General features: G+C 32.7%; 6 protein-coding genes across 6 annotated transcripts; 3 read left to right on the top strand and 3 right to left on the bottom strand.

The window, feature by feature from the left end:
- Nucleotides 1-5,653: 5,653 nt before the first annotated feature.
- Nucleotides 5,654-6,235, bottom strand: LOC125828928 (dirigent protein 22-like). Its single transcript, XM_049508236.1, has one exon. The coding sequence runs from the start codon at nucleotides 6,233-6,235 to the stop codon at nucleotides 5,654-5,656; it is 582 nt and encodes a 193-aa protein (XP_049364193.1).
- Nucleotides 6,236-12,871: 6,636 nt separating this feature from the next.
- On the top strand, nucleotides 12,872-15,303 carry LOC125828918 (uncharacterized). The gene is made up of 6 exons (XM_049508225.1): nucleotides 12,872-12,993; nucleotides 13,476-13,710; nucleotides 13,825-14,520; nucleotides 14,880-14,902; nucleotides 15,148-15,177; nucleotides 15,264-15,303. Exons 1-6 carry the CDS (start codon nucleotides 12,872-12,874, stop codon nucleotides 15,301-15,303), a joined length of 1,146 nt encoding a protein of 381 aa, XP_049364182.1.
- Nucleotides 15,304-25,747: 10,444 nt separating this feature from the next.
- On the bottom strand, nucleotides 25,748-26,426 carry LOC125828886 (dirigent protein 22-like). The gene is made up of 2 exons (XM_049508204.1): nucleotides 26,106-26,426; nucleotides 25,748-25,987 (listed from the first exon to the last, which is right to left on the bottom strand). The coding sequence occupies exons 1-2, from the start codon at nucleotides 26,424-26,426 to the stop codon at nucleotides 25,748-25,750; spliced, it is 561 nt and encodes a 186-aa protein (XP_049364161.1).
- A 5,302-nt stretch (nucleotides 26,427-31,728) lies between these two features.
- Nucleotides 31,729-32,333, bottom strand: LOC125828876 (dirigent protein 22-like). The gene has a single exon (XM_049508195.1). The coding sequence runs from the start codon at nucleotides 32,297-32,299 to the stop codon at nucleotides 31,745-31,747; it is 555 nt and encodes a 184-aa protein (XP_049364152.1). The 5' UTR covers nucleotides 32,300-32,333; the 3' UTR covers nucleotides 31,729-31,744.
- A 1,974-nt stretch (nucleotides 32,334-34,307) lies between these two features.
- Nucleotides 34,308-35,713, top strand: LOC125828922 (uncharacterized). Its single transcript, XM_049508229.1, has 2 exons — nucleotides 34,308-34,617; nucleotides 34,711-35,713. Exons 1-2 carry the CDS (start codon nucleotides 34,428-34,430, stop codon nucleotides 35,475-35,477), a joined length of 957 nt encoding a protein of 318 aa, XP_049364186.1. The 5' UTR covers nucleotides 34,308-34,427; the 3' UTR covers nucleotides 35,478-35,713.
- Nucleotides 35,714-63,093: 27,380 nt separating this feature from the next.
- Nucleotides 63,094-64,094, top strand: LOC125828920 (uncharacterized). Its single transcript, XM_049508226.1, has 2 exons — nucleotides 63,094-63,253; nucleotides 63,313-64,094. The coding sequence occupies exons 1-2, from the start codon at nucleotides 63,094-63,096 to the stop codon at nucleotides 64,086-64,088; spliced, it is 936 nt and encodes a 311-aa protein (XP_049364183.1). The 3' UTR covers nucleotides 64,089-64,094.
- Nucleotides 64,095-72,089: the final 7,995 nt, after the last annotated feature.

The following is a 72,089-nucleotide window of genomic DNA, read 5'->3' on the forward strand; positions in this document are numbered from 1 at the left end:
TTTCTTTATCAATTGATTTCAGCTAGAAAAAACTTTATTTTTCTTTAACAGGCCTTTCGAATAATTCTTTGTATATTCTTCTACAATGACTTTTGACTTCATGATTTCCACAAATAGGTACACCTGTTCCTCATGAAGTTCTAGAACTCATTGACTAACTACTCAATAAGGGGCATATTTTAAGATTTGCATATATTCTCTACTTATATTTTTATTTAACTAAAATTATATAAAAATATTATAGATTACAATTTTTCTCATATGAAAATAAAAAAATAAAAAAAAGGATTCGAACACGATATCTCTGAGTAAGGAAAAATTTATTCCGGAATAAAAAAGTTACAGTACTTTTTTTTATTTAACATTCTTGTGGAATAATCCTTTATAATTGCATAGTGTGGCGTGGGTGAGCAGTAGAATAACTTTGACTTCATCAATAACAAAAAGAGGGACACCTATACTTCATGAGCTTTATGATGGTTCTAGAACTCCATTGACCAAGCTCTAGGGGATTAGTTGGTCATATAATTTCATTTTGAGCTTAACTTCTATGCTTTAATAGTGTCAAAAATATTTATATAATCAGATTACGTATTATTATTATTATTATTATTGTTGTTATTATTATTATTATTATTATTATTATTGTTATTGTTATTATTATTATTATTATTATTATTGTTGTTATTATTATTATTATTATTATTATTATTATTGTTATTATTATTATTATATAGTCTCCAGTTAAATTTATTACTATGATAAACATTGATTAGTAATTTAGTAAATCAATAGAGTATTGTTTTAATTTATATGAAGGTGTTTAACTCAACATCAAAGTGATTGCATGATTTCTTATTCTTCGGTATGTCTTTTTTTTTTTTTGTTGCTTCATTTTTATTTAGTATCATGATATTTTGTTGTTATTTGTTTTTCTTCTTATAACCCTTCTATGACTACTCTTTTAAAGTTGAGGATTTGTCGGAAATAATCTTTCTTTCTCGAAAAATAGGGATATAATATGCATACCTATATCTATATTCTTTAGAGTACGATCCACGTGTGAAAAGGATACATTGTTGTCATTTGACTGGACAATTAAGAGATTCTAAGAATTAAAAAATTTATAGTATAAAATATATATATATATATATATATATATTTTTAACCGATTATAAAGAAAGTCTCCCACAAAATTGAGACTTGAAATACGTTCGGAATGGAGGAAACTATTTTTCAATTTATTCATATATATTTGATTAATCAACAATCGTTGTCACGGGATCTTTACATTGTCGATATATATATATATATATATATATATATATATACCAGATAATTTAAGGTCCGTGATACGGGACCAATATAATTTCACATATTTTGATTTCCTCTCGGATCATAGATATCCCCTCTTGGATACATCCCTCCCACGAAGTAATATATATCATTAGTAATGTATCAGACAACCAAGGAATGTATTCGAGATTTTTGTAATTGAGGAAACATCTGGGATAGGATGTAATTAGCCTCTAAATATATGAGATTTCTATACTTTATACTATTTTTTTTACAGTAAACAACTTCAATATATTACTCAATAATCTTTTTCAAATGTTCATACGACATAAATGCGTCGTTACAACCCAAACTGAGAGTTGAATTCCAAAAAATTCTATGCAGCAAGGAAATAGAGAGTTGCGTTAGATTATGAGTTAAAACATTTTGTATTCGAGGAATATATAAAATGTTGATATCTTTGAAAAAGTTCATCGATCTTCATATATTTTCGCAAGTGATATCTATTTTCTACAATGTTATCATCTTCTTTTTGTAATATTTGCACCATAAGTTTTGCATCTGATAAAATACTAATCATTGATCAACCAATTCATAAAGATCGATTCAAAGCCTTTCAAATCTCTACTGCTTCAACTTAAATATAATGTGTTTGTAGTTTACTTTGTCGGTGAATTTTGTGATACATTTCATTATTGTCTTCGATAATAGAAATACTTCTATTTATTTTGGTTTTAATATTGAAAGTATTTATTAAAAACTTGATTTCTAACTTTCACAACAATAAAAACAAACATGAAATCAAATTTATTTCTATATACAATAACAATTATCATAATGTTATATTCTAAATATTGAAAGTATTTATTAAAATATTGATTTCTAACTCCACAAAAATAAAAACAATCATGAAAGCACTTTTCTTTCTATATACGATAACAATTGACATAGTTTTATATTCTAAATTACATTAATAATTTGTTTTGATAATACACTCTAAATATCATGCCATAAATGAAAACTTTGAATCTTACCCCCACAAAATAACCAATATACTTGTTTTTCTTTTTCAAGTTATTATTTATTTTTTAGTTTTTTTCTTCCTCTATAATTCTCATGCCCTTTTCTATTGACATTTTCAGTTTCTGTTTTTTCTTTAATTTTTAACTACTCATTTTTCTTTAGTTTGTATTTTAATATTCCTTAGAATTTGAATATTAATTTTTTTTTCTTGTCAAATTTCCCTGTTAAATAGTTTATCATATTTGATATTAAGAAAATATTCTATATAGAAATGAAAATTTTATATTTTTTTAATCTTTTGATGAATACATTATCAAATCATTAATTTCTTAATAGTCAAACATTGTTCATTCTTTTAGTCACGTAATTTTATATTTGTTCAAATTAATTAAAAAATATTGATACGTCATTTTAAAGATTATTTTAATAATCAAGATACGAATTTAGTGGTCATATTATGTAACATAATATTAAAAATATGTTTACGCAATAACCCTTTAAAGTATTTTTAGGAACAAAATATTAACTATTCAAACATATTTTATTTTAAATTAGTTCAAGATTTTCTTTCAAAAACCTGTCAAAACAAGCTTAGCATTTATTATTGTTTGTAAAAAGTTAATTAATAGAAACTCTTCATTTTAACACAATTATAAAAATATTTTTATGGGCTAATTTTAAAAGTAAAGACATGTATGGATTTTTCTAGATTTTCATTTTGGTCATTAATTATACAATTATTATTTCGCCCTTAAATAATATTAAAATTACTAAAATGCCATTGTTTAATAGATATTTTTGGTTTAATGAAATTTCACACTACAAAAAGAAAAGAAAAAAAAATCTATAGAAAATGTGATTGAAAATGTGGGTCCATATTAAATGTCGCATCATTAGGATACACATGGCATTTAAGAAAAGACATTTGGTTGTATTGTCATTATAAATCTATTACCACTTTTTTGATGCCATAACATAAAAGCAAACATTCTAGAATATTTATGAAATGACAAATTTGCCCTTGGTCATCCTCAACTTGGCTCTTCTATATAATAGAAAAAAAATATATATATATAAGAGGTTTCTTGCAATTGCTTAAACAGTTACTCAAGGTTTGACATGAGAAGATTATGACATTTGGCTCGTTAGTATTGGTATGGGTAGGGGTGTACAAAATTGAACCGAAAATCGAATCAAACCGTAAATCGAATCAAACTGAAAAAAAACTCGACTAGTGATTTGGTTTGACTTGGTTTGATATTGGAAAAAAACCCGACTATATTTCGGTTGGTTTGGTTTTAACTAAAAAAAACCAATCCGAGACCAAACCAACCCGACATTATATATGTAATTTTAAAATTTTATTTTATACATAAATTATTTACTTGGATATAATTTTAAAATATTTCCTGTACTATTTCATAGTTTTTATCTTTTAAAATATTATTTCAAGTTTAAAACTTAGAATTCGGAATGGTCCAATAAAGATTATAGTTCATAAATGTTGATAATTATAATAAAACTTAAATCAAAATCAAATTAATACTAATGCAAAAAGAAAATCAATTCAACAGTAAGAATGACAATAATATTAAATATTTGTTCTTTAGTTTTACATTGGTTTAGACAATTAAAATACATAATCTAATTTTAATTTTCCTTAAATATTTAGTAATGTAACTAATACTCATTAAACTTATTTTAGCATAATTTAGTACTTTTAAACTATGATCATTTTCATTATGACTTTGCAATATTATAGGATGATTTCATTATTATTTTTTATTGAATATTTTTGTGTCATCAGTACTCATCTCATATTTTGTGTTATCTTTTTTTAAGAAACACCTTAGATAATTGTATTTTGGTTGGACTAAAGAAATATTTGGATTATATGTTTGTATGCAAACTTTACAGAAAAAATCCAAAAATCTGAAAAAATTCGAGATTTATTTGTTTGGTTTGATTTATAAATTTAAAAATTCGACACAATGATTTGGTTTGGTATTTGAAAAACCTGAACCAACCCGAGGTTGAAAAATCCAAATTTTATTAGTTTGATTTGGTTTATAAATTTAAAAATTTACACAAATGGTTTGGTTTGATATTTGAAAAACCCGAACCAACCCGGTCATGTACACCCCTAGACTATGGGGTATTTGAGACATATATAAGTTTTATAAAAGGGGAAGACACAAATTTTCTCTTGAATCTGTTTCAAAAAATCAGTTACATGTTTAAATTATCATGATGATTTATTATACACTTTTATTATTTAAAAGTAAATTTCAATAGTCAGTAGCATAAACGTAACTCTGAAGTTCCATTACAATATTGTAACATCCAAAATATCATATTTCAAAGTGAAGAAATATTTCTTCCAAGAAAGTACAACGATAATTCAATAAAGAAAACATACTCTTTGATCATCTTTTGTAATGGGTTTTCCTTTTTAATTAGTATATCTTTAATAATTTGAATTATTTGAAATTCATGATCTTCACATAGGTAACTCACTTTATATATGTTACTTTATCTGCATATGCCGAGTTGGAAAGTATATATTATCATAAAATAGTATTGATATTATTTAAGCAAAGTTTTGGATAACTAATTATTTTACACGAAAGAATAATATATATATAATAGTACATTCTTCTGTGAATTCTAGATGTCGATAGTCATATCATCACTTATTCATCCGAATTAATGGATACGATAAATGAAAGTTTAATTAGATATATGTAATTTATAATATATTGTTTTTAGTTTGATTAGTTGTAAATATGTAACTAAATGTATCTTACCTTATACTTCTTTATAAACAAAATATTTTAATCTTATACATTTTATGATCAGATTTAATTTATATTTTATTAGTATAGTTACAATCTTTCAGTACTACAACTTTTACGGATTTGAAACCAACTATAAGTTGAGTAGTCATAACGATACATATACTTAAGAAGTTCTCCCATATTTTCTATAGATTTCGAACTCAACCTAGTTATATTATTATTATTATTATTATTATTATTATTATTGCATACGATCGTGTAAGTCAAAATTGAAGGTATATTTTGAACATATGAGTAAGCATGCACACTAGTTTCTTAACAAACTAGGAGAATAATCTTTGGCCTTGGAAATCCTAGCTAGAGCTAGAAACGCAATAGCAGAGTCAAGAATTTCACAAAGGGTGTCCAGATATAGCAGCTTGTTATGTTAAGGGTGTCCAGAAACGGATTACCATCTTTAAGAAGTTCTGTTGAAGAAGAATACAAAAGCTTATAACTCCCCATAATTTCATAATTAACATATATAGTACTTCAAATTAAATATCATGATAATGCAGGACTTTAACATTATACTCAACAATAGCATCCCCATTGGTCGTATTGAGCGAATACGTCTTCGCCGCGGCAATTCCCTGAGCCAACCGAAAAACTCCAGAACCACCAACAATTGGCATCTCACGATACTGGTGAAATACAGGGTTCCGACCAAGTACACTCAACGTGCTACCATTATACTTGCCAGTTGTGAACACAAAGTTGAGAGTCATGAGAAGGGCAACCTCATTTTGATCAGCTGAACCATAAATCCCTTGGGCTCGGCCCACTATTGTTGAATTGGGCTCTGGTTCAACTGTTAGTGGGTCGTCTATCATTGAAACAAACCCAAAGGCAGTTGGGGATTTGGCAGTCATGTTGGATTGGGCTATTTGAACTGTAGTTGGATTTTTCCCACTAACTATGTCATGAAAATAGAAACGAAATTTAGTTACCTTTTGCTTTGCATGAGGAAGCTTATAGAACCATTTTTCAACAGCTTTGGATTCTCCTAATACAACACCTTGAGCCATTGACATAATAAGAATAAAGCAAAGTAATACAAGTAGGATTGTTTTTTCCATCTCTTTATTAATTTCTCCTTAGTTTTTCTTTTTTAGAATGAATGATATATATAGAAGTTGATTACGTTTGAATATCTACGTTATGGCAGCTAGGAATCATTGAAAATGGGAAAGGGGAATAAACAAGGAAACGTAAAGAAGAATGAATGCACATGGCTACAGCAACAAGGCATGCACTGACACATCCACCAAATTGATGTCAACAATATACTGTATTTTTTACAACAGAAAGAAAACCTACATCATGAAATCAATACATAGACTTAGCAATTGTTTTATTTTACTAGACATATTCAATGAGCCATTGGCAGTCATGCAAACACACACACACACACATTATCATAAAATATATAGTACTGTCGATCGGTGTTATTTAAGTAAAATTTTGAATATCTAATTTTACACAAAAAGAATAATCTTGTAGGTTCTTCTTTGAGTGTTAAATGTGGATAATAATATCATCACTTATTCGTTCGAACCTGGATAAATAAAAGTTTAATTAGATATATATAATTTATATATTTCTTTCAGTTTGATTAGTCGCAAATGTAACATGGTTTAAGTATCTTACCTACTACTTTTTTTATAGACAATCTTATTGGTTTTAATCTGATAATTAGTTTTACAATCATATTTACTTTCTGTTTTAGAAGTATAGTTAATATCTTTCACTACAAATTGTTACAAATTTGAAATTAGCTATAAATTGAGTAGCTAGCCATACCGATAGATATACTTAAGAAGTTCTCCCATATTCTATGTATAATTCGATCTCAACCTAATTAGAATTGTTATTATTGTATATGAGGGTGTAAATCAAAATTGAAGATGTATTTTAAGCGTATCAGCAAGCATGTACTCTAGTTTCTTAACAAACTAGGAGAAACTTTGGTCTTGGAAATATGCAAGAAGCAGACTACCATCTTAAGAAACTAGCCTCCACAATTTCATAATTAACACAGTATTAGAATTAGATCCATCTCAATTTATGATTTACTAATGTTGGGCTTTCAAATTAAATAATTCAAGCTATAGATGTCTAGCCTAAGGAGTGAAATGGGTGTTGAGCCTCACGTTGATGGGATGAGGATAGTTTGGTCTTTGCATATGTCTTAAACAATCCCCACCCTATAAGCTAACTTTTGAGTTGAATTAGATTGAAGATTCTAACAACTTTTTGATCAGACTTATTAAAATATGAATTTTTTTTTGGCGAAATGGTCTGATGGACCCTTATAATTGTATCAGTTTGTATTTTGAACCCTTCTACTTACACATTTATCATCTGGACCCTTTAATTCAATAAAACACAATTTAACAAATCCTTTGACCATTGACCAAGCTTATGTGTCTTTAAGATGGTTGAGTTGGCGAAAGTGTGTGACTTCACGCATTTTTAGGCGAGTGAACAACTTTTTTAGGTTAAAAAAATATTAAAATTATAAAAGAAATATTTTTATTAAAAAACAATTAATTAAAAAGTAATTTCTTCTTCCCAAAGCTTAATTGCTTTCCTCTTCCCAAAGCTTAATTGCTTTCCAACCCTGGCAACTTCAACTTTTTTAGATCTTCTTCCCAAAGATCTCCGTGCAACTTGATCTGCTGCAAAATCAATTGAACTTCCTTCCCAGTCAGTCACCTTTCCCCAGCTTCCTGAACACATATGATTCCAACAGCATGGTCCCAAGCAGGGGCATAGACGGAGATTTTCTTCATAACATGTTGATCTCAAATTTCAATACCATTCCATGGCGTTCACCGGAGAGGAAGGAAAGTTTCTGTTGGTTCATAGCCTGAGTATAAAGCCGAGAAAGGGAATTAGCAGCGCTACAGAAAGTCGAATACATGGTTCGATCCACCTCACCAAGGCTCGATGCTAGAGACTTCCTTTTCTTCCCCATCTTCAATCTTTCACAACAATCGTCTCCTTCTAATCTCTTAAACATGTTTTTTTCAATCGGTTTCGATAACCCAAGAAAATCTCAGGCGAATTTTGGGTATATTTCGATGAGTTTCAGGCAGAGGTTGGTGTGAAATTGTATTTGTAAGCAATTTGGGGTGTGAAAATAGTAGTTGACGTTGGATTACGAAAAGTTTGGCTAGATCTGGTTGTGCGGTGGCCAGATCTAGTTGTGTGGTGACTTACGTTGTTGTTACTGTGGAGGTTGGAGGAGGAAAGAAAAATAGTGATGGTGTGCGGCGGAGATGAAGACGGGTGAGGGAGAAAGTATATGTGATTTCGCCGGTAAAAATGGCGACGTCGCCGGCGATGGCTTTCTTTTGGTCGCAAAATAGTGAAAATACGGAGAATTAGAAATGCCAATAATAAATTAAAATGTTATTATTTTACATTTTATTAAATAATTTTGGTTAATAATTTTAAAAATAGTTATGAAATAATTATGATGTGGCATTAATATATCTGACGTGGATATGACATGTCAATTATATAAAGGAGAGTGAGCTACACATATGGTTGGAGGGGCTTAAAAGTCTCATTTTAATTGAGTTTAAGGGTCCAGATGACAAAGGGGTAAATACAAGGATTCAGAATACAAACAGATACAAGTATAAGGGTCCATCAGACCATGTCGCCTTTTTTTTTTTATAAATGAGATGAGAAAGAAAGAAAAAAAGGCAAATGGCTTAAATAGTTTCAACTTAGATGCCTAGTTCAATTACTCGATTTGTATTCTTTCACTTCTTAATTTTGGAGATTTTGGTGTATAAAGGTCGTTTCATTCAATAAAATTTATCTTTACTAGAATAAATATTGTTCACTTATATCTCGATCTAAGGTTTATTTCATTGATCAATACACATCTTTATTCTACCGAAAAAATACATAAACTATAGAAGCATTTAAATGTAATATACAAGAAATTACAAATGAAAATAAAATAGCAAAGCATCAAAAAATTAATTATCTTAACGCAGGACTATAACATGCATTATACTAAACAATAGCATCCCCTTGTTTGTATCGATCCAATACATCTTCGCCGTGGCACTTCCCTGAGCCAACCGAAAAACTCCAGAACCACCAACGATCGGCATCTCACGAAACGCTGGATTCCGGCCAAGTACACTAAGCGTGCTACCATTGTACTTGTCACTTGTGAACACAAGGTTGAGGGTCATGAGAAAATTTATCACAAATTTAGTTGTACAGTTGCATTTGGTTCCTTATTTCATTATTGATTTTAGAAAATTTATTGCTACATGTCATATAATGGTATGAAAAGAACTACTACCATTTTTTCGCATCTTTAGGTTTTAATTTTTGATAAGGATATCTTTAGGATATAATATATTTACAAATCTCATCTGCCTAAAATTGATAAAATTGACATTATTTTCCTACATTCTTGTATAATTAGTGGACAACTTAGACTATTTTTTTTATAAGCGGATTGAAAGAGTTGGTTTGGTTAATGTGGAATCAAACTCAATGGAAGATGAACTAATATGAAGATTTGGTAGGAAGATAATTCTTTATTAGTACAAAATAAAAGTCAAGATAGTATCTTGGTAGGTGAAATTTGAGAAAATACATCATTACTCCATTTAACTATAACACTTTTTTTAAAAATACATTTGAACTTGGTAAAGGTCCTAGTAACCCCTTAAACAATTTAAAAGTGGTAAAAGTGTCCCATTTTTCGGTCAACCCCAAGTTTAAGAAGGGAAGTGAATACACGCACCAACTGATACTTACTAGGTGTCAATTATTTTATTTTTACTTTTATTTTTATTTTCATATATGTTACTTATTCTATTTGTTTTTTCTAAAAATATAAAAAAATCTCTATTCTCCTTCTTCAATGTTTAACTGCGCTGGTGATCCCTTTTTTTCACGCCGCTGCCTGCCGACGATTCTCTACCATAGCCACCATCCACACACTTTAACACCATCTCAACCATTTTCTCTAGCAAATAAAAAATAAATTGAAAAATAAAAAACACTATCAAATCTTTGGCGTTTCTTCTTCGATCGTTCAACCATTTTTGTGTACTTCGCCTTTAATTTTTGCTCAAAATCAATATTTATTGTATCTACGAAGATTGATATTCTCTCTCTGACTCAAATAGGGTATTTTTTACTAGGTTTGAACGTGACCCCGACGATTCTCCCTCCGTCCTCGTCATATCTTCGATGCTTCTCTCACCGGTCTTTTCCGATCGTCCTCTGCAATTTCACTCCGCTTTCATCTCTTTCTCTGTCAATAATCTCATTAATTTGATCTTCCTCAACTAAAAAATGAATCTGAGAACTCTTCTGGGTAAACTTTGATGAAGGACGATAAAAATTAGAAAAAACCATAAAACAAATAAAGTAAAAGAAAAAAATATTTTGATTAAATAAATGTTAAAAATAAATAAATATTATTTTAATTTCTTACTTGTCTCACTCGCTCGTGGCAGTGAATTACACTCCATGTGTCACATAGGATCATAATGGGATAATAAATCCACTCTGAATAAGAATAAGGGGGTGTTAGGACCTTTTCAAAGTTTTAGTGTCTTTTTTTAAAAAATGTTACAGTTGAATCGGGTAATGATGTATTTTCTCGTGAAATTTAGGTAAATCATAAAATGGTTTCACATGTTTAACCTTGACATTTTGACATATAGTGATGTCATGGATGACATCAATAGGAAGAATTTATTCCTATAAATAGGTAGCTCTTAGGGGTCGTTTGGTGTGAAGGATATGTACAAATAGTACTGGGATAAATATTTAGTGGCACTTAATTTAGTGTTTGGTTGGGAAGTTTGGGATAACTTATCCTGGGATTAATAAATAGTACCAGGATAAGTTATCCCTCCAAAAGGGTGGTATAGTAATCCCATCACAATTTGTGATGGGATAAATTTATTAAATGACAAAACTACCCTTTAAACCCTTTAATTGATACGCTTTCACAAGTGCCGCTTATGGTCTTAGCTTCCAGATTTCTTCTCTTCTTCATTGCAGTGAGAATCACTCTTTCATTTGGGTATACTCAACTTTTCATTTTCGATTGAAGCCATAGATGGGTGATTGAAGAACTTCTTTACCAATAACCTTCAACTTTCAAGTTTCTAACAAGGTTAATTTTTTTTTCCCGAATTTGTTTCTCTTTTCTTTCTTTGTCTTCATTAATAATTCTCTGATCTGTTGCATAATAATTTGGATACACTCATATTTTCTATTTAATGGAAGAGATCAATTTTTTTTTTGGATTGTTATGTTTTGGGGGTTTTGTACATTTTGAAAAAAGTTTGTTCTTTTTATGTGCTTGAAATATTTGTAAACAATTTCAAGTTGTCCTCTCAATAAAGTTGCCCTCGTTGATTCTTTTTAATTTTTTTTCTTTTTTCTGTATAAACTCTTTTCATTTTTTAATGAAAAAATAGGGTTTCTTATGGATCATCAACTACAGTCCGATATTGAATGTTTTATCATCCTTGAGGAGATATTGTGCCAACAATTTCTCGTTATGTTTATTTTTCTTTTCATGGTTATTCATGGTATTTCTATAAAAAGAAATAGGCATGTGATTAGGTACCTTATGAGTAGTCGAGTTCCTAAAATTATATCTCATTTAAATTGTATTGTACAAGATAGTGACACAACATGTATTGATAAGTTAAGGATGGATAGAAATTCTTTTCACACTTTAGTTCTCTTAACTAAGGAAGTTGGAGGTCTGACTGATAGCAAATATATGTCAAGTAGTGAAAAGTTAGCAATGTTTTTAAATATTTTGGCTCATCACGAGAAGAATAGATCCATTAAGGTTGATTATATTAGATCGGGCTGGAGCGTAAGTCAAGCTTTCAATGAATGCTTGAAAGCTATTCTAAAACTAGCTCCATTGTTACTTGTTAACCCCAAACCGGTGCTTGAAGATGAGCTTGACGATCGATGGAGATGGTTTAAGGTATATGCACTTTCAATTGGGTATCTATTAATTTATGTAAAAGTAAAATAAATATAATTTTACGAAGAAATTTTTGTTGTTTGAGATAATGTTATAATTTTTTTATAGGGATGTCTTGGTGCGTTGAATGGTACTTACATTCAAATTAGAGTTCCATCTAAGGACAAACCAAGATACAGGACAAGAAAGGGAGAACTAGCAACTAATGTACTAGGAGTTTGTGATAAAAATCTTAATTTTACTTATGTATTACCTGGTTGGGAAGGATCAGCGGCTGATGGTCGTGTATTACGAAATGCTATAACTCGAACGAATGGTTTGAAAATTCCCGAGGGTAATTCTATACATATGCTCACATTAAAATTATATCACAAAAATATTGCTATATAAAAGCAACTAATTTCTTATTTATATTATAGGTAATTGTTATTTGTGCGACGGAGGATATACAAATGGAAATGGTTTTCTTTCACCTTACCGAGGATATAGATATTGGTTAAAGGATTGGCTAGGTGAAAATCCACCACCCCAATGTCGAGAAGAGCTTTTCAATATGAAGCATGCTAGAGCTTGTAATGTTATTGAAAGGGCATTTGGTCTCTTGAAAGGACGTTGAGGAATTCTTAGAAGCCCTTCTTGGTACTCGGTTAAAATACATAACAGGATTATTAGTGCTTGTTGTTTGATACACAACTTTATTCGTAGAGAGATGGAAGTGGATCCCTTAGAGATCGATGTGGAAGAACAAGTAGAATATCAACAAGATAACATTGATGTTGTTGAATCATCTCAGGAGTGGACCACATGGAGGGATGAGTTGGCTCAATCAATGTGGAATGCTAACTTAAACAATTGATCTTTACATTATTTTGTGCTTGTTATATGTTAATGCTGCATTTGAATTATTATTCCCTTTAGTTTATGATATTCTTGTAAGATGCATCAACTTTTAGCTTTTTATGATATAAGAAACAATTACTTACATTAATTTGTAATGTGTTTAATTTATTTCTTTTTTGTGATGTGTTGGTATGTTTTTAATTTATTGTTTTTGTACATTGAAGTGTATGATTTTTTTTTATGATGCTAAGTAATGATTTGGAGATACTTTCGCTTTTTATGATGGTAACTAATACTAACAACGATTGTTTCACAAAATTATTCAGACAAATGGAAATTCAGAAATCTTCAATGCAACCACCGAAAAGATCAAGACGAAGACGATCAACACCGTCAACTCGAAGGACATGGACTCCTACAGAAGAAAGTACTCTTATAAATGGTTTGAAAGAGTTATGTGTTAATGGTTGGAGAGCTGATAATGGAACTTTTAGGCCAGGATATTTGATGGTGTTGGAGGACTATTTGCATGAACGTCATTCTGAAAGTGGCTTGAAAGGTGAACCACATGTCAATTCTAAATTAAAATTTTGGAAGAGATGTTATGCAAGCTTAAGTTTACTAAAAGGTAGGAGTGGTTTGGGATTTCAATATAGTGATGGAACTATAATTATTGATGATCCAAAAGAATGGGATAAATTTTTAAAGGTAATTAATATTTTGCTATTAGAATATTATTACTTCATACAGATATTTCTTAAGTCTTCATAATTTATAATTAATACATATAAAATTGTCGTCTTTCTTTTATTGTTTGTCTAGGATGATCCTGGTGCAAGCAACATGAATACTAAAAAATGGCCACTGTTTGCGGATAGGGAGGAAATTTTTGGAAAAGATAGGGTAACTGGAGAACATGCAGAAGGGCCACTGGATGCTGTTGAGGATATCTTAAAGAGTCAAACATCAGGACTTTCTACTGATATGAGTTTAGAATTTCTTATCAATGTTGATGACGATGAATATGAAGATGAAGCTAGTCATGGACCTAATGCACCTACTGAAGAAGCTGAAAATACTGATACAAGACATAATTTTACTCAAACAACTGAAAATGAATATGCTCGAGGATCTCCTCATGAACATACTGGACCATCTGAAAACCAAGGTGAATATGCTAAAACATCTTCTTCTAGTGTCAATGAAAAAGAAAAAGGCAAGAAAAGAAAAAGGGTTGTGGAAGATGTTAATGAAACATTTCTCAAGAGTATGGCGGAAGTTATGAAATTTTTTACTGAAAGCCAAGATAAAAGAATTGGTTCCTTGATCGAAAAGATTGGAAACCGTGACCACTCTGATATGTGTGGTCAAATTTATTCCATCATTGAATCTCCTACATTTGATTTGTACACCATAGAGCAACGTATCAAAGCTAAAAAGGTTATTTGTGAAGATGTCAAAAATATGAAAATCTTTTTACGTATGGGTGAGCTTGAGCGCCATACAATGATGTCCATGGTTGTCAATGATAAACTTTGAAGTATGATAAACTTGTGTATATAAATGGTGGCACTAGTGTGATAGTTTTTGCTCAACTAATAGTTTCAAATCAAAACTTTGATTAGAGTGCCATTTTTTTGATCCTCTAGTTATGTTCACTCTTTTGTGTATGACTAATGTAGGTCATGAGGATGCTAGAATCTTTTGTATATGTAAAATCTATTAAATAGATTAACTCTCATGTAAAAGTTAAGTTTATTGTAAGTTTGTTGCTAGTTATCAATTTTTGTTATGTTGCTTCCCTACAGTTTTCTTCTCATTTTATCTATTATGGTAGACCAGTTTTTGGTCTTGTTTTTTCTGTTGCTTTGATGCAGAGCTTTTGTTTCAGTCTTGACAGGTGTTTTGGTGAATATTTACTGAAATTTTACTCTTGTTTTAGCTGTTGCTTTAGTTGTAGTGTTGGTTGGTTTGTTGTATGCTGCAATTTTGGTTAAGTTTCTCGGTTAGTATGAATACGAGTTTCTGTTGCTTTGATGCATGACTTTTGTTTCAGTTATGACAAATATTTTGGTGAATATTTTCTGGAATTTTACTTTCGCTTTAGTTGTTGTTTTAGTTGTAGTTTTGATTGGTTTGTTGTAGGGATTGCTGCAATTTTGGTCAAGTTTCTCGGTTAGTATGAAGATACAAGTTTCTATTAGTCTAGGCCTATTGTTTCTTTGCCAGATGAGCTAGTTTTTTATGTTGCTTTGATGCAGGACTTCTATTTCAGTTTTAATAAATCTTTTGGCTGTGTAGTGCAGTCTGCATCAATCAACCAAAGATTTACATGAAGCAAATAGATTTTAAGCTTCTATTTCCCAATTTGCAAAGCAACGTTTTGTGGACGATCTTTGCTAGAAGTACAGTTATATGGATCAATATTTTGAGCTGACAAGCAGACACAAAAGCCCAAGCCATACCTCACTTCTCTAGTTGAAAGCATTCTTGTTCGATGCATTGCCCACTTGTATATCCAAATCTGTATGCTTTAACCAACTTACCTTTCTCTTTGTCTATTACAAGACCTCTTAATGACTTAATCGTTAACCCGTTAAGAGTTATCATCTATTTATGTTATTCTATTTTAGGTCCGATTCGACGAGCTTTTGGATCATCATAAGGCATATTTTGCTTATATGATTTTGTACTCTTTGGTTTCTCTTTGGTTTCAATTATTTTTATTATATATTGCTATAATCGTCTGCGTCCTAGACATAGTTGTAGTGTTTGCGTTCTTCCAATGCTTCCTGGTTTAACAATTTTGGCTATGGAAACTCTGTTTTTTGTGTCTTTTCTATTTTCCAAAGTTGAGATAAGACCTTATGGTGCACTTGATTTAATGCTTCCTAAACAAGCTCTAAAATATGGCATGTTGTTCGTACTTGTCCTTAAAAGCAAGTTAACAATTATAAGGGAGTCACCTTCTTACTACAAGTACTTTGACGCATCAAATTTATTTTAAGAATGTAACTTTCATATAATCTCATTTGGTTATGAGTTAACACAAATGCCTATTAAGTCAAACTAATGAAATTGTCTCTTAATATGATCCATTGCCTTTCCTAATGTGTGCAGAAATATTATGTGGATAGGTTGGATTGAGTTTTAAAATGGGTAACTGGTGGATTTTCTATGTTGGATGGATTGAGTAGTTAAGTTTGGTTTTAACTAAAACTCTACCAAAAAAATATACAAAAAGCTAAATAAGAGGGTATTTTTGTAATCAAACCACTTATTTTTAGGATGTATGCAATGGTTATTATTTTTAGTACAACAAACCAAATAATCAATAAGAAATAATGCCAAGATAACTAATCCCAACATAACTTGTATTCAAACCAAACGACCCCTTAGTTCATTTTCAAGACATCATCTCATTTGCCTTCTCACCTTCTAAGACATTTGATCTTCTCTCTCTTGTAGTAATTCATTTGTATTCTTTGGAGAGTGAAATAAATATTGGTGCAGTTATTCTTTGGTGGACGTAGGATCATTTTGATTCGAACCACGTTCAATATTATTATTCTTCCTTGTTCTTTATTTTCACATTTTCTCTAACACGGATCATATTGGGCAGGTCATATATAAATCTCTAAGATTAAAGTCAAACCCAAAGTTTTATTCTTTTTAAGCCATAGCCATCTTTTGCGAAAATAGTCATAATAAGACTAATTCTTTTAGAAAATAAACAATTTCAATCACTTTTAGAAATTCTTTTCCCAACGAGTTATATTCTTTGTTAGCCACGAGATGCTTAAATCGTTGGGATCCGGCTCTTCTCCATTACCCATTTCCTTCATTTCGTCAAGTGCACCTCTAGATAAGTGACACGTGTCTTATTTAAAGTTTAAAGGTCAATATTATATTATATTAACAAATATCATAATCATAGTTAAGTCAACTAATTTTAGAAAAATACTCTCTAAATTTGATTTAAAAAAATACAATATTTTCCATACAAAATTTAATATTTATTAATAGCATTAATTTCATCTTATAATTTTATATTTAAATATTAAAATATTAAAATTGTAGAACATGAAATGTTTATATTTAATGTGATAAATAATAATCTTCAAAAACATTTGCATTTAAAACAATGCTTTCTTTTATTTCACAAAAAAAGAATATAAAAGAATATTTTAAGAAAACGTATATTTTTTCCCTTCAAACGTACAATAACCACATTTTCTCCTTGGAATAATTTTGATATCGTTTAATACTAAAAACCTTTTGTCTTTTTATTTTTTATTTTTGTTTCGTGTTCTTTTATTTTATGGTTTATTTTCAACATTGATAATTCTTCATTTTTTTTTTGTTTCTCAACGTAGTATAATATTTCAAGAATAAAGTTTACTAGTACAAAAAATTATTTAGTTGATTCTCACCTTAAATATCATAAACTTTAATATTTAATTATAAAAATATAAGATGAAATTAATGATATTAATAAATATTAAATTTTGTATGGAATATTTCGTAATTTTTACCAAATTTAGAGAGTAGTTTTCTAATATTAGTTGACTTAACTATGGTTATAATATTTGTTAATATAATATAATCTTGACCTTTAAACTTTAAATGAGACATGTGTCGCTTATCTAGGGATGCATTTGACGAAATGGAGGGGAGCCGGATCTCAATCGTTGGTCAATCACATTTTTGAGATCCATAACACTTTCCTCGGGGAAATTAGTGGAACTTTTACCCTTTCTCTGATAGAATTAAAGGTTTTAAAATACCTTTTCAAATAATTTCTTTTTAAAGCAAATTTATCACTAGACAGTGTTTAGCGGCCTTTTATTAAACATAAAAATATCAATAGTGCTAAGTACAAGCAAGGGGGCTATGTCTTACCTTACTAATCCTAATGAAGTACCTAACTTCTGCTACCTAACAAGTATGAAGAAAATAAAAGCTGGAGAGAACTAAGTATTTTCTGATCATCAAATAATTTGTAATACACTCCACGAAGATATTACAAATGAGGATGCTTAAATAATGTAAAAATATGCCAATTAAGAAGAAAGTTGAGTTATCAGCCTCAAACTTTCTATTACAAAAGCATAAATTAAAAAAGATTGATAGCCCATCAAAAGTAATTTGAAGTATTTTTCTCTTGTCTTCTTCTTCAAACCTATCCAACAACACTTGATAATTCATACTTTCTTTATGGATTTATTGGATCTTGTTGATCCTATTGATACTGTCAAATGGTTCTGTTTTGCCTGTGTAACGACATGATTCCTTCGTAAGGGAAAATCCAATTGAGAAAGAATTGGGGTCAGAAAACTTTTCGCAGTAACTTGAAATTTCCCAACCTAGTCCAGATTTGGACGAAATCAGAGTCTGTGAGGTCAATGGAAATCTGGTAGCAATTGGGTGATCTAATTATGAATTTGATCACATGAATAGATAGCTAAGACGTTAAGGAATCTGTACGACTTTACGGAATTGAATTCGGGTGAGTAGAACTCCCGAAATCAATCTTAGCGTGAACGGTATTTTTTTAGCGTCGTTGGTTAAAGGTGTGTTGTGAAATGGAGGTCTTGGAATTATTGTGCAAGCCTCTCGGGCGGGATTTCTGCTGCCAGGGCGGGGCCTCTGTAGTGGGGTGAGGACCGCTTTTGCGGGTTCGACGCGACTTAAAGTCGTAAATAAACCTCAAAACGTCTTTATTCTGTACTTTTCAACTTTGAGAGCTAAGGAACGATCCCAGACGAGTTCTTGACCATTTTTCACCATTCTTGAGGTTAAAGATAAGGTTTTCATTCCCCGAATTTATTTTTCGATCCGTAGAACTTAGTTTCTTGGGTAATTATTGATGGGGGAGGGTTTTGATCAGGAATTTATGGTGGAAAAAGCCCTAAATTGGGTATTAGGATCTTGGGTTTGGCCTATGGTTGATAATGTTGAATATAATCCGGGTAATTAGGCCTCGTTTATTGATCCTTGCGTTTAAGGCTGGGCACCTGAACGGGTTGTACCGGTACCATACCGGTTCGTTCTGGTCCGGTAGTATTCGGGACGGGATGGGATACACTGAACCGGTACACGGAACGGAACGGTATCATGATTTGGTACTGGTATACCGGTACCGGTTCATCCCGGTTCATTTCGATTTCATTCCGGTCCGGTCCTGGTAAATCATTTTTAATTAAAATAAAAAATAATGTTTTTGTCATTATTTACTTTTATTAGCATTTCTTTTTTGTTTATTTAATTTTTTAAAATTACAAACTTAAGTTATTTAACTTACAAGTTATAAGTATAACTTTATAGCTTAATAACTTATAAACTTCAAAAGATTCAAATCTTTAAAACTTATAACATAACTACATAAGCTCAAAAACTTAAAAAAAAAACTTTATTAAACTTAACTTACAAACTTATATACGTAAAAATTTAAAAAAATATCTTTAAAATAAACTTAAGTAAAATTATTATAAATTTTAAAACTCAAATACTATAAACTAATATAACTTAGAAAAATAAAAAAAAATATTCGTATTTTCGTAGTTCAAAATAACTCAAAAAAATAATTATTTTTTGAAATAGCTATATGTGCTGTCCAGTTTATCCCATCCATGTCCATTCCGGTCCGTCCCGATTCTATCCCGGTATATAGTGGGATGGGACGGAACTGAGCCTCCATCCCGGTAGTTCCGGTCCGGTTCATCCCGGTACCGGTCAACAACTCGGTCAAATAGTCCCATTTCGGTTCGGTACCGATTCGTTCCGATCCGGTCGTCCCATTTCGGTCCGGTGCCCAGCCTTACTTGCGTTAATTTGTATGTTTTTAGACCACGAACAAGCGGGAAGAATCCGAAAAGGGAAGATTCAAGTGCCTTAGGGGATTCAAGCTTGGATTCGAGGTAGGTGATGATTATGATTCTATGAATATGTGATGTATGTTTGTTCTTGCTTCATTAAGATACACGTATGCATATGAAGGTTGCATTATTGATCACACTTGTTGTAAATGTGATAGATGAATGATGGTTACCATGAAATAATGACTTAAATATATGATCTTGAAGATATACTTGTGATTGTGATTGTGGTGTGTTGAATGGATCGATTGCCACATTTCGGCAAAACTAACTTGGATCGGTTTCCACGTTCCGGCATAACTAACTTGGATCAATTGCCACATTCCGGTATAATTATGCGATCAGTTGCCACGTTCCGACATAATCATTGAATCGGGTACCACGTTCCGATATGCTAACTGTGTGGGTGTGGGTTCCATGGGAGGACTATTGAATTGGGTTCCATGAGAGGGCCATTGAATTGTGTTGTGTATTTACTTGTGATGAGTTTGTTCATATCTAATGATGATTGATATTAGAAGATAGTATGTTGCTCTAAACTGATATAAGTATGATATGTGCGAATCGTGAAGTTGTTCATTGTTCGTATATGTTGATGATATTGTATATGTTCGATATGTAGATGTGATTATATTGTTGTATTGATTAATGTACGTTACACTTATTAGGATAGCCGCGTGATTCTACTAGTACATTGTGGTTGTGTACTGATATTGCACTTGCTTGTTCTTTGTTGAGTACAGGGCGTCTTTAGGCGGCTATTGATAGATCTCAGCTAAGTGACTATTGAGCATGACCGGATTCAAGGGTGAGCCAGTTTTTTCAGGCTGCCATGAATCTCTTTTGTTTTAAGTCTATTCTTTGGACTCAGACTATTTGTTTAAGGTGTTTTGTTTAGCTTCAAGGTTGTACCCCTTGTTCTTGGGCTTGTAGCTAGTAGAATTTTAGTACAATGACTTTCAGGTTCTAGGGGTATTTCTGCATTAGTTTGGTTAGTTTTGTTTAAACTTTTGGAGTTTATGGGAACTCTGTATTTTTATTGTCATTTAAATCTGCTTCCGTATCTTTAAATGCATAGTTTTTGGTTAAGTTGTTTATTCTGGGTTATAGTAATGGTTCTCCCACCGGAGGGTTATTGTAGGTGTCAATCACGATGGTCTGGGTCGTGACAAAGTTGGTATCAATGCCCTAGGTTCGTTGATCTCATTGTACAAAAATGAGTCTAGTAAAGTCTTACGGAATGGTACAATGACGTTCGTATTTTTCTTCGAAAGGCTATAGGACTTTAGAAAAAACTCACTTCTTTCTACTCATTCGTGTTATGACTTGAATCCAATTTGGGAGATACAAATTGGTATCTTTCCTCATTCACTCTATGGTCCGAATTAGACCAACAAAAGTGGTAACACCATCACTAGCAAGATAAGATATGTATAGACTACCGACAGTTGAATATGGTCACCATTCAAAACAAGTATCCATTGTCTCGGATAGATAACATTTTTGACCAATTGCAAGGTGCATCGGTTTTCTCTAAGATTGATTTAAGGTCTGGTTACCATCAGTTAAAGATTGAGGTGGTTAAGAATTGGGTTCGACCAAGTTTTAGGATTGAAATTAGCAGTTTTGTGGGGCTCGCTAGCTACTATTGTCGCTTGTGGTATGAGTCGAGTCCAATTGGTATCTCCCGATTCTAATTGGTATCTCAACAAAGTGAACTAGATGTCATAGTCCCTACTGAAGGGACACAAGCAAGTTAATTGGAACTGAGAAGGTTTTAATTGGTATCTGACCTTAGGGGTCGTATAAGGCATAGGATCACTAATTGTCGTCTATGGAACAAACTAATTAAAGAATTTGGACTTTTGAGTGTCGTGAAACTTGTTGTGTAAAGAAAGTCATCACGAAATTAGGTGCAAGGGTCTAGATAAATTACGATATGGTTCGTAAGCAAAAAATCTGGACGTGCGTTGTGACCAACTGTTAACCGTGTGAGAGTCTGGGTGTATCCTGGGGATACGTGTGTGGTAGTGTTGAAACGATGTAAAAGGATTCTAAAGTGCGTACTCTGTTGGGTTGACCGAGGGGTAGACAACAATTATCCTAGCTACGGGGATTGAGTACTCTAAAAATGCATGTGTTAAAGATGGGAACCATTGGGGAAAATTGGGAAAGAAAAGAACCCCAGAAATATTGTTGGCAGGGATTTTGTTTCCGTCGGGGCCGCTGGGGCGGGATTTTCCTGCCAAGGCGAGGCCGCTAGTGCGGGATTCCTCTCGCCAGAGTGGGACAGGGCGAGACAGAACCTCAGCCATGTCTTTCTTATTTTCCCTAGTCACAATTATGGACCCTGAATCGTACCCGAACTAACCCCTGCGATCTAATTCAGTGTTCAACAATCGAATATAAGTTATAATGTGTGTTAAAAATTATGAAGAACCTTGGCATATGTGGAGGAAATCAGCGAGGTCGTGGAGGCCGGGGAAATGGTAATACAGGTAGAAGGGTAGCGCAGCCAGGAGAATAAGTTGCATGTTAAGACGACAGGGCTCAGTTATATGCTTTTTCGGGCAAGATTGAGTTTGAGGTGTGTGATGCAATGGTCACTAGTGCTACTATTGTATCTGCCCGAATGACTATTCTTTTGTTTGATCCGGGTTCTATTTATTCGTATGTGTCAGTTCAATTGCCTTGGGATTTGATGTGGTTTGTGATATACTTGATGCCCTCATCCATGTTTCTACCCCAGTTGAATAGACAGTCATAGACACCCATATGTATCGTGTTGTCCTGTTGTGGCTATGGATTTTCAAATTTTGGTTGATTTGGTTATGTTGGATATGATTGACTTGATATAATCTTAGGCATGACTTGGTTGTCCCCCCCTTATTATATTGAGCTTACTTGTAATACTAAGTCGGTAACTCTAGAGATCCCTGGTAGAGAAAGATTAGAGTGGGATGGGGTGCACAAGCCTAAGCTAGCTAAGATCATATCCTCCATTCGGGCTAGAAAACTGGTAGGGCAGGGTTGTTTGGCTTATTTGGCTCATGTTTGGGATGTTGAGGTTGAGTCTCCGTCTATTGAGTCTGTTCATGTGGTGTCTGAGTTTAAGGAGGAAGGGTTTCCTACGGATTTGTCTGGTATGCCTTCGGATAGAGATATAGATTTCTGTATTGACTTGGAAATTGGCACTCGCCCCATTTTCCATCCCTTCGTATCATATGGCTCTAGCAGATTTAAGAGAGATTAAGGCTCAAATCCAAGAGCTTCTTGATAAGGTTTCATCCATCCTAGTGCTTCCCCGTGGGGTGCTCTTGTCTTGTTGTTAAGAAGAAAGAGGGTAGTATAAGAATTGGTGATTTTATCTTGAGCCATAGTAGAGTGGATTAATACCGAAATGACAAGCTTATGGATAAATAAAGTCCCATTGAGTATACTTGGGTGAAGGTAATTGAACAGTTTAGTAAGTAAATGTGTATAAAATTGGGTTAGCCCTTTGAATTTGATGGGTATACCTAACTTTAAGGTGTCATGTCGATGAAAAGGTTGACTTCGTAGTGATAGTCAGGGCTAACCGAGTGTAATGGTGGTATGATTTCGTGATTGATTGTGATGGGATGCAACTATATAATAAGATTGTTGGTAAAGCGAATTTTGTGTAGTAAGTACGAATAGCGAGTATCTAAGGTCGTGGGTTTCTAATATTGAGTGAGTAACGTAGTTGTATGAAAAGTTTAAGAGATGGTGGGACACCACTCGAATAGAATGTTAAAGAGCTAGAGTTATAATAAAGGAAAATATAGTGGGACATAGTACTACCTTTAGAGAGAGGCTAGAGCAAGAATATTTTATTTGATTGCAAGAGCTAAAGAGATATATTTAGTGGGGTAGATAATTGGGTTCAGAGACGCGTGATTTCATTGTTTTGTTGTGGTTATGGTAATAGTGTCATGGGTCCATTAGATGAGTAAAAAACTATCGAAAAAGACTTGAGAAAGGAGTGTGCAGACATTAGCTTGAGTGTGATGACAAGTGCTTGGTTTTGTTTTTGAGTCTAGTAATGAGTATGATGAAATTTTAGCGAAGGATATTGTAAGATTGATGGAGATGCGATCAATGATAAGCGAAGATCCATGAATTCATAAAAAATCTTCAAGGTACAAGCTAATGTTGATAGATAAGGGGATGGTGTTATACGGTTGAATTTACAATTCATGTTTTTCATTGTAAGTCTACATTCGTGGTGAGATATGTTGTCAAGGTATGAATTGGAAATGTGAGAAATGATCAATTGTATCAGGTAGTGAACTTTTGAAAAGATTTACACTTGGTTTGAGTCGTAAAGTTTATTACTTTTGATTGTTAAAGTATCTAAGAAAGGGTTTCATTTTAAAGTGTTGGTTTAGAGTAAGGTAAATGGTCGAAGTGTTCATGATGGCTGTGAGTATGATTCACTAGCTAAGCCACGTGTGTTTTCACTTTGTGGGTGGATCCCTAGAGGTGGATCCGGTGTACCGATCCTGTGATGTTCTCTTGGTTGAGTGTGATGATTGGGAAGACGTGGTTATTTCAGATGACTTATGTGATGCTGTCTTGGAGTGGCTAAAGTATTTCAGTGGTTTTACGTATATCACCTTGCTTATGAGAATCCATAGAAGAGTAACCCTGTGTAATATATGGTTGTCCGACAATCTTAACATTCATCTAGTCATCGAGGTCATGTATTGATTGTGTGTGGTTGAATGTGGGGATCGTTGGGGTCCAATTCTACTATTCTTAAGAGGTAATCTACAATTGCTAAATCCAACATTCGATAGTGTGGTTAGAGGGCTTGTATGCTTGGACATATCTCTCGATGAGTATCTAATGTTTAAGAATCAAATTTGTTATAACTTAAGCTCATGAGAATTTATGTTGTGGGATGAAGATATTGTTAAGAACTATGATTGTTTGGGAATTATGAGTGTGTTGGTTGATTCAGGTTCACTTCTATTTGTAGCGAGTATTCACTTGGAATTTTATCGTGTTAAATGATTCGCCTGGATGATTGTGTCAAGGTCCTTGATAACATATTGTAGACGTGTGTACGATCAACTTCGGTGGCGTTGTTGAGAATCGATTTTGTTGTAGTTAAGTTTACATACAATAATATTTATCACTCGAGTATTGAGATGACTTCATTGAGGCATTGTATGGGAGGATGTTTAGGTATTCAATTGGTTGGCTGGGGACGAGGATTATATTGTAAAATGAGACTCAGTGTTGTTAAACAAGTTGCATTAAGGATTGTAAGGTATATCAATATGGTGGTATAAAGATAGTTTGGCCTTTTTATATTTCTTGAACAATTCTTACCTCGTGAGCTAGCTTTGGAGTGAGTTTGTCAGTTACTCAGATCTATTCATCCACCTTTTAATTTTGAAGATTTGGTGGATAAAAGTTCTTTCATTCAATAAATTTTATATTCACTAAGAATTAAAGTTGTTCACTTATATATAAAATAAAAAAGAGTTCCCATTTATTATGACCCTAATAATAATATAATCATCTAGTTGCCTACACACCTTTTTTTTTTTTCTCAACTATATATACGCCGGGCGTATGCTTTGACCTTCAGATTATTTAAATTTAAATTGGTAATATCATGAGTCATGACTTATATTAATTTTTATGTAGTTTTTAAATATGTAAAAAGAAAATTAAAAAATCAAGATTTTATGTCTGAATTCTCGATCAAAGGTTTCATTTCATTGATCAATACACATCTTTATTCTAACAACAAAATACATAAACTATAGAAGTATACATTCAACTATAATGAACATGAAATTACAAATTAAAAAAAAAACAAAAAACAAAGCACATCAAATGTCATAATGCTGGACTATAACATTGTACTCAACAACAGCACCGGTAGAATTCAGCCAAGAGGTTTTCGCGGTGGCGATTCCCTTAGCCAATCGAAAAACTCCCGAACCACCAACGATAGGCATCTCACGATACTTATGAAGTGCTGGGTTCCTGCCAAGTACACTTAACGTGCTACCATTATACTTTCCAGTTGTGAACACGAAGTTGAGAGTCATGAGAAGGGCCCCGTGGAACTAACCGTGGTGGACCCGCCTTGAAACAGCGGGACCCGGTGGGTACAGCTAGTCGGGTTCGCAAAGCGACGCCCGGAAACCACGGTAAAAAAAAAAAATAAAAAATGAGAAGGGCAACTTCATTTTGATCAGCTCCGCCATAAATCCCTTGGGCTCGACCCACTATAGTCGAGTCGGGCTCAAGTCCAACTGTTAATGGATCGTCTATCATTGCAACATACCCAAAAAAAATTGGGGATGTGGACTGGATTATTGGAACTGCACTTGGATTTTTCCCACTAACTATGTCATGAAAGTAAAAATGAAATTTAGTTACCTTTTGTTTTGCATGAGGAAGCTTCTTGAACCATTTTTCAACAGCTTTGGGTCCAAATTCAACCCCTTGAGTCATTGGCATAAGAATAAAGCAAAGCAATAGAAGTAGGCATGTTTTTTCCATCTCTTAATTTCTACTTTGTTGATAATGAATGAATTGCATATACAAGGACATGAGAAAAAAAATCCCAATATATAGTATTGTAGATGTTGGTTGTTGAAAATGTCAAAAGATTAATGTATTCAGAGTATTTTAAAAAATATGCATTACATCAATCTCCACTATGCACGTTACAGGCGGCTAATATAATTTTGGTGTTTTTTTTAAATCCCACGCGGTGTTTGGTGTCTCCCTGAAAGCTTTGACTAAATCTGAATCATGTACACAATTCAAATCGAAACCTCTAATAAAATATGAAGTAATTTCATCACTATACCACAATCAATGTTGATAATATTATTTTGGTTACCATTACATTAATGTGCACGTTAGGTCAAACTATTGCAACCCATGTTCCAAACAATTAATGTTATGTAAAATGTTAAACTATTGTAACTAGTATATCCTTTTTAATGGAACGATTATGTTCTGTCTTCTAGGAAAATATTTACATGTTTTAGCCTGTATTTTGAGTTTGTTATTAGATTTAGTTTATATTTATGGGTAAACACTTTTTAAATGTTTTTATATAAAATTGATATATTATATTATGCGACATAATATTTTATATTGAATCATATATTTATGAAAAAATTCCCTTTTTTCTTAGTGTTCTTATTCTACCTCAACTCAATTGTCGCTATATAACTAGGGATGGCAATGGGGTGGTGTAGGGAGGGGACGGTGCGGGTTGACTTTAACCCACAAAATTTTTAATTCGCCCCGTCCGGCCTCGGATAACAACTCTTTTCATTTTCAATCCGCCTCGCATAGACCCGCCTCGCATGAACCCGTCTCGCATAATCTTTTTTAATATTTTCTTTTTCTTGTTATGTTTGATACTAAAAATAAATTTCATAAAAATAAATTCATTTTTTCATTAAGTTGTATTAATTTAATAGGATAGTGACTTAAAATTTTATTTTTTAGAGGCCAATTGGGAAACATGCAAGAAATTGTATTATTTTTTATTGAACCATTTTTATTTATTATCTTGAATATTTAGTAGCGTTAATGAAATTATCTTAATAAATAAAGCTACATCACTCTTATAACATGTAAAAATTTAAAATTAAATTTGAACCCACATAAAATCACATATACCCGCAACCCGCCCCGCCCCACATTAATTTTAAAAAAACTCACTTCAACCCGCCCCACATAACCTTAAACCCGCCCTGCCCCACCCCACATAGCCTTAAACTCACCCCGCCCCGCATCCGCCCCGCCCTATTGCCATCCCTGCATATAACCCACACTTCGAATAAAGGGTGACAACATTTTATAGCATTTAGGGGTCGTTTGGTAGAAAGAGTGATAATGCAGGGATTAGTAATGCAGGGATTAACAATGCAGGGATTAGCAATGCAGGGATTATTTTTTATCAAGTGTTTGGTTCATTATTTCCAACCTAATCTTGTGTGTGGTTTAAGACTCTACAAGAAGCTTATTTTCAATTATACCCTTGAATTATTATGTGATTTTTTATTTTATGTATAGCATTCTGACATATTTTCATGTTCATTCCGTTGGTAAGCTTCCATGCATTCCATTGGCCAATATTACTCATCACATTATCATATCCCCTCAAATATGACTATTTTGAGAAATGAATTGTTACAGTCCCCAATATTTGTGTTGGATGGTTTTGACATTATTTAAATGATACATCACATTTTTAAGAGTTAATATCTCAAAAGGTCACTCAATTTGGGGAATTTATCTAACAAAGTTATTAAAATTTATTTTGTATCAATAAAATCACTCAATTTTAATCTTTGTATCAATAAAATCACTTGACTAAATTTAGCATTAAAAAAGTTAATATGGTAAAATAAATTATTTTCAATATCATATATACATTAATAGAGTTTAACTACTAAACTAATTCGACAAATTGAAGTTTATAAGCGGATCTAAATTATTATAATTCAAACTGGCAAGAACAGTACCTTACCTGAATAAAATGGGGCGTAATATTGCTAGCCAAGGCCATTAATATTATATTGCAAGCCAATTTCATTACTGTCCTGGCCAGTTTCAGTAAATAAATTGGAACGTAATTCAATACTGGATTAGTGACGACTCTGAGAGCCATTGATATGCTGCATTCACTATTTATTTATTTATTATTTTAATTATGAATATAATATAAAAAGTAATTTATTTTGTCATGTCAAAAAAAATTAATGAAAATTTAGTTGAGGGACATCCTGTGTTTCTTTACCAATTCTGAAGACTGTATAAAGAGATTGAGGGGTAGTTCAGTCATTTTGTTGTCTTATCCAAGGCTTATTAAACATGGTATTAGTAATCCCTAGGTATCCTTTGTATTAGATAAGACCACATATGGTGTGTTAAGTTATTCATGTATTAGATGAGTTTGAGTTGAAATGTGCTATCAAACATTGTATTGAATGAATTAAATTTTAATTCAAGGACTATTTTAATTAATACATCCTATCAAATGACTCCTTAAAGTTGTATTCTTGAAGAATAGTCAACCAAATAAAATAAGTATAAAGCTTACGAAGAAATAGAAAGATTTAAAGAAAAGCTCGTTGCTAAAGGATAAAGCCCACAAAAGAAAATTAATTACCCAAAAAGTTAGAATATGAGTTTTGATTTTTATAATAATAATTTTAAGTGATAATAAATGAATTTTAAATTTAATATTTGTACATTTTTAATAAATTTACTAATACAAATTAATTATTTAAATAAAATCTAATGAAACTCACATGCGGACTACTAGCTCTTCCTCTAATGAAAAAGACATCATCTTAGATAAGAATCAAAAGCACACCTAGACTATTCCCTTTTGAGTTTCATACCTAAACTATTGAGAGTATGAATGAGTAAAGACATAAAGTGACACCTGAAATTGTCTCGAATTTTCAAAAAGACACTTTAACTATACGGGTGTCCTATTACCCCCACAAAAGTATTGAATAATGTTGTAAAAGGGTCATTTTGACCCATTTTCTCAATTGGTTTGTGAACACGCACAACATGCGCGTGAATGTTTGTTTTTTCTGAAAACCCAATTAAAAAGTGCCACATTTCACTGGTTTTCTTTATTAATTATTTAAGTGCTTTAAATCATCTTCTTCCCCAAAACATTACCGTTTCAAACTCAACATTACCATTTTCAAGCTCTTCTATATAATCATCTCCATTAACAACTTTCTTAAAGTCTCAATTGAGCAATCAATTCTCAAATTCCCTCTATTTCGAAATCCTAATTTGACTGAAAAACTCAAACCCAACAAAAATTGTTCACACCCAAGTGAGAAAATACTAAAACAAATTCAACCCAAAAACAGAGAAAGGCAAAAATCAAAGCAAAACCCAATTACAACACCAAGAAAGAGAAACAAAAAGAGAAAAAAAATTCACAGAAAAAGATAATTATAAGACGATATCGATTTTCAACAAAATTGTACTTCAAAATAACTATGTCCCAATTCAATTCTTGATTGGAGCAATAATGGCGAGTTGAGGTCCAAGCTTCTCCTCAGCAACTTTCTCAGCCTTAACTTTAAGTTTTGCCAACTGCTTTCTCCTCTCATATGCTATTTGCGCTCTCTCCTTCCTCTTGTTCTTGAGTTCCTTGATAGAGAGACAAGAAAAAGTGAAGAATTTGGGAAGCTGAGAAATAACAAAGAAAAAAAGATTTTTCTACTTTAGTAAAGAATCGGGTCGAGCTGAATGGGTTGAAAAGAGTGAGCATCACGTGCGACAACTCAGACGAGGGAATGAGTCAAAATGACTCATTTACAAAGATATCAAAAAGTTCTGTGGGGGTGATAGGACACTTCCAAAGTTAAGGTGTCTTTATGAAAATATGGAACAACTTCAATAGTGATTTTATGTCTTTTTTTGAGTATGAATTTCATACTTATACCATCACGTATTAGTTTGAGAAACATACCTCCTTCTTTTATTCCACTTTCATAATGGTGTGTGTAATAGACTTTCTTTTTTAAAAAAATTATCACATGACACTCCACATGGAAAAAACATTTCACCTTGACAAAAATTAAATAAATTAGTAGTATCAGTTAAGTTAAAAATTAAAGTAATCTATAAAATAAAATGTAAAATATTTTTCTTACCCAACTCCACCACTTCCTCTCACCGTACTCCCCCCTCCCCCCCCCAAAAAAAAAAAAATCCCTTCAAATAATATATATATATATTAGAAAAGTATATTTTATTTGCCGCTAGACCTTTTTTAAAATAAAATTTTATATTTGTTATATTCGGTACACAAGTAGAAAATAATATTTTCTTAAAAAGAAATGTATATATTTAACACAAAACGAGAAAAATGTAAAAGATATAAAAATAAATTAAGAGCGGAAGATGGGGTTGGGTAGAGTTTTTTATTTTTAACGGGGGATAGTCGGGGAGTGGGGGGGAGGTGGTGGAGTGGGGTGAGAAAACTATTAAAAATTTTATTTATTTATTTTTAGATAGTAATACTTTAATCTATAACTTTTAACTATATTAATAGTTTATTTAATTTTTGTCAAGGTAAAATATTTTATCTATATGCAATGTCATGTGGCAAAGTTATTGCATATAAAAGAGAGTGTGTATTACAAACACCACTGAGATGTATTTCTCAAATTAATAAGTGATAGTTCAGGTATGAAACTCACACTTCCAATAATTTAAGCATGAAACTCAAAACAAAAAATAGTTTAGATATGTTTTTGACACTTATCTTTAGTAAAAATGATATTAATACTCAGGACAGACGTGGAAGTTGCATTAAGGATTGTTCGGTACATCAAAAATTTCTATATTTGGCAGTAATATAGAAATTGTTTGTACTCACTCATACAAGAAGATTTTTAAATTACTCATACCCCGGATGTCCAATTCTGGGCGTGAATTGTGTTGAGTCTCACATTAGTGGATAATTTGGCCGTTCTATATGTCTTTAGCAAACCTCCCTCATGATTGGGGGGGGGGGGGGAGGGGGAAGCAAATGATATGAATAGCTTCACCTAGATGCCTAGTTCAGTTACTCGGATATGTTCATCCACTTCTTAATTTTGAAGATTTGGTGTATAAAAGTCCTTTCATTCAATAAAATTGTTAGTATCATGACTTATAGCATTTTTATATAGTTTTGAAAAATATATCTAAAATTAGAGTTCCCATTTAATTTATGATGACCCTAATTCGCTTAGCAATTGTTTTATCTTGCTTGACTTATTCAAATATAATGAACATGAAATTACAAATGAAAATTAAAAAAGCAAAGCACATCAAATGTCATAATGCAGGACTATAACATTGTACTCAACAATAGCATCGGTAGCATTCAACCAATAGGTTTTTGCAGTGGCGATTCCCTGAGCCAATCGAAAAACTCCAGAACCACCAACAATAGGCATCTCACGATACTTATGAAATGCCGGGTTCCTACCAAGTACACTCAACGTGCTACCATTATACTTGCCAGTTGTGAACACAAAGTTGAGGGTCATGAGAAGGGCAACCTCCTTTTGACCGGCTCCACCATAAATCCCTTGGGCTCGACCCACTATAGTCGAGTTGACCTCGGGTCCAACTGTCAGTGGGTCATCAATCATTGCAACATACCCAAAGAAAGTTGGGGATTTGGACTTGATTATTGGAACTGCCGTTGGATTTTTCCCACTAGTTATGTCATGAAAATAGAAATGAAATTTAGTTACCTTTTGCTTTGCATGAGGAAGCTTCTTGAACCATTTTTCAACAGCTTTGGGTCCTAATACAACACCTTGAACCATTGACATAAGAATAAAACAAAGCAATATAACTAGGCTTGTTTTTTCCATCTCTTTTTCCTTTGTCTATAATGAATACATTGCATATACAAGGATATTAGTATATATATATGGTAAGTAAATGTTGGTTGTTGTAAAAAGTCTAAAGAAAGAAAATATTAATGTATTCAGAGTGTAAATAAAATATAGAGAAGGTTGTAACTCAGGTAAGTTAGTTGACTATATATTTTTGAAAATTTCCCTTTTTTTCTTATTCAATAATCAAATTCATTAGTATGTAATTTAGGGGTGTACAAAATCGAATCAAATCGTAAACTGAGTCAAATCGAACAAAAAACTCGACTAGTGATTTGGTTTGACTTGGTTTGGTATTGGAAAAAAAAACCCGATTATATTTGGGTTGGTTTGGTTTTAACTAAAAAAAAACAATCCGATATTATATATGTAATTTTAAAATTTTATTTTATACATAAAAATATTTACTTTGATATAATTTTAAAATATTTCTTATACTATATCATAGTTTTTATCTTTTAATATATTATTTCAAGTTTAAAACTTAGAATTCGGAATGGTCCAATAAAGATTATAGTAATTCATAGATGTTGATAATTATAATAAAACTTAAATCAAAATCAAATTAATACTAATGCAAAAAGAAAATCAATTCAACACTAAGAATGACAATAATATTGAATATTTGTTCTTTAGTTGTACATTGGTTTAGACAATTAAAATACATAATCTAAGTTTAATTTTCCTTAAATATTTAGTAATGTAACTAATACTTATTAAACTTATTTTAGCATGATTTAGTACTTTTAAATTATGATCATTTTCATTATGACTTTGTAATATTTATTTTATATGATGATTTTATTATTATTTTTTATTGAATATTTTAGTGTCATCACTCATCTCAAATTTTGTGTTATTTTAAAAAAAAACACCTTAGATAATTGTATTTTGGTTGGACTATAGAAATATTTGAAGCACATGTTAATTATATGTTTGTATGCAAAAAAATCCAGAAATCTGGAAAAAAAAATCGAGGTTTATTAGTTTGGTTTGATTTATAAATTTAGAAATTCGATACAATGGTTTAGTTTGGTATTTGAAAAATTCGAACCAATCCGAGGTTGAAAAACCTGAAAAAACCCGAATTTTATTAGTTTGGTTTGGTTTATAAATTTAAAAATTTTACACAAATAATTTGATTTGATATTTGAAAAACCCGAACTAATCCGGTCGTGTACACCCTAGTGTATGTGTACTTATTCTACTCAATTCAACTGTCTTTATATTATTCTTGAAGAATAGTCAACCAAATAAAATAAGGATGACTATAGCCACATGATAAATTAAATAGCGATTATGACTCTCTACCAATAATTCAAGCAAAGGGCCCCACCATCATCACCTAAACAAATGACAAAAGAGAGAGTCTACTTTTATCCCCCCCACAACGCTACAACCACAAAATATGTTGGATATTATATATGTTAGACATAATTATGTTGGAACAAGAAATATCTAAAAGGAAGTGAATAATTGAAGAAAGTTCCTACATCACAATGTATGTATTTAAAAAGCTTAATACATAATAACCCTTTAAATTTATCAAAATATTACATTCACATTCAAATTAAATCTTGTTCCAATTAAACACCTCAACTTTTAATAAAGTGTTTCAATTCAAATTTTGTAAAAAAAAAAGAGTTGTTTTCATTCGTCTATTAAATAATTATCCTAATCACTTATGCACATCAATCTTAAGTAGAAAATGTTCAAAATGATGTCATGTTTGCCTTTGGGTTTTATGGCTTATTGAGGCGAAAGAAAATGACATATTTTATGTGATTAACTTAACTATCTCATAGACGAATGAAATACATCAAAAAATAATAATCAATTTTTTCACTAAAAACATCTAATTTGAACCCTTTATTAGAAATTGAAGTGTTTAATTGAAAGAACACATAATTCTGCGGTCTAAATGAAATATCTAACCATAAGTGGGGTGCTTATGTATTAAGCCTTACTAGAATGCATAATTGCATATATTAAGAGGCAGAAAAACTCATCTTTTCAGTGTATAGAAACAGAGGAAAGAAAGAAAATCCAGAAGAAGAGGAAGTGATTTATTGCTTCTTCTTCTTCTTCAGAAATTATTCTCAGAATGGGTGCCGAGGTGTCTAAACAAGTCGAAAGACGAAAAGCTATCGATACTCAAAAGAAAAGCTTGTGTGATCTCAAGGAGAAAAATGGATGCAACTTTCCTGGTTATGATTATCATGTACAGGACCGAAAAAATTGGATGTCAACACTTGCCCCCGAAAAACTTCATGTGAACCAGATCGTTTGGCCAGGTACGCAAAAAGCAGATTCAGAATTTAAATTTTATAAATTTAAGATTCATAATTTGATATTTCATATCAATGTTTCATGTCTTACCTTTGTAGGTACACATGATTCTGCAACTGATGAGATTGGAATCCCATTCATTTCTCGCCCTTTCGCACAATGCCAATCTTTGTCAATTTACCAGCAACTGGTAACTGGTGTTCGTGTTCTTGACATTCGTGTTCAAGAAGATCGACATGTATGTCATGGCATCCTTCTTTGCTACCATGTTGATGTTGTTATCAACGATGTCAAGAAGTTCCTATCAGAAACACATTCAGAGATAATAATCCTGGAAATCCGTACAGAGTTTGGTCATGATGATCCACCTGATTTCGACAAGTATTTGGAGGCTGAGCTAGGGGAGTTTCTCATCCACCAAGATGACAATGTTTTCAACAAGACTATTGCGGAGCTATTGCCAAAACGAATAATATGCGTTTGGAAACCAGGAAAATCACCTAAACCTAGCCAAGGAAGTCCTTTATGGAGTTCGTGTTACCTAAAAGATAACTGGATAGACACTGACTTACCTGAAAAGAAATTTGAAAGCAACATGAAGTATTTGAGTGAGCAACCACCAGTAACATCCCGGAAATTCTTTTACAGAGTGGAGAACACGGTGACACCACAGGCAGATAATCCAGTCCTGTGGGTGAAACCAGTGACTGAACGGATTCATCCGTATGCAAGGTTGTTTATAATGGAATGTATTTCTCGAGGTTATGGTGATCGATTACAAATATTTTCATCAGACTTCATAAATGAAGATTTTGTGGATGCGTGCATTGGTCTAACAAATGCAAGGATCGAAGGGCAGCTCTGAATCTGAACATATGTTTACAGGTTAATATAGCAGTATAAGTATGTCTTTCAGGAATTTCAATTATGTACATAGTTTGATCAGAAAGCAATGCATCCTACTTGTTGCTGAAGAGGTAATTGTGTGCTATAGGTAGCTAGTTTGATTCTTTAGTCCTTATTTAGGTGCCTGAATGCGTCTGCTGCTATATCTCTGTAACTAAGAATGTGTGAATTATCAATTGCATGTTTGGGTTTGTGTATTCGTTCATCATGATCTTGTGTTTTGTTAAGCTCCTGGTACTGTCAATTTATCAAAAAGTAATTTCTTGATCACAATCTATCCCTGATTGTTTTCATGAAACAGGAACTTCTTTATGAAGCAAATATTAAAGGAACTGTATGGACATAGTAGAAGACAGAAGTATGAAAATAGGAAAAGAAGAAGGCACAAAATTCACTTTTTCCATTCATTATGAGGTTGTATCAATATGAACTATGCCTAGGCCCTAGAAGAACCATTTTCTGATCTCATATCTCTACAAAACTTGGTCCTCAAAACTCCTTGAAATTATTGGATATCAAAGAAAGTATTCATGCTAAAAGCAGACAATTGGATTGAATGCAAGATTTTACAATTTGCGTTACAAAATTCATGTCAAGTAAAATTTGATATATTAAAAGAGTTTTAGACCAGAAAACTCTTGATAACTTCTCACTATCATATGGATGCATAATCAAGTAAAACAGTAAAATCAATCTCGCATTGAAACAGAATTTATAATTAAACAGAGGTGTGCGTGCACATAAGAACTCAAATGTCTAAGTACATAAGCAACATATCTGGAAGTTATCCATCGCCCAACGCAAGAAGTTATTGGGATTTGTCCTACTTGCTCTATTGTCTCAAAAACAGAGGTGTGCACATAAGAACACAAATGTCAATTTACCCTCAGCTACGCTAACAACGATAGGCGACCCATCATAACTCTTTCCTCTTATGCATTTCAAGTTAGCAGTCCTAGCATTCTGAAAACTTACATCATGAGTTTCTTGGTCCTTCATGGAATTATTCTGTCACCGATGACATGCACCCAGACTAGTCTTCCAAATTCTATCAATTCAAAGGTATTGAGAATACTTTGGACACTTCTATCCAGCCGCTTTGTAGCTACACTAGTTAATCTGTTGTACAACAATAACATATAAGTATCATGATTCACCAATTGTATCTCAGTGTTGCATAGCTAAAGCTTATCAATGGTGAAACTTATGGTAATGAGCGGAATATTAAATAGTGCAAAATATCTCTTCATGGCTAATGAGTTGATTCAGAGGAACGTGAAATATTTTGGCCTCTCATGTCCCCTACACTATTTGCATCAGCCCGAGAAAGTAGATTAGAGCTGGAACACTCAGCCAAGTCCTGAACGCCCAATACAGGGTTGTTTTGCACCAATACCCTCATAAAATGACGTAATTCTCTTACTTCTTCCTTTAATTTTTGTATGTCACTTCTTATAGAAGCAACATCGTCAGCATATTGCTGTTTGAATTTGCTGATTTCTTCATCTATTTTTAGATAACTTGCTGTCACTGATTTACCATCAATGTTGACATTTAAGTTAACTTCATCTTTGTCACTATCAACCTTCATCACAATATCCCATTCCCCGTGATTAATCCATCTTGTATAACCTTTAACAAATCCGTAGCATATTAGATGATCATATATTACATTCCTTCTATACCAACGGATATTACAACACTTTGCACAAGGACATTGGATTTCTTCGCCTTGAGGTTCTCCAACAGTGTAAGCAAAGTCCAAGAAACACTGAACACCATTAATATACTCTTTGCCATACCTCGGTAAATCCATCCAATACTTGGACACATCTTGAGCAAACCTAAACAATCAAACATCGATATTAAGACTTCAAATATATATTCAATTATGCGTTACCAATACTTTACAAACATATCAGTAATATGGGTAAAACCTATGCCTAGTAAATTCAACCTGGAGATCAAGATGGACGTTTGATTAGTCTAAATTTAGATAGCAGTCTTCACATACCCCTCTTTCCACGTTTTGGTCTAAACTACCTTCAACCTTTGTTTTGGGTTTAAGGATGCCTAAGACAAAGGTTGAGGGTATTTTTAGACCAAAAGGTAGAAGGAAGGATATAACTAAGCCAAAAAAACAAGGGTTGAGGGTATGTTAAGACCAAAATGTGAAAGGAGTATATTTATGACCATTTTTCATATGTTGGGGTATTTTTGGCCCTTTTCCGTAATAATAGTAAAAGTTCTCGAACAAGTCTAAAACGTATCCTCAACTAGTGACTATCACCTATATGGATCTTAAAAGATAAATTCCAAAAGGAAATAAAGAGTGAAGAACAAATGACATCGTAACAAGAAACATAAAGAGGATAAAAATTTCTTACCGAGTCATGATACTAATTGCGGCTCAAATCAACTTCAAGTCGACTGCCAATCTTTCCAGATACAGATTAATCCTCTAGTTAAAAGAAGAAAAAAGAAAGATAGATGTCATGGACAACAACATCAAATAGGCTAGACACATGCACTGCAAGGTTTCCCTGTCTCAAAGATACAATTGTTCTAAAGCCCATAACAACCGATCATATAGCAGAAACAAAGGAGACTAAGTGCTAAGAAATAAACGTGAGGCAAAACTATTTGTCTCTATTGGGACTAGAAAAATGACAGGAAAAGAGAAACTATAGATATTGGGCCTTATGGAGAGTATGAATTATATAAAAGGGTTGGTAAACATAAATAACTGAAAGCTTAATTAGTACATATACTCAAACCGATAAAATAAAATATATAACATTTTGTAAGTGGCAATCTACAAACATCAAGAAGTTTTAGCTAGTTAAAAATAAAAATGTAGTAAAAGCAGTACAGTTCAAATTTAGTATAAGAAACTTTAGTGCATATTTAACAAACCACGTCTCATTGTTTGTTGTTTCCCTTTTCTTGGCAAAAACCATTTTTTACTGTTAAGAAAATTAATCATAGGCTCTTAAGCCCATGGCCAGTAGTCCAACTGGTATTTCAGAATACCTATCCTAGAAGGCTAGAACAATACCTGATCTTTATGTCGGAGAAAAGGTGTCAAATAACTTGTAAATGGAAAGGATATGAAATAAATGGCCTAGTTTTAGATTTGAGTCTGAAATTTGTATTTCTCAAAATTCAACCTTATGAAAACAACGAGAGATGCGAATGAAATCTATTCAAGGTCATAAACCCAAGGCAGTTGTATGAGATAGACATTTTGATATTACTATATATCTTACTTTTTCAAGAACAACTAACATACGCACTGTAATCCCACAAGTGTTGTTTGGGATGGAAGGGTAGAATTTAAACACACATTACACCTATCTTTGAGGGATAGAGATGTGGTTTTCAGTAAACCCTTGGCTCAAAAGAAACGTAGACAAAACATGATAGAAAGAAAAATAACGACAACCATGGCATAGAAGGACGATGCATAGAGAACTCAACCAAGCTGTAGGATTGTAACATCCGGTAGGTTGAAATAACTATGAAGAGGCTTAAAAATCGGAAATAGTCATTTTTGGAATAAAATTCTAAATCTGGAAATTTGGTTAAGTGTGGGAAATTAGTGAGTTTTGGCCAACTTTGAGCAGTCATAACTCCTAGCTCAGGATGAGTTAGGAGTGGTTCCAGTTATGATTGTAAATATTGTGGAATGATCTTTTCAACGCCACCGAGTTTGCTCGATTCCGAGTTCGTATGAGCGAGTTATGCCCTTGGAAAGTTGGGCAGTTGGCAGGGAATCCGTTCGGAAATTTTAAGGGCATTTTGGTCTTTTCCCTAGCTATTTCTTTTGGGGTTATATTGTGTGTTAGGCTGATTTTTGGATCATTTTTGTCCCATTTTAAGAGTGAGAGCTAGGGCTTGAGAGTGAAGAGGAGAAGAAGAGGAGAAGAAGAGAAGCAAGAGGAGATCAAGCAAGTTTCTGTCAAGGATCGTCGTGGATATCGTCGGGGGTGATCCCTACTAGGTATGTGAGTTCATAGTGTTGGGTTGATCCTTTCCCCCACACACCAAACTCGTTTTAATTTCGAGAAAAGATTGGTTATGTTGTTGAAGTTGTTGGGTTGTGTTGTTGATGTTGAAGTTCTTGTTGGTTGTGGGACATGATTTGGTTGTATGTTTGAGTTGAATCTCTTGTATGTTGAGGGATTTTTATGATCCTTAGTGTTTGGGGTTGAATCCATTGAAGTTAGGGTGATTTAGAGTTGGGAAAAAGAGGGAGAAAAGTCAGATTTTCTGGGCAAGGGGCTGGCGCGTTGCGCCTGCAGCGCCCCCCAAAAGGAACTCTGAAGTCCAGCCTTTGGGGTGGCGTGCCTAGCAGAGCGCCAGCAGGTCCCTTCTGAGCTTCAAGGGTTGGCGCTCCGCGCCTTGCAGAGCGCCAAGGACGTCAAGTTCCCCCATTCTTTACACACTTTCTCATACATGTTCCTTGGTATTGTACTTATGTTTTATAGTTGTTTCCAACACTCTAAGGTACATTTAGACATCCCAAACTCATCCATAAACATGTGATCATATACCTTGAATCCATAGTTCAATTCAAGGCAAGTTAGGATCGAAGTTAAGGGAAGTTAGAGTCAAGTCAAGCAAAGTTAAGAAGTAAGTTCAAGCAAGTCGCTAAAGCTTTTCAAGAGTCGTTATTAAACATTCTACCTTCGTTTTAAGGTTCAAGTTTCAAGTCGAGTAAAGAGTATAGAGTTCAAGCTAAGTAAAGAGTCTTAAGTTTCAAGTTAAGTTAAGAGCATAAAGTCAAGTCCATTTCACAAAGGTTATTAGGGAACTATGTATTTCCCAAAGAAGTTTCTAAATGTTTTTACATTTGAGTAAGAAAGGAACATCGATTCCAAGTGAGCCTTTGGGCTAGATTTTGAGCAATTATCTCAAACTAAAGAAAGATGTGTTTAAAACACTTATGAGCTAAAGTATATTTTTGGGAGTAGTCTTGAGCACCGAGTTGGGGACACGAGTTCATATTAACTCAACTCTCCATAAGAACCATGCGGCCAACATGGGATTTTCTCGGGTCATACTTTTTAGATAATCACGAAAGTTAAGCTAGTGGATCCACTTAGTAAAGATAGCTTCCTATACCACGGCCAGGTATAGGATGGTCCTTGGGCAACGTGAGGTAAAACGTTGTATCACCACTAGGGCTCATGGTGGTGATTGTCGGTTAAAGAATCTCCCACTAAAGTTATATTACATTTATATAAGTAAAAGTTGAGTTTGTTATTGTTTTATCATTAACGAGCTAAGTTGTTTACACTATTTCTTAAGTTTTTTATATTGCATGTGTCTTATTGCTTTATATATTGAATTCAATTATTCATAAGTCGAACAGAGCCAAGGTAAGTGTTCTCTTGTACTCTTTTCAAGCTTAAGTTGCGGTTTAGCTTTCCATCTCGCATACTCGTACATTCAATGTACTAATGCCAGTTGGCCTGCACCTTATGACAATGCAGATACAGGTACCCCCAATCAGCATCCTGCACATCGTTGATCCAGCTGAGCACTCCAGAGTCAGTGGTGAGCCTCCTTGCATTCTGGAGGACTTAATCATTTTGTGTTCTTAGTTTTGTTTTATTAGGGTGTTGCGGGGTCTGTCCCAACATCCATTTCAGTATTTTAGAGGCTTCATAGACAGTTAGTCAGTTAGTTTTGAGTCTCTCATCTATGTATATAGGTAAATATTCTATTTTGAGATTCGAGTTGCCTTTGTGGCCAGATTTTATAAGTTAAGTTGTTTTGTAACTTTGCATTTGCATTGAGCTATTCTGTTGAGTTAGGTTTTCGCTGAGTCAAAAAAGTGAGGTCAAGGGTTCGCTTGGGGCTAGAAATGGTCTCCGGGTGCCGGTTCCGCCCAGGGTGTAGGCTCGGGGCTTGACAAGGATAAACAGAATTCAATATAGTTCGTTTTGGGTAATCAAACCGTGATATATTCATTAAAGTTCAACAGGTTTGTTCCAACACAATGAATTAGGGGGGAAAAACAAAAATTAATCGGAAAAACGAATTGCAAAAGAAAAATCAGAAAATGCACAATCATTGAGCTAAACTCTTCAAAAGTTTCATTTTAAGGGTTTAAAAAGCCGATGCAAACGAAACATAGACCTCATCTCATGGTTTAAAGTCTAAAAGCTTGAATCTTTAATCAGGAATTGTACCCTCCCAAAAATCTTGCAATAACAAAAATGAACAATTTTAGCTAATAGAGAGAACAAAAAGTAGAGACGGCAGAGCTATTCAAGGAGAGGAAAAGGAGGGAGTTTACCAGTTATCGTCGGCAGTCCGCAGCGGATCTCAAGTGGGAGAAAAACACGCTCCTTATTCCTTTTATTTCTTTGTGTGAAAATGTTGCAAATTTCGTGGGAAATTTTGGTGGGAATAATTCTTTCAAAATTTTCAATCAAAAGTCCAAGTTTTTAAAAAAATTACACGAAAAAAAATATATAAGGATATAAATAAAATACTAGTACTATTTTTCACTCTTGTTCTTTTGATTATAAGCTTAAAATGTTTAGGAGTTAAAGACCTTATTAAATTAAGGGTAATTCTGACAAAAAAAAACTTACATAAATATACTATATGAAGAAAATAATTACCATTTATAGTAATAATATTTTATTTTATTTTAATTGATCATTTTAAATACATTTATAATACAATTTTAATACATGTTACAGAAAATAATTTATAAAATACATATAATACAAATTTTATTGATGGATACTACATTTATCATACATTTAAATACACTTATAATACAATGTGTCAATTTCTTACCAGACAAGCAAAATACTAATACATATATATTACATACATAATTTACATTTAATACATATTGCAGATTTATCATAGTATTGTTATAGTATATTGCTATAAATGGTAATAAATAAAAATTATCGCTAAAATCAATAATTATTTGTTAAAAGTACCCATTCAAGTTATTTTTTTTTAAAAAAAAAGTCAAAATAATTTTTAATTTTTTTGAACAATTCACTTATTTTAAACTTTAAAAAGAATTTCAATAATTGCTGAACATGAACTAGAGAGAGTATGAAATTGGCAAATAGCCAACAAGTTTTGATCTATTTTGAGACAAAGGGTTTCCTATTTGGTTGTATTTCATTCCTGAAGTTTGAATTCCGAATCGACAATGAACCATTCATGCAATTAATTAGTTTTCCTGGGACACTGCTCTTATTGAATTCATTGACTTGAAGCCTTGATATCGAGTCTAAGCAGTTTTTTTATACACTATTATATATATTTATATAAGATTTTTATAGTGTGTATAATATAGTATAATGGTGTATACAATATGTATAAGCACGGTTGCAAACAAAAGGAGGCAATACATGATGTGACAATATGGTACATGTAGTTTTTTGTATTGAATTGTACAGATTTTTTGTAAAAAATACTTATTCATTTTTGGGTTACTAAACTTTTTCATTAATCACAAAATATCATTACAAAGCCACAATGAATTTTAATTACAAACATTACTCAAATCAACCCCTGGCACATCTGGAAAGGTATTTCAATTAAGATTTGTTGAGATAATAATCAATGTAAAGAGGAAAATTTGTAAGTTTTTCTAGGGAAGGCCAACAACAGTTGATACAAACTAATCTCAAATTAAATATATATTACTTGCACACAAAATATGCTCTAATGCTCAAATTGTCAATGTGGTTGTTGGCAATGCTAATATGCAACATTTCATAATATTAAAATGGGCAAAAAACTTAAGTATACAACTTAATAACTTTAATTACATGAATATAGCAAATCCTTTTTTTTTTCAATTGAATAGCAATATTTTTTTTTCAAAATTGGAATTCTTATTAAAAAAAAAAAAAAAAAACGTATTCAACCACAATCATCCATATCCCTTAAATTTCTCCAATTATTTTACCTTCCCTGATTTACTTCAATTTGTTACATATCATTGTAACATCCCGCATCTAGAAATAATTAGAATGTAGTTTAAATCTGGAAATTTTCGTTTTTGGAAAGTTCAAGGGAAATCTGGAAAATTGTAAGCAAGAAAAGTTGAGTTTTTGTCATTTTCAAATGATCATAACTCCTAGCTCAGGATGATTTAGGAGTATTTATAGATATGGTTGGAAAGATCTTGGAACTATATTTCCAACGCCGCCAAGTTTGCGCGATTCCAAGTTTGTATGAGTGAGATATTCACTTTGGAAATTGGGCAGTTGGATTAAGGAAATGTCCAATCCGGATTTTAAAGGGTAGTTTGGTCTTTTCCTTACCCTTTTATTTTAATTCGTTTCTGGAAATTAATAAGGGGTCTAAACTGAATTAGATCAGTTTAGACATTTACCAAATAGAGCTAGGGTTTTGGAGGAGGAACGCAAGAAAAGAGAAAAGGAGGAAAAAGCTAGATTCTTCATCGTCGTAAGGAATTGCTTGCGAATTTCGCCGAGGATTCAATCCATTAAGGTATGTAAGCTTCCATAGTGTTGGGTTCTTTCACCCACACACCAATCATGATTTATTCAGCGTAATTTCGTTCTTGAAATTTAAAGATTAGGGTTCTTGATGAGTTCTTGATAAGCGTTCTTGAAGTTTCATTAAGTTTTGAAGTAAGATTCTGCTTAGGTCAACTTTAAACGGCCATATCTCTTACAATATTAAGAGTTATGTGAGACATAACCTATCCAATTAAAGGTAATTGAATCTACTTTCCAACCCTACAAGTTTCACATCAATCCAATATCTGAATAAAAAGTTATGACTATTTTAGTAACCTATACAGTGCTGTTACGAATTAGCCGACGGGAAAATATTGAAAATAATCGTTTTTGTCTTTTTACCTCCAAGAAAACCATCAATGAATTTCTTGACTAATAAAAAGCTCAAAACAATCAGATTTTCGTCTTCACTCATGAAAATCATAATTTTTGGCTATAGAGATTTTAAGAAACTAACTTGAGAATCTCAAGAAAGGTCTTCTTGATTGTTTACCTTCAAAGCTAGGGTTTCAAGACTTCTAATCAAGTTCTTCTTCAAGAACCTTGTTTTTTTCAAGTATGTAAGGCTATCATAGTGTTGGATTAGTTCATACTCACACCCTACATCTACGTTTAAATCAGTAAAAGAGGAATCTAGGATTTTTCCCCCTAGATTTGAGTATTCTTGAAATAAGGTGATTTTGAGTTCTTGAGTTCGTGTTTCTTTTAAAAGTTCTATTCCTAATTATCGAATTGCTATATTGTTATTGAGATACTCCATAAACATGAGATCATGAACCTTGAATCCATAAAAATTCAAATTCAAGGAAAGTCAAGAGTCAAGTCTAGGAAGTTCTTAGAGTCTTTTCAAGAAGTCTTTTGCAAAACGCTTTTAACTTTGTTTTAAGACTTAAAGATCAAGTTGAGTAAAGAGTAAAGATTTGAAGTTCATTTCTTCAAAAGAATATGGGGACTAAGTATTCCCAAAGAGATTTAAAATGTTTTCATATTTAAATAAGAGCAGAAACTGAGATTTCCAAAGACTCTTCGGGCTAGTTTTCAGAAAAGAGTATTAGCTTTTTAAATGAAGCAAGTAGGGAAACTGAGATTTCCAAGATAGCCTTTGAGCTAAGTTTTGAGCACTAATCTCAAATAACAGAAGAAGTATGTTTTTAAAACATTAGAGCTAGTATATTTTGGGAGTAGTATTGAGCACCGAATTGGGGGCGGGCATGAGTTCAGATAACTCACGTCTCCATAAAACCATGTAGCCATCATGGGTGGAAATGGATCCTACTTTTTAGATGAACCCCTTTCGAAATAGACTAGTGGATCCATTAGGCAGTTCAGGTCCTATACCTTTGGCCAGGTATAGGATGGTTGTCGGTTAGAGAAACTCCCACATAAGTTATTGTATTTTTATATACATTAGTTCATTGTATTTTTAAATACATTTCAGAGTTATTTGTATCTTGCATACACACAGAGTTGATATCATGTTTTTAAACAACTTTTCTTTATATTGCACTTGCTTTTGAACTGCTTTATATTGAAATGAGTTATGTCATGTTGAGTTGAGTTGAGCCAGGTAAGTTCTTCAGTTTCTCTCAGATTCTTTCAAGCCTATGTTATTTTAGCATTCTAACTCGCATACTCGTACATTCAATGTACTAATGCCAGTTGGCCTGCATCGTATTATGATGCAGACACAGGTAACTAGGATCGGCATTCTGGCGCATCGTTGATCCAGTGAGAAGTCCAGAGTCTGTAGGTGAGCCTCCTTGCTTTCCGGAGGATCCATTTCATTGCTTTCTAGTTTAGTTCATTAGGATGTTGTGGGGTCTGTCCCAACATCCATCTTAGTTGTTATTAGAGGCTTCATAGACAGTCAGATGTTAATCCTTTGAGTTTTTTTCAATATCATTTCTTATTGTTAAGACTTGAGTTGCCATTTTGGCCAAGTTGAATGTTGACTATTAAACATTCTAAGTTATTTCATTAGTTAAGTTGAGTAGTGTGCTATTAATCTTTATAAATATGCATATAGTATTCCGCTGAGTAAGTAAGTCAGGCCAAGGGTTCGCTTGAGGCCAGCAATAGTCTTCGAGTGCCAGTCCCGCCCAGGGTGTAGGCTCGGGGTGTGACAAACTTGGTATCAGAGCACAAAGTTCAAGAGTCCTAGGGAGTCTATGAAGCCGTGTCTGTAGAGTCCTTGTTATCGGTATGAAGCGCGCCACATCTATAATTAGGAGACTGCAATATTTAGGAACTATCTCACTTCTTTCATACTCATTTCGTGCGTTAGAGTTGATCTCTAAAAAGTTTCCCTCTAATTCGTGCTTGCGCGTGTTTCAGATAATCATGCCTCCACGAAGAGCAGTCAGAGGTCGTCTAGCTAAGAGGAATGTTGAGGAGCAAGAACTACCCAATGCACCTGAGGTGCAACCGCAAGGAGAAGTGACCAATACTGAGTTCAGAGAGGCAATTAGGATGCTCTGTCAAGTTGTGACCAACCAAGCTGGGCAGTAGAGAGGAGCTCGGCAGGAAGAGGCTGACACTAATTCTTGAGGATGAACCCTCCAAGTTTCACTGGTTTAAGCACTACTGAGGATCCAGAGAACTTCATTGAGGAGTTGAAGAAGGTATTTGAGGTGATGCATGTTGCTGATACTGTGAGAGTTGAGCTAGCTGCATATCAGATGAAAAATGTTGCTAGGACTTGGTTCGATCAGTGGAAATGGGGTAGAGATGATGATGCACCACCTGCGAGCTGGGCCTGTTTTGAGGAAGCTTTCTTGAGGCGCTTCTTTCCCCGAGAATTGAAAGAGGCTAAGGTACAGGAATTTCTAACACTTAAGCAGGATTCTCTGAGTGTGCATGAGAATGGGTTGAAGTTCACCCAACTGTCTCGCTATGCTCCTGAAATGGTTGCGGACATGAGGGGTAGGATGAGTTTGTTTGTTGCTGGTATGGGTCGTCTATCAAGCAAAGAGGGTCGGGCATCAATGCTTATTGGGGACATGGACATTTCGAGGTTGATGGTCTATGTGCAACAGGTAGAGGAAGAGAAGCTGAGAGATAGAGAGGAGTTCAAGAACAAGAGGGCTAAGACAGGGAATGAGTCCGGACAGCAGAGAAGTAATGCCAACCGGTCATCTTTCCAACAGAAGCAAAAGGGACCTGCTCCATCATCTGCTAGTGCACCTGCACCTAAGAACAAGGGTGAGTACTATGGTCAGAATTCCAGAGTTAAACCTGTTTATTTTCAGGGCAGTGTAGCGCAAGGAGGAAGCAAGCCTCCTACCTGCGCCAAGTGTGGTAGGTGTTGACACCCAATTTTGACCCTCCTTTCTTCAAAATTATTATTTTTTGAGCTTCTAAGTTAATAAATATGTTTACCATTAATTCCTATAATACTTACGACTTACTACTATTACTATTTTATTATTCATATTATTGTTTTATGATTGTCATTCCTTTAGAATTAGTATAAAATTATTTTTTAAACTTTCTATTATTGTCATCATATTTCAAAGTTCATACTTAATTAATTAGTTATAAATTAGCAATATTTTTCTAAATCATTAGCGAAAATTAATATTACTTATATATTATGTTAGTTATTAAATTCGAAGCTCAAAATAATTATTTTTAAAGAAGGAACAAGACCAATTGGGCTGCCAAGTCTGCCTAAAGCCTTCTAAAACGTAGCAGCCCAAGAGCTAAGCCCAAAAAATCTACAGCCAAATTCAGCCCTAAACCTATCTTAACTTCCCAAAATACCCTTTATGTTTTAAATCAGTAAGGGTTTCACAACCCTTCAGCAGCTACATCTGCACCACACCTTTCTTCCCTCCATTTTTGGAAAGGCAACAAGTTTTGTCAACTATGCACAGAGGTTGAGTACTCCATTTTCATGCTACTATCTTGTCAATCACGTGAAGAGAGAGTTCACCTAAAATGTTCAAAATTCAAACGGCTCTTTTGACTCGACTTTAAAGAAATCCCGCCCAAATCAAGAACCCTAATTCCATCCTATAAGTATTAGGAGAAAGTGTGTTTTGGACAGGTTTTTGCAGCCGCCGTCGTCCTCAAAACAATCATTTAGCAATTGTTTCTAACCTTTGAGAAACATTTTTTCTCTATCCTTTTTGGTTTTTGTTTGGTCTCATAGCAGCCAATACATATATTTTTGCTGCTCGATTATTCTCTCTGTTGTCCAAGTCAAGTTCGAATTCGGAATTCATCGATCATAAGATTCGGGACCTGCACCCCGATTCACTGCCCCGCAACAGGTGATATTCTCCTTCTATGTTTCTCTGTTTTCGTCTATTTTTGAGAAGGTCATGTATCAGGAGCAATTTCAGCTTTGCTTAGTTATTATATAAAACTGATGCTTAAAAATTGGATTTGTTCGAGACTCATAGAAATCTGAAGTTATATTCCTTTCACTTTAGTTGTCACTTGCTTAAGGAATGTTTTCATTTTGTGTGTAATTATTCATCTAAATCAGTTTATGTTTTGAGTTAAAATCACTTCATGCTTTCATTCTGCAAATTGTGATTAGTGTTTGCTCATTGGTTTCCTTTTGAGAAATAACTATGCTCGCTGCCTGCAACATCTGCCCTATATTACTATTGAAATCAGTTTATCTTTCCGTGTTAACCGTTAATTTAGTATCTCTGTATGATGAGAAATGTGCAGCTCATGTTTTTTTTATATAGAAATTTGTTCAAATTAGATTATCATTATTGCCTGCTTAGCGTGAAGTTTTGTACAGGTTTTGTGCATCCTTCAATAAAAAATGTAAAAGAATTTGTGTTTTAGGCTCTAGACTTTACATCAAGTATAAGCTTAAGTTCTGGGTGTCTTTGCTAGTTAATTTACGTGTATGGATTTTCTTTGTTTTAGTTTAAATAGTAGCAGGTGTAACATTACAAAGTCTTGGTTATTTCATCTTTTTTTTTTTAGGGCTACTTCTTGTAATTTAGTGGTTATGGACTTTAGATGTTTTTTTTAAAAATAACATGTTATAAGTCACTAGTTTTGAATTGATTAAGAGTACTCATAATTGGCAAGACATATTATCTCGTTCGGCATGCGTATGTTTTTTTTTGGATGGTATATTTGTTATGTGACTTTATTTGTTTCTAATTTATTCAATATTGTTTAAAGTTGAATTGCCTTACTAATCTCTTCATCCTCTCATTATTTGCATGAACTTTGGAGCAAAATGGAGTCTTTGATTCAAGACTCTAGCAAGTTATCGAGTCTCATAAACTCAATATTATCCTCACACCCGCACATGGAGTCTTCACTACATCTTTGATCATTCGAAATTGCAAGCAAAACAAGTGGTCCTATCTTGGAGTCACCTATAGCTACTTACATTTTGCATTATTTGTTTATGTGTTTTCTTTCATGTTATACTTGCTTGTGTGATTTAGATATTTCTAGTTTGGATTCATAATAGTTGACTTAATATAGATGTTTGGGTATCTTTAGCTAGAAACAAACATTTATTAGTCGCTTTACCTTTTATAAACTTCATTTGGCAAACCATTTTTTAAAACACTTATTCATTTTGCATCATCTTTAAACTCACTAATTTATTAAGTTTTGTTCAAACTTGGCAATATCTTTCAAAGAAAAAATATTTTGTTCTAAACTCTTTATTTTTCTTAAACTTTTTCTAAAGAGAGCATCTTGTCGGTTAACGAGCAAATGTTTATTTATTTTTTTAATTACTTTTTTTTAGCCATGGATTTGTCTAAATTGATCTAAAGAAATTACTCTTTCTTAAATCTTTTTCATTCTAATAAATTGCAAAAGCGCTTTTAAAATAAAAAATGTTTTCCAACTTGGTTATTCAATCACTTAATATTTAACACTCATATCTTTCTTTTAAAATTAATTAACCTAAGTTTGGTCGGTAACCGTCTTTAACGGATCTTAAAGGATGCTTTACCCCTTCCCTTTAAGATAACTAGAACCCTTACCTAGAATCTTTTTAAGTTAGTAGACCTTAATTGAAGTCAATTTTAGTATTATTTAGTTAAATATTTAGGTGTCCTAATTCGCCGTAATAATTAGGTGGCGACTTCTTAAGTTAGTTAATAATTTGGAAATCACCAATATGTTGTACACGTTTTGACCTCGAGTTAAAATGGGGTATAACAGTAGGAACCACTCAGGTGTTTGTCGTGAGGGCTCCACTGGTTGTTTCAAGTGTGGTCAGAGTAGGCATTTCATGCGAGAGTGTCCAAAGAACAAGCATGGTAATGGGGGCAATAGAGCCCAGTCTTCTTCAGCCGCTCCACCAGACAGAGCTACACCTAGAAGAGCTACTTCCGGTACTGGCGGAGGAGCAAACCGCCTCTATGCGATCACTAGTCGTCAAGAGCAAGAGGATTCCCCAGATGTTGTCACTGGTATGATTCAAGTCTTTGACTTTACTGTTTATGCTTTGCTTGATCCAGGAGCGAGTTTATCTTTTGTAACTCCATATGTTGCTATGAATTTTGATGTTATTCCTGAGCAACTTAGTGAACCATTCAGTGTTTCCACACCTGTTGGTGAGTCTATTCTAGCAGAGAGAGTTTATCGTGATTGTCCTATTTTCGTCAATCAAAAGAGTACCATGGCTGATTTAATTGAGTTAGACATGGTAGACTTTGATGTCATTCTTGGTATGGACTGGCTTCATGCCTGTTATGCCTCAGTTGATTGTAGAACTCGAGTAGTCAAGTTTTAGTTTCCAAATGAACCAGTCTTAGAGTGGAAAAGCAGTTCAGCAGTGCCTAAGGGTCGTTTTATTTCGTACCTTAAGGCAAGGAAGTTAATTTCTAAGGGGTGTGTCTATCACTTAGTCCAAGTTAATGACTCAAGTGTTGATGCACCTCATATTCAGTCAGTTTCAGTAGTGAATGAGTTTCCAGAAGTCTTTCCAGATGATCTTCCCGGAGTCCCTCCTGAGAGAGAGATAGACTTTGGTATAGATATTCTTCCAGATACTCGTCCGATATCTATTCCGCCATATAGAATGGCACCAGCAGAATTGAAAGAGCTTAAAGAGCAGTTGAAAGATTTGCTAGATAAGGGTTTCATTCGACCAAGTATCTCACCTTGGGGTGCTCCAGTCTAGTTTGTGAGAAAGAAAGATGGTTCCCTTAGGATGTGTATAGATTACCACCAATTGAACAAGGTTACCATCAAGAATAAGTATCCTCTTCCTAGAATTGATGATCTTTTCGATCAGCTTCAGGGTGCTTCCTGTTTCTCAAAAATTGACCTCAGATCAGGCTATCATCAGTTAAGAGTAAGGGAATGTGATATTCCTAAGACAGCTTTCAGAACCAGATATGGTCATTATAAGTTTTTGGTCATGTCCTTTGGGTTGACTAATGCACCAGCAACGTTCATGGATCTTATGAACAGAGTCTTCAAACCTTATTTAGATATGTTTGTTATCGTCTTCATTAATGACATACTAATCTATTCAAGGAATGAAGAAGATCATGCTAGCCATCTCAAAATAGTTCTTCAGACTTTGAAAGATAAGAAATTGTATGCTAAGTTCTCGAAATGTGAATATTGGCTTGAGTCTGTGGCATTCTTAGGCCATATTGTGTCAGGAGAAGGAATTAAAGTTGATACTTAGAAAATCGAGGCAGTGCAGAATTGACCTAGACCCACATCTCCAACTAATATTAGGAGTTTCTTGGGTTTGGCTGGCTATTATAGAAGGTTTGTAGAGGGTTTCTCATCCATTTCGTCACCTTTGATGAAGTTGACTCAAAAAACAGTGAAGTTTCAATGGTCTGAAGCTTGTGAGAAAAACTTTCAGGAATTGAAGAAGAGGTTGACTACTGCTCCAGTATTGACCTTACCAGAAGGTACCCAAGGTTTTGTGGTGTATTGTGATACATCTAGAGTTGGTTTGGGTTGCGTGTTAATGCAAAATGACAAAGTTATAGCTTATGCCTCCAGACAGTTGAAAGTTCATGAGAAGAACTACCCAACCCATGACTTAGAGTTGGCTGCAGTAGTATTTGCTTTGAAGATATGGCGTCACTATTTGTATGGTGTTCATGTTGATGTATTCACTGATCACAAGAGCTTACAATATGTGTTCACGCAGAAAGAGCTTAATCTTAGACAGATGAGGTGGTTAGAGCTACTCAAAGATTATGACATGAGTATTTTTTACCACCCAGGTAAGGCTAATGTTGTTGCTGATGCTTTAAGCAGGTTGTCTATGGGTAGTACCGCCCATGTTAAGGAAGAAAAGAAAAAGAGTTAGCAAAAGATGTGCACAGACTTGCACGCCTGGGAGTCAGACTTATGGATTCCACAGAAGGAGGAATAGTGGTGACGAATGGGGCTGAGTCATCATTAGTGTCAGAAGTGAAAGAGAAGCAAGACCAAAACCGTATTTTGCTAGACTTAAAAGCAAATATTCATAAGCAAAGAGTATTAGCTTTTGAACAAGGGGGAGATGGTGTATTGAGATACCAAGGTAGATTGTGCGTACCTATGGTGGATGGACTCCAAGAGAGGATCATGGAGGAAGCTCATAGCTCCAGATATTCCATTCATCCGGGTTCCACCAAGATGTATCGTGATTTAAAAGAAGTGTATTGGTGGAATGGCATGAAGAAGGGCATTGCTGAATTTGTTACTAAGTGCCCAAATTACCAACAAGTGAAAGTAGAGCACCAAAAGCCTGGTGGTTTGGCTCAGAATATAGAACTTCCGGAATGGAAGTGGGAGATGATCAATATGGATTTCATCACAGGCTTGCCAAGGTCTCGCAGACAGCATGATTCTATTTGGGTGATTGTCGATAGGATGACGAAATCAGCCCACTTTTTGCCTGTAAAGACTACCAACTCAGCAGAAGATTATGCTAAGCTTTACATTCAAGAGGTAGTAAGACTTCATGGGGTTTCGGTCTCCATTATTTCAGATAGAGGTGCACAATTTACTGCACAATTTTGGAAGTCATTCCAAAAAGGCTTAGGTTCAAAAGTGAACTTAAGTACTGCATTTCATCCTCAGATAGATGGGCAAGCAGAGCGTACCATTCAGACATTAGAGGATATGTTGAGAGCATGTGTGATTGATTTCAAAGGTAATTGGGATGATCACCTACCTCTTATTGAGTTTGCTTATAACAACAGTTACCACTCTAGCATCAAAATGGCTCCATATGAAGCTCTTTATGGGAGAAGATGCAGATCTCCCATTGGATGGTTTGAAGTGGGTGAAGCAGGGTTGATAGGACCATATTTAGTCCATCAAGCTATGGAGAAGGTGAAAGTGATTCAAGAGAGGTTGAAAACGGCACAAAGTCGTCAAAAATCCTACACTGATGTTAGAAGAAGGGCGTTAGAATTCGAAGTAGATGATTGGGTATATTTAAAAGTTTCACCCATGAAAGGTGTTATGAGGTTTGATAAAAAGGGGAAACTTAGTCCCTGGTATGTTGGGCCTTATCGTATAGCCAAGAGGATGGGCAATGTAGCTTATGAGTTGGAGCTACCACAAGAATTAGCAGGGGTTCATCCAGTATTTCACATCTCAATGTTGAAGAAGTGCATGGGCGATCTTCATTGATCATACCAACTGAAAATATCGGGGTCAAGGATAGCTTGTCTTATGAAGAGATTCCGATTCAGATTTTAGATCGCCAAGTTCGCAAGTTGAGGACAAAAGAAGTTGCATCAGTCAAAGTCTTTTGGAGGAACCAATTTGTTGAAGAAGCTACTTGGGAAGCGAAAGAAAATACGAAGAAGAGATATCCACATCTCTTTGAATCCGGAGAAAATGCAGATCAAGGTACTAATCTTCTTCTTAGCATTATCTAAATTGTGAGTAAGCATGTGGTTTGTATGCAATTGCTTGTCGGGCGTTTGAACTAGATGTTATCACCCTTACTCTTGTAAGAGTAATCTCATTCAAGGACGAATGTTCCCAAAGGGGAGATATTGTAACATCCCGCATCTAGAAATAATTAGAATGTAGTTTAAATCTGGAAATTTTCGTTTTTGGAAAGTTCAAGGGAAATCTGGAAAATTGTAAGCAAGAAAAGTTGAGTTTTTGTCATTTTCAAATGATCATAACTCCTAGCTCAGGATGATTTAGGAGTATTTATAGATATGATTGGAAAGATCTTGGAACTATCTTTCCAACGCCGTCAAGTTTGCGCGATTCCAAGTTTGTATGAGTGAGATATTCACTTTGGAAATTGGGCAGTTGGATTAAGGAAATGTCCAATCCGGATTTTAAAAGGTAGTTTGGTCTTTTCCTTACCCTTTTATTTTAATTCGTTTCTGGAAATTAATAAGGGGTCTAAACTGAATTAGATCAGTTTAGACATTTACCAAATAGAGCTAGGGTTTTGGAGGAGGAACGCAAGAAAAGAGAAAAGGAGGAAAAAGCTAGATTCTTCATCGTCGTAAGGAATTGCTTGCGAATTTCGCCGAGGATTCAATCCATTAAGGTATGTAAGCTTCCATAGTGTTGGGTTCTTTCACCCACACACCAATCATGATTTATTCAGCGTAATTTCGTTCTTGAAATTTAAAGATTAGGGTTCTTGATGAGTTCTTGATAAGCGTTCTTGAAGTTTCATTAAGTTTTGAAGTAAGATTCTGCTTAGGTCAACTTTAAACGGCCATATCTCTTACAATATTAAGAGTTATGTGAGCCATAACCTATCCAATTAAAGGTAATTGAATCTACTTTCCAACCCTACAAGTTTCACATAAATCCATTATCTGAGTAAAAAGTTATGACTATTTTAGTAACCTATACAGTGCTGTTACGAATTAGCCGACGGGAAAATATTGAAAATAATCGTTTTTGTCTTTTTACCTCCAAGAAAACCATCAACGAATTTCTTGACTAATAAAAAGCTCAAAACAATCAGATTTTCGTCTTCACTCATGAAAATCATAATTTTTGGCTATAGAGATTTTAAGAAACTAACTTGAGAATCTCAAGAAAGGTCTTCTTGATTGTTTACCTTCAAAGCTAGGGTTTCAAAACTTCTAATCAAGTTCTTCTTCAAGAACCTTGTTTTTTTCAAGTATGTAAGGCTATCATAGTGTTGGATTAGTTCATACTCACACCCTACATCTACGTTTAAATCAGTAAAAGAGGAATCTAGGATTTCCCCCCCTAGATTTGAGTATTCTTGAAATAAGGTGATTTTGAGTTCTTGAGTTCGTGTTTCTTTTAAAAGTTCTATTCCTAATTATCGAATTGCTATATTGTTATTGAGATACTCCATAAACATGAGATCATGAACCTTGAATCCATAAAAATTCAAATTCAAGGAAAGTCAAGAGCCAAGTCTAGAAAGTTCTTAGAGTCTTTTCAAGAAGTCTTTTGCAAAACGCTTTTAACTTTGTTTTAAGACTTAAAGATCAAGTTGAGTAAAGAGTAAAGATTTGAAGCTTATTTCTTCAAAAGAATATGGGGACTAAGTATTTCCAGAGAGATTTAAAATGTTTTCATATTTAAATAAGAGCGGAAACTGAGATTTCCAAAGAGTCTTCGGGCTAGTTTTCAGAAAAGAGTATTAGCTTTTTAAATGAAGCAAGTAGGGAAACTGAGATTTCCAAGATAGACTTTGAGCTATGTTTTGATCACTAATCTCAAATAACAGAAGAAGTATGTTTTTAAAACATTAGAGCTAGTATATTTTGGGAGTAGTATTGAGCACCGAATTGGGGGCGGGCATGAGTTCAGATAACTCACGTCTCCATAAAACCATGTAGCCATCATGGGTAGAAATGGGTCATACTTTTTAGATGAACCCCTTTCGAAATAGACTAGTGGATCCATTAGGCAGTTCAGGTCCTATACCTTTGGCCAGGTATAGGATGCGCTGACAGCGTGAGGTAGATCGTTGTATCATCACTATAGCTCTTAAGTGATGGTTGTCGGTTAGAGAAACTCCCACATAAGTTATTGTATTTTTATATACATTAGTTCATTGTATTTTTAAATACATTTCAGAGTTATTTGTATCTTGCATACACATAGAGTTGATATCATGTTTTTAAACAAATTTTCTTTATATTGCACTTGCTTTTGAACTGCTTTATATTGAAATGAGTTATGTCATGTTGAGTTGAGTTGAGCCAGGTAAGTTCTTCAGTTTCTCTCAGATTCTTTCAAGCCTATGTTATTTTAGCATTCTAACTCGCATACTCGTACATTCAATGTACTAATGCCAGTTGGCCTGCATCGTATTATGATGCAGACACAGGTAACTAGGATCGGCATTCTGGCGCATCGTTGATCCAGTGAGCAGTCCAGAGTCTGTAGGTGAGCCTCCTTACTTTCCGGAGGATCCATTTCATTGCTTTCTAGTTTAGTTCATTAGGATGTTGTGGGGTCTGTCCCAACATCCATCTTAGTTGTTATTAGAGGCTTCATAGACAGTCAGATGTTAATCCTTTGAGTTTTTTTCAATATCATTTCTTATTGTTAAGACTTGAGTTGCCATTTTGGCCAAGTTGAATGTTGACTATTAAACATTCTAAGTTATTTCATTAGTTAAGTTGAGTAGTGTGCTATTAATCTTTATAAATATGCATATAGTATTCCGCTGAGTAAGTAAGTCAGGCCAAGGGTTCGCTTGAGGCCAGCAATAGTCTTCGAGTGTCAGTCCCGCCCAGGATGTAGGCTCGGGGTGTGACAATCATATCCCATAAAGAAAGGTTTCCTACAAAAATAAAACTTCTCTTCCAAACTACGATTGGCGATCAAATATGCAGATCAATAATTTTTCAATTTTAATTCATCACAGCGGACGTTGGGACTCATTAGGTAATCCTTTTGGTAGTAATTCCTTTGATTTTGTTGAATTTGGTGGAATATACGTTCATAAGATTTTGGTTAATGTTCTGGTGCAACTGTAAAAGGTTTCATTATTAAATAGATATTAAGATTTAGCAATTGTTTGTGGAATATTATTAGAATTTTCACATAATCTGCGTTTTAATTCTTTTTTGTATTTATTCGGTGTTTTATATTAACGTTTTTATAGTTTTTAATTTGTGAACATAATGGTCTGTCAGTTTGGTGTAATTCAGATATTATTGGTGTCATTCAGAGTGGTCTTTTTTGGTACATAATGATGGTTTGCAAATTAATTCTATGTTGGTTGAATATTTTAGATTGATAAGGTATTTGGTGTAATGTATCGTTTTTATTTGGTGTGATTCTGATTTTTTTGGTGTCATTCATTGTGGTGTATTTTTAGTACATAATGATGGTGTGCAAATAAATTCTATGAAATCAGTTTTATTGATTATGTTTTTTGGTAAGTTAATTGGTAAAAATGATCGTTTTTTATTAGTGAACATGTTGGTCTTACAGTATGGTGTAGTTATGATTTTTTTGGTGTCATTCAGAATGGTGTATTTTAGAAAATAATGATGGTGTGCATATTGATAGTAATTTTGGTAGATAATCTGGATTGTTAAGTTATTTGGTGAAAATGATAGTTTTTAATTGGTGAACATAATGGTCTACCAATTTGGTATAATTCGGGTATTATTGGTGTCATTCAGAGTGGTGTTTTTTAGTACATAATGATGATTTGCAAATTAATTCTATGTTGGTTGAATATTTTAGATTGGTAAGTTATTTGGTGTAATGTATCGTTTTTATTTGGTGTGATTCTGATTTTTTTGGTGTCTCTTAGTGGTATTTTTTTTAGTACATAATGATGGTGTACATATGCAGTTGCAACTATCAAATACAGAAACAAACATCGCAAAGATTATTGTTCCTCATATTATAGTAATAAGAATTTTCAAGATACTTATGCAATTTGAATAGAACCATTGTCTTGCAAAAGCACTTGGAATATTCCATCGCATATTTTGGAAGAGGTAATGCTACCACCAATTGCAAGAAAACAACCAGGCAGACCACCAAGTAACGACCGTAAGAAGGGATTCAACGACGGAAAATACAAGAGTAAAGTCACTTGTAGTAAATATGGTACATCAGGGCATAACAAAAAGACTTGCCTCAAATTTGCTTGTCAGAATTAACATTGTTGTATTATTTTCAATTATTATTGTTGATGGTTTCTTCCAATAGTTCAGAATTTTTTAAAACTGATAAATGCACTTTTATCCAACTTTAATTACTCTTGAATTGACATTTCTTTGGTATTCTCTTGTTTGGCATACATGTTTGGTATTCTCGTGTTTGTCATACAATGTTGCATTCTGGGTGACTATCTACCACAATTGGTGTACTTATGGTGATAAAAGAACATTGAATACAATTAAAGCTAGTTAAAGTGAATGTTTGATTTATAATAGACATCATTAACATAATAATTTGATATGATATTTGAATAATGATAAAAAATGTTTAAAATACTGGTTGATTGTACTACTTAATACCCAGAACGTACACAATTGGTATAGTTATTTAAACACAAATAACGGTAAAAATGGATAAATATATTGGCTGATATTCTGGTAATATATACCAAAACATTGAAAATGCTAAAAAATATTTAAAGTAATGATTGGTTGTACTATATAATACCCAGAACATACACAATTGATATAGTTGTTTAAACATACACAATTGGTATAGTTGTTTAAACACAAATAACGACAAAAATGGGTAAATATACTGGTTGATATTCTGATAACATATACCAACCTAAAACATTGAATCTGAAAATCACTACTTAAAATAAAAGATTTTGGTTTGAATGAAATGTTGGTATTATATACCAACATCATGCATCGAATCTTTTAACAACTACTTAAGATATAATATGTAATAATGTTGGTATATAGTGTCTGACATGTTGGTATTACATACCAATCTCACACATTGTTATACAATCTATACCAATCACACACAAATTCTATTGAAATGTTCTATTATAAATCAAATTTGGAGTCCTATCCATGGCGAAACTATGGTGAATCGGATGGTATAGATATGATATAGATGGAAAGAAGAAGATGGAAGGGTTAAAAATTTTGAACAGAAGAATATGGAAGGGCTTAGACGTTTGGCAGAAAAGAAAAATTGTAAAACTTTCCTAGGAACTATAACTCTCATATTGATAATAACACCAATTTTATTGGTAAAATAAAAAGTTATATCAAAAAAGGAAAAAAATAAATATGATCCCTATAATAATCAATGAAACGTGTAAATATCGAACTGTAATAGGAGAGATAATATTGAAAAAATTTAATATCCCTAATTAATCTCCACGTTAAATGCACATAATTCAAAAGGCATGAGAGAGGAAAATCTTAAAAAATAAATAAACTTAAATACAAAAATTAATTATTTTGTTATGTATGTAATTTAAAAACTATGTTTGTAATTAAATAGAAGTACATTGATATTTTGTTAATTAAAGTCTTAAGTAGTATTCTTTTGTAATTTTCACTATTAAAATTCCCACACCAACACCTTTAATCAAAAGCAAGATAAAACAACCTTATATTTTATGTCTAAACTTATAATGCCTTATACCATACCAAACTATTTTTTAAAAGTTGTAATTGGGGGTGTACATGGTCGGGTTGGTTCGGGTTTTCAAATATCAAACCAAACCATTTGTGTCGGATTTTTAAATCTACAAACCAAACCAAACCAATAAAACTCGGGTTTTTCAACCTCGGTTTTTTTTGGGTTTTTCTGGTAAAGTATTCATACAAACATATAATTTACTTGTACTTCAAATATTTCTTTAGTCCTACCAAAATACAACTATCTAAGGTGTTTCTTAAGAAAATAACACAAAATATGATATGATTAATGACACTAAAATATCCAATAAAAAAATAATAATAATGAAATCACGTAAAATAAATATTGCAAATTAACAAGTCATAATGAAAATGATCATAATTTAAAAGTACTAAAACATGCTAAAATATGTTTAATAAGTACTCCCTCCGTCCCATTTTATATGTCATCCCTTTCTATAAATAGTTGGACCACAATATTTGTCATTTTATAAAATATATGCATAAATTATCATATTTTGCCTATTACACCCTTGATAGATTAGTTAATTAATCTTGAAAATGTACTCATCATTATTATAAAGTTGACTTAAGAAAACATTAAATAAGGGTAAAAGGGTAAAGTTACATCATTTCTTAATGCAAGTGCAAAATAAAAATGTGACATATAAAATGGGACGGAGGGAGTATTAGTTACATGACTAAATATTAAAGGAAATTAAAATTAGATTATGTATTTGAATTGTGTAAACCAATGTAAAACCAAAGAACAAATATTCAATATTTTTGTCATTCTTAGTGTTGAATTGATTTTCTTTTTGCATTAGTATTAATTTGATTGTGATTTAACCTTTATTATAATTACCAATATATGTGGACTATAATCTTTATTTCAAACTTGAAATAATATATTAAAAGATAAAAACTATGAAAAAGTTTAAGAAATATTTAAAGATTATATCAAAGTAAATATTTTTATGTATAGAATAAAATTTTAAAATTATATATATAATGTCGGGTTGGTTTGGTCTTGGGTTGGTCTTTTTTAGTTAAAACCAAACCAACCCAAATATAGTCGGGTTTTTTTTCAATACCAAACCAAGTCAAACCAACCACTAGTCGGGTTTTTTTTTCCGGTTTGACTTGGTTCGATTTTGTACACCCCTAATTGTAATCTTGAAGAATAGTCAACCAAATAAAGGTCTACTCCCCCCGGCCAACACACACAGATAGGGGTGGGCATTTGGTATTTGATTCGGGATTCTCAAATTTCGGATTTAGTAATTTGATAATTGGTACTTAGTAGTTAAAAGTATATATCAAATACCAATATTTTAAATTTCAATTCAATAATCGGTAAATTAAACTTCGATTTGATATGATATACGATAATACCGTGTTGAAATTGTAGCCAACTGCATTACAAAATTAATACTTACAATTTATCCAATTATTTCTATTTTTTTATGAAATAAATTAGAATCTTAGTTGCCTTAAACTAGTATTATTTGGGTTACTTGCACGACAAAATATGCTAGTAATTTTTATGACATTACATTCTACGTCTACTAGGAGAAATATTTATGTAATATGACCTGGTATTTTTATTTTGTTGGACGATATATTTTTAAAATTTTGAAATTTTCTTATTCAATGATCAAATTCATCAATATTCATATGTTCTTTAGTAGTGTACTTATTCTCCCTCAACTCAAATGTCGCTATATATATAAGTATATAACCCACTTTGAAAAAGCATGAAGGAATTTTTTACCATTTATTTTTGTAGTCTTTGAAGAATAGTCAACTAACTATCCCCTTAAAGAAAAGTGAACACCTCCCCACACCCCTCCAAATTCTACTTTTAAACCCCCCCTCCCCTCCCCGCCTACACACATTGGGGTGTTTACAGGTCGATTTGGGCAGTTATTGGTCAAAATCAAATCAACTTAATCAGTTTTAAAATTATCAAAATCAAACCAATTCAAATATAATATATATTTATCGATTTGATTGTTATCGGTTTCGGTTTGGTTTGTTTATTCGCTTATTAACCATACATAAAAATAAAAGAAACAACGCATTCAACACGTGAAAAAGTGACAATAATCCATTCAAAACGAAAAAGAGTTAGAATTACTGACATTACAGAACTTTTGATCACTGAATTTACTATAAATAAAGCTTCAAAATTCACTATTTTGGCCTAGAAGGAAAAGACAGTAACATTTTCAATCCACAAAGAATTGTCATAGACACTTATATACATGAAACCAATAAGATAAATATTCTCACTTTGAGCATTTTTACTTTCATAAGTAAATTATAAATAAATTTTGATGAAAACATATATAAGACTTTTTAAATTGTTTATAAAAATAATATATTTTGTATGTATAATAATAAAATCTATATATATAATTCGTTGGTTGAGTTTTGTTATTTCTTCTGTTTCTTTTTCTAACAAAACTATAATCAAATTAAATACTATCGGTTTTTTTACAAATTTAAAATCAAACCCAAATAAAATCAGTTCATCTCAACTGTCTGGTTCGATGTTTTAGTTTGAATCTATTTTTGTCCAAACCGTAAACACCCCTGCACACAATGCTACAACCTCTAAATCATAAATAATTGAAGAAAGTTCCTACAGCACAATGTATATATTTAAAAGGCTTAATACATAGTCAAATTTATTAAATTTATGAGAATATTTTGTTTATACATTCGAATTAAGTCTTGTATTAAACACATCAACTCCTAATAAAATGTTTCAACTAAACATTTTTTATTCAGATTTTGTAAAGAATTTTGAGTTGTTTTTCATTCATCTATTAATAGGTAGCTTAATCATACATAAAATTTGTCGTCTTTTTTTTTAAAAAAAAAAATTGCGCATCAATCTTAACTAGAAAATGTTCATAACAATGTCATCCTTGCCTTTGGGTTTTACAGCTTATTGAGGCAATTGTATATAATTGAAGAAAATGGCAAGTTTATGTGATTAATTTAACAATCTAATAGATGAATGAAACACACCAAAAAAGAAGGAAAAATGAACTTTTGCAGTAAAAGTATCTAATGTATTACAAATTGAGGTATTAAATTGAAACAATGCATAGTTCATACTCCCTCTGTCCCTATTTACTTGTCCATATTTCCTCTTTAGTTGTCCCTATTTACTTGTCCATTTTGACAAATCAAGAAAGGACAAAAAAAATTTCCTATTATAGCCTCATTTAAACTTCTTGAAATTTTTTAAGTTTTAATTCATCCTCTTTGAAATCATAATTAATAAGGGTAAAATGGTAACTTCACTATGCTAATCATTATTGTCTTAATATGTGTGTCATTTCTAAAATGAACAAGTAAATAGGGACAGAGGAGTATATAACAACAAGTTGGGTTGTTATGTATTATGCCTACTATATAAAGAGGCAAAAAACTGATCTTTACATACAGTATACAGAAAGAGAGAAAATCCAGAAGAAGAGGAAGTACTTTATTGCTTCTTCTCAAAATGGGTAACGAGGTGTCTAGACAAGTGCAAAATTTGCGTGATCGCCGGAACAGAAATGGATGCAACTTTCCTGGTTATGATTATCATGTACAGGACAGAAAAAATTGGATGTCAACACTTGCCTCCGAGAGACTTCATGTGAACCAGATTGTTTGGCCAGGTAAAACAGATTTAGAATTTGAATTTTATACGTTCATAATTTAATATCTATATATGCAGGTACACATAATTCTGCAACTGAATATGTTGGAGACCCAATCATAACTCGCCCTTGTGGTCGATGCCAACGTTTGTCCATTTACCAACAACTTGTAATTGGTGTTCGTGTTTTTGATATCCGTGTTCAAAAAGATCGACTTGTATGCCATGACATCCTTAATGGCTACAACGTTGATGTTGTTATCAACGATGTCAAGACATTCCTGTTGGAAACACATTCAGAGATAATAATCCTGGAAATAAGTAGAGAGTTTGGCCAACAGGATCCATCAGATTTTGACAGGTATTTGGAGGCTGAGCTAGGGGAGTTTCTCATCCACCAAGATGACAATGTTTTCAACAAGACTATAGCAGAGCTATTGCCAAAACGAATAATATGCATTTGGAAACCAAGAAATTCTCCTGAACTTAGACAAGGAGGTCAATTATGGAGTTCATGTTATCTAAAAGGTGACTGGACAAACACTGACTTACCTGAAACAAAATTTGAAAGCAATATGCAGCATTTGAGCAACCAACGACCAGTAACATCCCAGATAAAACAAGGTGGAGAACACAGTGACAGCACAGACAAATACTCTAAACCTGTTGTTTGGTACACTGGGGTGGAACAACTGAATCTACAGATTCAACCATTTGCAAGGTTGTTTATAATGGAATGTATTTCTCGAGGTTATGGTGATCGATTACAAATATTTTCATCAGACTTCATAGAGGAGGATTTTGTGGATGCGTGCATTGGTCTTACCAATGCAAGGATCGAAGGGCAGCTCTGAATCTGAACAAATATTATTTACAGTTCGTATAAATATGTCTTTCAAGAATTTTAATTATGAACCTGAATGTGTGCCATAGGTAGCTTGTTTGATTCTCTAGTCCTTTTTTAAGTGCCTGAATGTGTCTGCTGCTATATATCTGTAACTAAGAATACGTGAATTATCACTTGCATGCTTGGTTGGTGTATTCGTTCATCATGGTCTCGTGTTTTGTTAAGCTCCAAGTACTGTCTCAGTTAGTAAAAATTGTCTGCAAACTTTTGAAATTAATACTTGTACATATGTATTTGGATTCAAGCTTTTGTTAAAAAGATGCATCTATGGTCTAGAAGAAGATTTATAAACTGTCATGAATGATGATAGTGAGGGAAAAGAAAATGACAAGAGAGATAGGAAGACCAATTGAGTATGCAAGGACATGATATATCATATGAAAGAAGCTCTTAACTGTCATCCCCAATATAGTCTCAGAAACAGAGGTGTGCACATAAAAACTCAAATGTCAGTTTACCCTCAGCTACACTAACAACAATAGGTGACCCATCATAACTCTTTCCTCTTATGCATTTCAAGTTAGCAGTCTTCTAAGTTCTATTGATTTGAAGATAATGAGAACACTTTGGACACTTCTATCCAGCCACTTTGTAGCTACACTAGTTAATCAGTTGTACAACAATAACATATGATATAAGTATAATGATTCACCAATTGTATCTCAATTTTGCATAGCTAAAGCTTACCAATAGTGAAACTATGGTAATGAGCGAAATATTAAATAGTGCAAAATACCTTTTCATGGCTAATGAGTTGATTCAGAGGTATGCGAAAGATTTTGCCCTCTCATGCCCCTTGCACTATTTACATCAGCCTGAGAAAGTAGGTTAGATCCAGAATACTCAGCCACATCCAGAACGTCCAATACAGGGTTGTTTTGCACCAATACACTCATAAAATGACGTAATTCTCATACTTCCTCCTTTAATTTTTGTATGTCACTTCTTAAAGAAGCAACATCCGCAGCATATTGCTGTTTGAATTTGCTGATTTCTTCATCTATTTTTAGATAACTTGCTGTCACTGATTTACCATCAATGTTGACATTTGAGTTGACTTCATCATCTTTGTCACTATCAACCTTCATCACAACATCTCATTCCCCATAATTAATCCATCTTGTATAACCTTCAACAAATCCATAGCATATTAGATGATCATTTATTACATTCCTTCTATACCAACGGATATTACAACACTCTGCACAAGGACATTGGATTTCTTCGCCTTGAGGATCTCCAACAGTGTAAGCAAAGTCCAAGAAACATCGAACACCATTAATATATTTCTTGGGATATCTCGGTAAATCCATCCAATACTTGGACACATCTTGAGCAAACCTTAATAGTCAAACATCAATATTAAGACTTCAAATATATATTCAATTATGCATTACCAATACTTTACAAACATATCAATAATATGGGTTAAAACTATGCCTAGTGAATTCAACTTGGAGATCAAGATGGGTGTTTGATTATTCCAAATCGAGATTGCAGTCTTCACATACCAATCCTTCCACCAAAAATAAAGGTTGAGGGTATTTTTTGGACCAAAATGTGAAAGGAGAATATTTGTGAACCATTTTCCATATGTTAAAGGTATTTTTATGGCTCTTTTCCGTAATAATATTAAAAGTTCTCTAACAAGTCTAAAACTTATCCTCAACTAGTTGCTATCATATATATGGATCTTAAAACAAAAATGTCAAAAGGATATTAAAAGAGTAATAAACAAATGACATCGTAATAAGAAACATAAATAGGATAAGAATTTCTTACCGAGTCATGATACTGATTGTAGCCCAAAGCCAACTTCAAGTCGACTGCCAATCTTTCCAGATACAGATTAATCTTCTAGGAAAAAAAGAAGAAAAAAGACAACTATATGTCATTATTATCATGGATAACAACATCAGATGGACAAGAATCAAGAAGTTTTAGCTAGATAAAAATTAAAACGTAGTTAAAGCAGTACAGTTCAAATTTAGTATAAGAAACTTTAGTGCACATTTAACAAATCACGTCTCATTGTTTGTTGTTTCCCTTTTCTTGGCAAAAACCATTTGTTACTGTTAAGAAAATTAGTCTTAGGCTCCATGGCCGGTAGTCCAACTGGCAATATCAGAATACCTATCCTAGAGCAATACCTGATATTTATGTTGAAGAAAAGATGTTGACAAACTTGTACACAGAAAGGATATGAAATAAATGGCTTCATTTTAGATTAGAGTCTGAAATCTGTGCTTATCAGCCTTATGAAAACAGCCAGAGATGCAAATGAAATCTATTCAAGGTCGTAAATCCAAGGCAATTGTATGAGATAGGCATTCTGATATTAGTATATATCTTAATTTCATACGAACAACAGCATAACCAGTGTAATTAATTCTACAAGTTGATGTACACAAACATTACCACTGTACCAAAGGACAGAGAGGTTGTTTCTAATACACGCGCGGCTCAAAATATGTGTAGACAAACATGATTGATAGAAAAATAACGACAACCATGGCATACAAAGACAAAGCATATAATTAATACCAAATTGAACTCAAACAAGCTGTAATATAGTTGCGCTCTGGTAAGCAAACCGTGATATATTCATTAAGGTTCAACAGTTTCGTTCCAACAGAATGAATTAGGGAAAAAAACATGGAAAAGAAAAATTAATTGGAAAAACGAATTGCAAGAGAAAAATCAGAAAATGCAGAATCATTGTGACAAAAAGCTACTAAACTCTTCAATAGTTTCAGTTCCTTATATTAATTTAGGGTTTCAAAAGTGGATGCAAGTGAAACATAGACTTCATCCCATGACTTTAAATTGTAAAAGCTTAAATCTTAACCAAGATTTGTAGCCTTTTTCCACTTCCCAAATATCTTGCAGTAACAAAAATGAACAATTTATGGATTGATAGAACAAAAGAAGAGAGTGGAAAACGAGAGAGTTTACCAGTAATCGCTGGCAGTCCGCAGCCTATACCTATCTCAAGTGGGAGAGAAACATTCTCCTTATTCCTTAATCTGTGTGAAAATGTATCAAATTTAATTTTGGTGGGAATAACTCTTTCAAAATTTTAGACTATAAATTTTTTTGAACCAGAAAGAATATATATGAAATAGGCAAATAGCCCACAAATTTTGATCTATTTTGAGACGATGATTTCCTCTTTGGTTGTATTTCATTCCTCAAGTTTGAATTTTGAATCGACAATGAACCATTCAAGCTGATTTTAATTAGTATATCATTATAAATTTAATGAAAGATATTAGCCCCCTCTTATTCAATGTGTGTTCCATTATTATTTTAGAGTTAGTAACTCATAAAAAGATCTAATTAAGTTCTTTAAACAAAATTTAAATCATATTTTAAAAATTGAAAATATTTTTGACAATAAAAACAACTTAATAAAGAAGAATAGCAAAAATATAAGAAATAAAAACAATTACAAGTAATTAGGAGAATCAAGAATAGCTACAAGTAACAATAGTTATAAGACTCACTAACTTTTGCCTATATTAACCATTAACAAAAAATAGAAAAGTAACCATTGAAACATTTCAACTTTTATGAATAAAGAATGTGAAAGGTTAAGAAGAAAAATGTAAGAAATGTGTGATAACATATCTCTCTATATATATACCATTTTAAAAGCATGAACTCTCTGACTTGAATATTAAATTACAATAATATGTTCAACTTAAAACATCCAATTTAGTATATCTTTTATATTTTATACAATATTATATTTATTTAATTATTTATATTATAAAAATATATCAAAAGCATATATCTTTTCATAGTGAAAATTGTAACTTTTTTAAAAAGTGTGATTTCTCCAATGAGTTGTGGCTTTTTCAAAGGGTTTCAACTTTTCAGGATGGTTGTAACTTTTTCAAAGAGTTCTAATTTTTTTTGAAAGGTTGTAACTTTTCTAAGAGTTGTCACTTTTTGGATGAGTGGTGACCTTTCTAAAGAGTTGTGACTTTTGAGAAGGGTTGTGCATTTTATGATAATTTTGATCTATTTTGAGACGATGGTTTCCTCTCTGGTTGTATTTCATTCCTCAAGTTTGAATTTTGAATCGACAATGAACCATTCATGTTGATTTTAATTATATCATTATAAATTTAATGAAAGATATTAGCCCCTCTTATTCTCAAACTAGGGAACATGTTTGCGCTTCGCGCGAGGATTAATAGATGTGTTAGGATTTTTTTTTCTTTTGGATTAATTATATGATAATATTATTTGAGGAAATCATTATCTTTTCATTTGAAATGATGATGCTTGATGAAACTTATCAACTTTAGTATCTATTTAATATAAGAATAATACATTCTTAATGAATAAGTCAAAATATATGCTCTATTAAAAAAATACTTTATTTTCATTGCTTAAATATATAAAGAAATACATCATCAACGGCTGATAATTAGTTATTAGACTGATGGTTAGAGAATATATTCTCTAATCATAAATTATTGCATCTCCCTATTACATAGAAGCCAATACATATAAAATGTCATATTATTCTTTGTTGGTTTGATCTTGTGAAGCTTCTCTGTATATATATTTTTTCAACTGCTCTTGTTCCTTTCTCAAATATGCAATTCGATGTTGCATAATATTTTCATACACCAATTTAACCGATTTGCTTGATTCTTCAGTTGTATCTGTATTATAAAATAAATGTTTAGAAGAAGAATTTAATATAGTTATGAATATTATCATGAATATTTTACCTTGACAATTATCCGAACTGATTATTTGGGGGCGATCCTTATTTGTGTTATCCATTGTAGTACTTCTGTATAAGTATTTGTCAAAGTAAGTATAGAGTATTGCAATAAAAGGTAAGTTTTATATAATAATATTGAACATTGAAACCAACCTCAATTAATCAGTATGAGCAGATGGTGACTATGAAGATAAATGGTGTGTGTGGATGTTTACTATTTTTTTGTGGTATTTATACCACTTTTTTCATTAATTGGTTGTGCTACCATTGAATTGTTTTAAATGATGAATTAATTCTTACGATTTTTTAAATGTTTGTGTGAAGATTTTGAAAATAATTGGAGGATTGTTGGGGATTTGGATTGATTTTGTTTTTATTATGATAGATATGTTATGAATTTATTATGGAGATATAGGAAATTAAAAGGTATAGAGGAATTGATATATAAGTTTTCACATTGATCATGTAGATCATGATAAATATTTTAAAATTAAATAATAAGTGTATTGTACAACTTTTTCCATTGGTTGTGATGTTGATTTAATTCTTTTAATTAATGTAATTATTTTTTGTGTTATTTATACCACTTTTTTCATTAATTGGTTGTGATACCATTGAATTGTTTTAAATGATGAATTAATTCTTACGATTTTTTAAATGTTTGTGTGAAGTTTAGTGTGAAGATTTTGTAAATAATTGGAGGATTGTTGGGGATTTGGATTGGTTTTGTTTTTATTATGATAGATATGTGATGAATTTATTATGGAGATATAGGAAATTAAAAGGTATAGAGGAATTAATATATATAAGTTTTCACATTGATCATGTAGATCATGATAAATATTTTAAAATTAAATAATAAGTGTATTGTACAACTTTTTTCATTGATTGAGATGTTGATTTAATTCTTTTAATTAATGTGATTATTTTTTAAAGTGTCAAATTTGTATGTAAAGATAAGTGTCAGTCACTTTTAGAAAGAATAGGCATAAAGTTTGAATTTTCTATTTGTTTTAAGTATTGTGAGAGAGCTTGAGAGTATCGGTAAGAGGGGTAAATATGAGGTTTGCAGTTGCTTGTGTTGTTGATTTGGTATATAAATAAAGGGAAAGGTGGACTAAAATTACTTAGTATGTGTATAGAAAGTAATCCACACATATTAGGACATGATATGATGTTACATAAATCTTGAGATTTAAAATATTTTTTATAGATAAAATGTTAAAACTCTAACAGTAAGAAGTTAACTCGAGTCGATACCATCGTTGCTATCTGTGGATAGCCATGTGGATTGTCCAATTTATAACATGTTTGCTCTGCATCATGGTTGGCATATTTCTTCCACTTGTAAATCGAGTCACCTACATGAGGATTATTTGGTGGAAGAAACATGTCAGCGCCTTTCCTTTGTGTTCCAAAAGATGGATTCATAACCACTATTTCAATAATCTAACCTACACATAGTGGAATATTAATGAGTTGACAGAGAGGGAGATTTTTTTTTTCGGGGTTGAAAAGTAAGGTGGAAAAGATACCTGTCCATTTTAAGTTGCTGATGTCACATTGAATAAATTCCATGTCTAGCTGCAGATAAAATAGTTTAAGAAATGAATGAAACACAAATTAGTACAAGTGAGATTATACATGAAAGGCTACATGTATCAATCAAAACCAATGTAAAAACACCCACTCTCTGACACATCTATTAGGCTATCCACTACATTGTCCAATGCTTTAGAAAGTTATTTCATATGAAGCTATTTCAAAATATTTCTCTGCAAACTGATCTTTGTTCCTAATCTCAATAAAAGTAATCTTCTTGTACAAATATTGATATCTGGTTTATTCAGCTCGTCATTTTGCAAGTCAAATAGATAATGTTTAAAGTCATGTGGTAGTGCTCGGAAAGCAAGATTCTTACCTTAGTTCTCTTTAAAATGCGGCCAACTGGCTCATCCAGGTTAGCAAGCACACAAACTGAGTTTGCAAGACTTGAAATCTATAATTATTTTCAGCAAGATTACTAAAACAAGTATGTGATCTTGCAGTGAAAATTATTTACACGACACTATGTATCATAAGCGAGCATTGACTCAACTATAATCAGGAGAACACCCAATGGAGATGGTGTTTTCTCCAATATGATTCCATCAGTAAGCTGGATAAGGTTATAACATTCCAGAAATCAAGATTACATCGAAGAATGAATTCAAAGATAAATCAGTGATCAAATTTCGAGTCATAACTGGATGCTCTTTATCAGTATTCCCTAAAATTCCAACTTGGGAAAGTTTCTCCATGGTTAAAGATAAAATAGAGTGGAAAATAGTTGTCTATACCATTTGATTTTCCATAAAAGAACATTGTTATGTTTTTCAGGTATACAACTACTGAGAAAGACCAGAGGACCAAGGAAAATTTAGATATTCACTAATATTATTCGTCGCTACTTTTAGGTTGCCTTTAAGCATAAAAAATGAGGCTTCAAGTGCATGAAAGCCACTACCTGGATTCCATTGAAGAAGTACTAGATAAAGGAAATGGGATAGATTGAATAATGGGGCAGATACTATGTGCTACGAATACACCGCTAGTCTTTTGGTTGCAGACTATTCCATAAAGGCAGGTGGTGGAAGGCAATTATAAGTAACTAAGTCTTTTTTTTTTTTGGAATTTATGTTGTGAATGAGTGCAAAGTTCCATTTGACAGATGTTTATAAATCAAAAGGTTCTCCTCTTCAACAACACAAATCCAAAATTGATTGTACCAACAAATACCGCTATGTGTTAAGTTTAGTCATAAAGGCAACTTATGGAAGGCAATTATAAGTAACTAAGTCATCCATTAGTCAACAGCCACTTGAAGCTATTCCTCAAAGGCAAATGGTGGAAGGCAATTATAAGTAACTAAGTCATTTTGTGTGGAACTTATCTCGTTAATGAGTGGAAAGTACCATTTGACAGGTGTTTAAAAACCCAAAGCATCTCCTCTTCAACAACACAAATCCAAAAGTGAATGTGACATGAATTACCTCTATGTGCTAAGTTTTAGTCTAAAAGGCAACTTATGGAAGGGACTTTTAAGAAACTAAGTCATCCATGAGTAAATATCCACTTTGAATTATATATCCCATTCTAGTATTAGTGCAAAGTACCATTTGACAGGTGTATATAATCTATAAGCTTCTCCTCTATAACAACACA

Source organism: Solanum verrucosum, unplaced genomic scaffold (assembly GCF_900185275.1).
Source record: "Solanum verrucosum unplaced genomic scaffold, falcon-dt-bn FXZP01000067.1, whole genome shotgun sequence".
NCBI lineage: Eukaryota > Viridiplantae > Streptophyta > Magnoliopsida > Solanales > Solanaceae > Solanum > Solanum verrucosum.

Coding starts and splice junctions, on each gene's coding strand:
- LOC125828920 (XM_049508226.1), top strand. CDS start 63,094: ATGGGTAACGAGGTGTCTAGACAAGTGCAAAATTTGCGTGATCGCCGG. Junction 63,254..63,312: donor GAACCAGATTGTTTGGCCAG/GTAAAACAGATT, acceptor CTATATATGCAG/GTACACATAATTCTGCAACT.
- LOC125828928 (XM_049508236.1), bottom strand. CDS start 6,235: ATGGAAAAAACAATCCTACTTGTATTACTTTGCTTTATTCTTATTATG.
- LOC125828876 (XM_049508195.1), bottom strand. CDS start 32,299: ATGGAAAAAACAAGCCTAGTTATATTGCTTTGTTTTATTCTTATGTCA.
- LOC125828886 (XM_049508204.1), bottom strand. CDS start 26,426: ATGGAAAAAACATGCCTACTTCTATTGCTTTGCTTTATTCTTATGCCA. Junction 25,988..26,105: donor GCGGAGCTGATCAAAATGAA/GTTGCCCTTCTC, acceptor CACCACGGTTAG/TTCCACGGGGCCCTTCTCAT.
- LOC125828918 (XM_049508225.1), top strand. CDS start 12,872: ATGGAAGTGGATCCCTTAGAGATCGATGTGGAAGAACAAGTAGAATAT. Junction 14,521..14,879: donor GCCATACAATGATGTCCATG/GTTGTCAATGAT, acceptor GCTTTGATGCAG/AGCTTTTGTTTCAGTCTTGA. Junction 14,903..15,147: donor TTTTGTTTCAGTCTTGACAG/GTGTTTTGGTGA, acceptor GGTTTGTTGTAG/GGATTGCTGCAATTTTGGTC.
- LOC125828922 (XM_049508229.1), top strand. CDS start 34,428: ATGGGTGCCGAGGTGTCTAAACAAGTCGAAAGACGAAAAGCTATCGAT. Junction 34,618..34,710: donor GAACCAGATCGTTTGGCCAG/GTACGCAAAAAG, acceptor TTACCTTTGTAG/GTACACATGATTCTGCAACT.